This window comes from Camellia sinensis, chromosome 6 (genome assembly GCF_055761805.1).
Source record: "Camellia sinensis isolate YWXY chromosome 6, ASM5576180v1, whole genome shotgun sequence".
Taxonomy (NCBI): domain Eukaryota; kingdom Viridiplantae; phylum Streptophyta; class Magnoliopsida; order Ericales; family Theaceae; genus Camellia; species Camellia sinensis.
The window spans coordinates 140,237,575-140,309,663 of record NC_138966.1 but is presented as its reverse complement, the minus strand read 5'-3'; the positions used below and the strand labels follow the sequence as shown (position 1 = coordinate 140,309,663).

The 72,089-nt window shown below is 37.2% G+C and overlaps 5 protein-coding genes and 1 long non-coding RNA gene across 63 annotated transcripts in view; 1 reads left to right on the top strand and 5 right to left on the bottom strand.

The window, feature by feature from the left end:
- Positions 1-2,472, bottom strand: part of LOC145792925 (putative disease resistance protein RGA3) — an 8,094-nt gene extending 5,622 nt beyond the window's left edge. For 7 of the 8 annotated variants that reach the window (XM_082874862.1, XM_082874863.1, XM_082874864.1 and 4 more), the window contains exon 1: positions 1-2,467. This exon is cut by the window's left edge and continues 1,568 nt beyond it. In XM_082874862.1, coding sequence (XP_082730988.1) covers positions 1-2,307 — 2,307 coding nt within the window. In that variant the 5' untranslated portion in view covers positions 2,308-2,467. The other variant, XR_014333154.1, reaches the window with a different exon arrangement.
- Positions 2,473-6,897: 4,425 nt separating this feature from the next.
- Positions 6,898-7,224, bottom strand: LOC145792926 (uncharacterized). The gene is made up of 2 exons (XR_014333155.1): positions 7,117-7,224; positions 6,898-7,071 (listed from the first exon to the last, which is right to left on the bottom strand). It is a non-coding gene; the product is annotated as an uncharacterized LOC145792926 (long non-coding RNA).
- Positions 7,225-19,733: 12,509 nt separating this feature from the next.
- LOC145793631 (cyclic dof factor 3-like) lies at positions 19,734-21,378 on the bottom strand. Its single transcript, XM_082876496.1, has 3 exons — positions 21,277-21,378; positions 20,181-20,457; positions 19,734-20,085 (listed from the first exon to the last, which is right to left on the bottom strand). Exons 1-3 carry the CDS (start codon positions 21,376-21,378, stop codon positions 19,736-19,738), a joined length of 729 nt encoding a protein of 242 aa, XP_082732622.1. The 3' UTR covers positions 19,734-19,735.
- A 3,608-nt stretch (positions 21,379-24,986) lies between these two features.
- LOC114290670 (protein FAR1-RELATED SEQUENCE 5-like) lies at positions 24,987-25,577 on the top strand. The gene has a single exon (XM_028234615.2). The coding sequence runs from the start codon at positions 24,987-24,989 to the stop codon at positions 25,575-25,577; it is 591 nt and encodes a 196-aa protein (XP_028090416.2).
- Positions 25,578-37,383: 11,806 nt separating this feature from the next.
- Positions 37,384-41,588, bottom strand: LOC114314946 (putative disease resistance protein RGA3). 2 transcript variants are annotated; one of them, XM_028261480.2, is made up of 3 exons: positions 37,979-41,588; positions 37,774-37,855; positions 37,384-37,638 (listed from the first exon to the last, which is right to left on the bottom strand). In XM_028261480.2, exon 1 carries the CDS (start codon positions 41,406-41,408, stop codon positions 38,529-38,531), a length of 2,880 nt encoding a protein of 959 aa, XP_028117281.2. In that variant the 5' UTR covers positions 41,409-41,588; the 3' UTR covers positions 37,384-37,638; positions 37,774-37,855; positions 37,979-38,528. The 2 variants fall into 2 exon arrangements, with proteins under 2 accessions (XP_028117281.2, XP_082730996.1); XM_082874870.1 differs by having other exon boundaries at positions 37,774-41,588.
- Positions 41,589-66,685: 25,097 nt separating this feature from the next.
- Positions 66,686-72,089, bottom strand: part of LOC114314947 (putative disease resistance protein RGA3) — an 8,545-nt gene continuing 3,141 nt past the window's right edge. For 2 of the 50 annotated variants that reach the window (XM_082874910.1, XM_028261484.2), the window contains exons 1-9: positions 70,717-72,089; positions 70,484-70,576; positions 70,097-70,256; positions 69,061-69,135; positions 68,722-68,800; positions 68,292-68,366; positions 67,955-68,033; positions 67,040-67,819; positions 66,686-66,944 (exon numbers count right to left, since the gene is read on the bottom strand). The exon at positions 70,717-72,089 is cut by the window's right edge. Coding sequence is in view for 43 of the 50 variants with exons in the window: in XM_028261484.2 (XP_028117285.2) it covers positions 71,832-72,089 (258 nt within the window). In the remaining 7 variants the exon portion in view is untranslated. Of the gene's footprint in view, positions 67,820-67,954; positions 68,034-68,291; positions 68,563-68,718; positions 68,801-69,060; positions 70,257-70,483; positions 70,577-70,716 lie in introns of all 50 variants that reach the window. The other 48 variants (XM_082874911.1, XM_082874876.1, XM_082874909.1 and 45 more) reach the window with 45 other exon arrangements.

The window sequence follows — 72,089 nt, the reverse complement described above, 5'->3', positions numbered from 1 at the left end:
GAGTTTTAAAATCTTAAGGTTTCCATGAGGTTTAAGTCCTTCCAACACATCCTCATGGTTAATACTAGTAGTGTCTTCTGCTGTTGAAGGAGTGCCCACCCCAACCCAATGAAATCCTAACTCATGAATGTTCGGTTTTCCTAATATATTTGCCTTTTCTGCTTCTTCCCTGCCTTTTACCAATTGGAGATTGTAAATCATTAATTTACCTCTTAGTTTGCTTAAGCTACCCAGCTCTTCAATTTTACGGCCCTTATCCTCACCAACAACAAAGAATGGTAAAGTTTGCAAAGAAGTCAACTGTCCTATCATCATTGGCATCAATTTCCTGTTCCCTTCTGTATCATCAATATAAAAATGTCTCAAGCTAACCAACTTACTGAATTCTTTTGGAAGCTCTTTGACACGCTCAAAAGATGGAAGTCTCAATGTTTGCAAATTGTAAAACTTGGTGATAAAATTTGGCAACATTTCAATAGATGAATATGAGAGATCAAGATATCTCAAATGTTTGAACTTACGTACGAAACTTGGCAACTCTTTCACACCACATGCTCCCAAATGCAGGGCACGTATACACTTAACTTTTGAAATATTTTTTCGGATGTCATAGAAAAATAATGTCCTCAAACTTGTTTCTTTCACAAAACCCAATGATAGATGTTGAACCTCGGGATGATACTTTTGCTCACTAGCAATCGAAGTCAAAGCCAAACAATTACCCTGTGAGACATCCAGTGCCAGATCATGCACAAGATCGTGCATTTTGCAACCAGTAATATTATTGTACACATCCAATTCAATGTCTTGAAATAAAGAACTGTGCAACAAAATATTAAAATAATCATTACCAACATCTTCCATTTCCAAATTGCATCCCGAAGAAGGCTGGAGATATCCTTGAGCCATCCAAAGCTGAATCAACTTATCCTTTTGAATGTTGTAATCTTTTGGAAAAATAGAACAATACGCAAAACAGTGTTTCAAATATGGTGATGGTAAGTGATCAAAACTTAGCCTTAATATCGGTTGAATTCCACTTTTGATTTCAGGTGAGCTCCATATTTCACTGTTTTTTATTGACACCCATTCATGTTCATACCGTTTAGAGTACAATACACCTCCTAGTGACTTTATTGCCAAGGGCACGCCCTTACACTTTTCCACCATTTTTCTACCAATAGCCACCAAATTTGGGGTCTCTATTGGCCCTCCATTTGCAAACGCTCTTTTTTGAAACATGGTCCAACTATCATTTTCTGATAGTTGGTTCAAATGAAGAGTGAGAGATGCAGAGGTTCTCATGGTAGATACCACATTCGTACTACGGGTTGTAACTATTATTTTGCTTCCCATGGAGCCACCTATTCCTTTCAAAGAAGCTCTCAAGCTCTCCCACTCGTGTGGATTTTGATTCCAAACATCATCGAATACAACCAAATACTTTTTTCCATTTAGTTTTGCAGCAAGCTTTCTCACTATTCCTTGAATATTATCTGTGTCAGACTTATCCCCAGTAAGAGATTGTACCATCTCATTCAATAACCTTTTAACTTCGAAATCATCAGAAACACAAATCCACATCCTTTGATCACCAAAATGCTCCACCACCCAGTCATTGTTGTAGACTAGCTGAGCAAGGGTTGTCTTACCCATCCCCCCCATTCCTACAATGGCAATGACAGATAAATCATCTACGGTGTTGTCGGAGGAGCCAAGTAACATGTCTATCACAGTTGATACATCACCATCCCTTCCAACAACTTGTGAATCATCTACAAAGGGGTGAGTCAGCCTGAAATTCAATTCTCTAGGTTCAACAGCACTAGTAATACTAACAGCATTTAAGATCTGATCAGCTGGTCTAAGACCGACGTCATTTGCTTCTTTACAAAGATTGTCAAACAACAAATTGATATGCTTGACCTTATGAACCATCTTGAGACGAAATGGGAGTGGATTTGAGAGGGAGAACAAGTTGCGTACCTTGTTGTTGTTGAATCGATTTTGTAACTCAAACTTACGACGAAGGGCTTCAAACTTGAATTCATCCATGACATCGTCGGCAAGGGAAGCCACAGAATTGAGTTTCTTGAGCCAAAGTCGCATAGTTTCGAGCCTTATTATGACGACTCCTCCTCCTCGGTTCTCAGCATCATGTAACAGAGCTTGAATCAATTCCAACTTGTCACTAAGCCTTTGAAGCTCATCCTTGAAACCCCATGCCAGGCTAATCTGTTCGGCCACTAGTGGAATCAGGTAATTCAACATCACCTGAGCAGCACAGATCAGGGGAGATGCACTCATATTTCCTTCTTTGCTTCGCAATGGAACAACACAAACAAGAGAATAATAAATTGAGTTTCTTTATCTCCTTATTGTGAGTGTTAATCATGTGTGTGAACAAGCGAAAGTCTTGAACTCTTTCCTTTCCGCGTTCGATTTTAAAATGGAAAAATAATGTGTGCGAAGTCTTCAACTCTTTCCTTTCCGCGTTCGCTTTTAAAATGGAAAAATAATGTGGGAATAAGCGAAAGAGAAATTTGGGCTCCGTTTGGGATAGTTTTCAAAATATAATTTCACATTTATTTTTGAGCAGTGTTGGTTTAATATTTTTAAAAATTAATTTCACATTTATTTTTAAATTTTTTTTTAAGGTGAGACAATTTAGACTAATTGGTGATCTGGCCGAGTGATCGAAACAGTGTTCGATTTTTTTTATTTTTGCACCGGTTATTTTTATATTACAAAAAGAATATTTTAAATTTTTTTTATGAATTTTGAATAAAATTTTGGATTATGTATTTGATTATGAATCGTAAATTTTTGTATCAAATGTCATGTCACATTACTCAATTCAAATTCAATTTAAAACTCTTTTTAAAACTCCTTTCAAAATTCATAATCAAATAAATTTTCCACACTTAAATCATAATTCCAAAACTCACAAACTCAAAATACAACTCTATTATCAAATTATAATTCTAAAATTCTACCAAACACTACCTTGATTTGGAGATTTGATGAGAAATTTGAAAAAATATATATATATATATAAAATTAAGTAAAATATAAATATATTTTATTCATATTTTGTCTTTTTTTTTTTTTTCTCTTTCTAAATTTTTTTTTAAATCCTCTAATTAAACACATGAAAATGGTGTGCTGTCTTCTTCCAAAAAAAAAGTTATTAGGTAATCATTTATCATATATCTCTTTCAAATTATTCAACATAAAATTATACAATCTCGCTACATCCAGACAAAACGCCCTGCCCAAATTCTCCGACTTACGTGGCCTGTGAGGACCAAAACTCTGTCGTTTTAATCAGATGGAGCCTCATATGCTGAAGTTCAAAACTCTGTCGTTTTATCCCAAATGAGAAACTGAACTTGTCTCTCTTCCTCCGTTGTCGTTCTTTTGATCATAGCACTCAGTTTTTTCCAACTCCAACTAGGTAACTTGTCTTTTCTCTCGTTGAAAAGAAAGAATTTCAATATGATCAATCTGTTTCTACTCTATCTCAACTGGGTTTGCTTTCTCACTACTCTATATCTCTCTTGGTCTTATTTCTCTCACTACTCTCTCTCTCTCTCTCTCTCTCTCTCTCTCACACACACACACACAACTGGGTCTTTTCTCCTCAATCCATTCAATCTGATCAATTGAAATGTGTTAATGTAAATGTAAATCACCTACTACACTCCACCAAACCTACCTCCACCACTCACTCCTATCACCTACTACACTCCACCAAATCTACCTCCACCACTCACTCCTATCACCTACTACACTCCACCAAACCTACCTCCACCACTCACTCCTCACCTACTCCAGAATCATCTCCTATATAATAGGAATTCTTGTACAAAATAGAAACACAACAATCTTGTAATATAACATATATCAATCAATAATACATCAGTTTATTTTACATGGTATCAGAGCAAGGTTGAAAAGCTAATAATTTTGCTTCACCGGCGGGCGGCAGCCTCGCCTTGGCCGCCCGCCGGACCTCTACCCATACCTTCACTCCGCTGCTCTCTCTCAACATTTTCTCTCTCTCTCCATGGCGGATGTTCATCATGGAGGAGCACAAGGCATCAAGCTATTTGGCCCAACTCCTACGGCTACCAGCCAAGCCTCTCCTCCCATTCAAGCTCGTATCCAAGAGCTGGCCTTCTCTCCTTCTTCCCGTATTATCAGGTTCAACCAGCATCGCAGGACTTCTGTCCTTCTTCCCGTCTGCCACCGTCGTCAACCAAACACCGGCTTGGACACCACCACAGGATGAATGGCATGGTATTTCTTTGGGATACACTTCTGGGTGATCTGGTGCTCTCTTTTCATCTCCGTCTCCGGCTTCTTCTCCGACCAACTCTCCATCCCCGGTTCCGATCAGCTCTCTCTAGCTGGGTCTGGCTACTTGATATACCCAACACAAACATAAACAAACAAAAACAGCCAACCCATCTCGGCAACTTGCTCTCTCTGTCAAGGGATCCACCCACACATCCTATCTCCTCTTCTCTCCCTCTCGGAGAACACACAGCTGTACACACACATGCAAGCACAAAAACACACTTTATTCCTCTCTCTCATCCCTTCATGCTTTACACACCACACCACCCCACTTTCTTTTTTTATTTTCGCCCACATACAATAAAAACCACCTCGGCCAATGGGGATAAAGGTGGCGGTGGTTTTGTCACGCGTGAAGCAGACCATGTGTATTAGCTTAAAAGGTGGTCACTTGGCCTTATATTCCTTTGTTAAAAAAAAACAAAAAAAAAACAAAAAAAAACAAAAAAAAAAAAAAAAAAAAAAAAAACAAAAAAAACGGACTGCACACCGTGTTGCTCACCACTCTTGTCTGCAGACTATGGTTCAGGACACTGTCTTCACACCATTCTACTATATTATCATACGCCACACCCATCTTTTGAAAAACCCACTTAACTTTCTTTTTCATTTTTTTTTTTTATTATTTTACTCCATCTTCTTTGAACAGAAACCAACACACAACTTACTTTGCACATGTCTCTCCTCTCTCTCTCACTTTACACCCCCTCTTTTCCTTATTTTATTTAAACACAATGCCTCTCCCATGTTTTCATCCAACACCCACGTGATTTCCCACTTTTCTTTTCTTTTCATATATATATATATATATATATTTATTATAATATATTTCCCCAATATCTTTCCACCATCCTCTAGAATAATAATTCTTCACACACTCCCAATTTGACCAATTCTTTTTCTTATTATTATATATATATATATATATATTTTTCTTTTTTTCGTCCCACCGTTTCAGCACCCATTATTATTCTTATTATTTATTTATTTATTTATTTATTTTCGATTCCCTTCTTTTCACAACAAAAAAAAAAAAAAAAAAAAAAAAAAAAAAAACAACTTCCACATTTGCACAACAACCCATATTTTATTTCTCTCAGGGATCCACCCCGATCACCATTTTACACAAAAAAAAAAAAAAAAAAAAACAACACAAAACAAAAAAAAAAAAAAAAAAAAAGGGACAACACAACCACACCCACAGCGGGATTTTTTTCTTCTCTACTCTGCCGCAGGTCTTTTCTTCTTGCCTCCATCATGGGCGGCCCTTGCCGGTGTTGCCTCCGTGTTTCCCACTCCACTGGGCATGACCACTATTCCTTGCTCTTCCACTGCAGCATATGGCGGCCCTCCAAATCGGAACATTACGGTGGCCTTCCGCTTCAGCTCCTTATTTTCTGCCCTTAGCACGCTCATCTCTGCTCGCGCATCCTTATACATGCGTTGGAGCAGAGCCAGCTGGGAGTTTAACTGCTGCACCTCATTTGTCCTACTCTGTAGCCGGTGCGACAGATTTGTGACCGCCGTCATGGACTCCACACATGCCTTCAACGTATACTGATTGGCTTCCACATCCGACTGCACCGCCATTTTTTGCTCCACAGACCGCATCGGAAAGTTCAGCGGAGCAAACCCAGCAGTGTTTGGTTGAGGTTCACTGGCCACCGCACCAGTTCTCTCTCCTGTAGACTCGTTGAGGTCGGGAAAGAGGGTAAGCAGCCCGCGGGAAGACGAAGCCATTTTTTCTGGGCAACAGAGTGTTATAGAGAGTGTTACAGAGTATCTTCTCAGCAAAACCTTCTCAGCAAAACGAAGAGTTTTTCAGAGGATTTTCGCCAATTGTTTGTCTTCGCCTCTGCCTCAGCTCTGTCTTGGTTAAATAGCCGAGGCAGCCACGCGCATCGCGCGCCTCTTCTCGCCGACAAACAGGCACGCCTTTTGATGCATTCGGGCACGCCTTTTGATGGCACGCCTTTTGAGGGTGCGGGCACACCTTTTGAGGGCACGACTTTTGAGGGCTCGATATCTACATCCATTTTTGGGCAGCCTATATACACACTCATACAGTGTCTTTTACACACTCATACAGTGTCTTTTACACCGGTCAGCTTTATCAATCCATTTGTTTCAACCTCAAATAGGTTTCTATCTTCACACCTATTTGAGTTTGAGGGGGGGTTATACCAGTATAATGTATAAGTCGCCCATGGCGCACTCCCTAAGTCGCCCCCTTGGTGCACCACCACAAGCTTCTACAACGGTCCGACATGACCCCATAAACTGTCTTCTACAACGGTCTAACACGACCACACAGTGTCTGCTACAACGGTCCGACATGACCCCGTAAACTGTCCTGCTACATCGGTCCGACATGACCCCATAAACTGTCTTCTCCAAAACTGTCTGCTACAACGGTCCGACATGACCCCATAAACTGTCTTCTACATCGGTCTGACACGACCACACCGTGTCTGCTTCAACGGTCCAACATGACTCCGTAAACTGTCTGCTACAACGGTCTGACACGACCATACCGTGTCTCCTATCCTGTTTTATTTTATTTATCAGTTTATTTTTCTGTTTTGTTACTCTCTCCAAACTCAAGTTGGCTAGTACCTATCCTCCTTGAGTTTGAGGGGGGCTGTTAATGTAAATGTAAATCACCTACTACACTCCACCAAACCTACCTCCACCACTCACTCCTATCACCTACTACACTCCACCAAATCTACCTCCACCACTCACTCCTATCACCTACTACACTCCACCAAACCTACCTCCACCACTCACTCCTCACCTACTCCAGAATCATCTCCTATATAATAGGAATTCTTGTACAAAATAGAAACACAACAATCTTGTAATATAACATATATCAATCAATAATACATCAGTTTATTTTACAAAATGGATTAAGCACGATGACATTGATATCCATTCATGCATGTGAAATTGCGAGTGAGAATAGTTCTTGATTCTTCAGATTTGTTTTCTAGGTTGCTGTTCCTTTGCTATGGGTGTATGCCTTTTCGTATTGCCATGGCAATCTAGAAAAAGTGCAGTGACGTTGACTAAGCCCTCTGTGTTTGATACACTGGAACGTTAGTTTCGGACTTATTTTACATTATGTTTGTTTACGAGTTTCAAAAATTAATTCTACATTCATTTTTAAGAACTCGATCGTAGGGGGAAAAATTCAGGTTAACCAGTCGTCCGGCCGGTTGATCGAAACTGTATAATTTTTTTATTTATTTTTTTAATTGACACTTGTTAATTTTTATATATTCAATAAAAAATATTTTCTAAATTTTTTAAAAAAATTTATGATCTTTAATAGAATTTTGAATTGTGTGCTTGGTTATAAATTGTAAATTTTTGTATCAAATATCATATGTCACATCAAAAATCTTCCACCCAATTCAAAATTCTTTTCAAAACTCATTCATCAAATAAATTTTTCACACTTAAATTATAATTTCAAAACTCATAAACTCAAAATACAATCTCTATTCTTAAATTATATTTAGAAAATTCTACCAAACACTACATGAAATTTTAGTTAAAAAGTAAAAAAAATCTGTTGCATGTCTATTTTTTTTATATATCTTTTTATAAAATTTTTTTTTTTTTTTTTTTTTTTTGGAACTGGCAAATTAAATGGGATTACAACGAAGCATCAAGCAAAACAACTCCTGTAACAGAGCAGGAGGGGACCCAACCCACCCTAAAGGAAGAGCACCCTTCAAATGAGAGGAGGCAACCCAATAAGCCACACAGTTGGCCTCTCTAGGCACCCATGAGAAAGAGATAGACAAATGTCGACTCAACGAGCCAACATCCAGCAAACATGCACGGCAGTCCCAAGGGGCAACCAGTTCCAATGAGCTTAACTCAATAACCGATTTGTTGTCGCTTTCCACTTGGACGTTAACAAGACCAAGAGCTTGGAGGAGCTTGCAAGCCAGTCTAACAGCCCTGGCTTCGCCTTGAGTAACTGAAGATACACGGACCAAAGAGACCCGACCATCAACTAGATGCCCCGCCCAATTTTCTAAGAACCACTGCAACTGAGGCTATACTCCCATCTGGGGTGAAGCTCGCATCACAGTTTATCTTAAGAGCATCTCCAACCCATTAGGTATATAATGTTTGTTAGTCAAAATGTCTAATATAACTCATTTTTTTCAACTCTAATGCACTAGGCATATGATTAGGCATTTTAGCTCAACTCACATTCACTAGCTACATGTAACTAGCCTTCAAGGTCAAGCAAAATGTATTTAATCATTGGGATCATTTTTCACCATCTTTGTTGCTGATGTGGCATTTTATAAAATTAATAATATTTAGATGAATCACTAAAATAAAAAGTATGATTAGAGTAAAAATATGAAATAGTTGATAGACAAAATAAAATATATACTTTATAGTAATATTTAGATATGTAAAATGTCTATTACCATCGGAGATGTTCTAAAATGACCTTGCAGAGGCGGCTGTCATTTAATTCGAGATAGAGGCACTGATACTCACTGGGGGTGAGGGAGCTTCCTGAGAGTTGGTGAGATTAACTTCCTGTCATAGAGAAGAAGCTTGGCGAAGGACTTGTGAAGGATCCACAGGTACTAGATTGAATACCCAGTCGTTACGAGCCTTCCAAATGAACCAACCCACAACCGCAGCCTTACCCACTAATATCAAAAATCTGTTACATGTCTATTTTTTTTATTTCTTTTTATAAAAATTTTAAAAATTAATTAAAATAATCAATTTCTACACGACCGCTTAATAAATCCTTTTCAGTACATGCCCTTTTTAGAGGAATTTTCTGATTATTTTTTTTAAATAGGAATATGTGGGGTTTTAACATGACACGTGGCCATAAAAATTACATGGTTTTGTGTAAATTTATATGATATTTTAATTTGATATTTATCGATTTAATTTAGAGTATTTTAAAATAATTTTTTATATTATATATATATATTTTGTCACGACTCACTCTCCGTACCCAAAGGTTAAGTATCGTGATGGCCAGTAACTGAGATTACCTCCAGTCAATTCTTAAACAAATTAATAAACGCAAGTGGAAGTAATATTTAAATGAGAGTACCAAAATAATCATCGGAGTTTCGATTTTTATTACAAAATGTATTGACCAAAAAGGCCGATATTTACATATAAAAAATATCATAAAAGTTTTGTGTGTGTCTATTCCGGAGCCTCGCATCTAAGACTTTCCAAAAGCTATTTTTGAATTGCATTATTTCCTGAAAATTAGTAAACAGCTATAAGCACATGGCAGAGTGAGAAATATTATACCAAGAGTATAAAGGACACGAAATAACCATGGATAGTTAGGCCAAAACATTTACGTAACTCAGTTTGGTGAATAAGTCATTTAAGTGGCAGAAACTGAAATATATAAATTATGCAAATAAATAACCATAATCACGGTACAGAACAGAATAGAACAGAGGTCACAGAAGTGACAGTCAGAACAGATGTACGAACTCAAGAGGTGGCTCATACGGACTATAAAGGTGGCTTCCACAATAGTGTAACACTTATCTTTGCACAGCACTTTGCTCCGCATAGAACAGGGGTCAATGGATTCATGACAAACAGATGACCACAAGGTAGTCAAACAGAGGCCAATGGTTATTTAAGTCCCCCAAGGCGTGGAACTCCTGTGGTGGTACTTACAAAACATAATTGTTTATAAGGTTATAGCCAAATATTCTTTAAAATATAAACAAACATATCCATGGATTTCACTTTCACAAATAAGGTTCAGAAATTAAACCACGTGACTAAAATATTTATATAATTTAGAATAGTTAATAAAACATAACTTGTATAAAATAAATGCGGTAAGTCAAAACATACGTAAAACATATAATGGTAACTTAAGATATAATATAACTCACCTTCACTTTAATACCTCACTCTTTTTTTCCACTACCAAAAATCCTCTTAACTTTCATTATTTTTTCCTTCCTTTCTTTCCTTTCTTTCTCCTTCCTTTCTTTCCTTTCTTTCTTTCTTTCTCTTCCTTTTCTTTCTTTTTCCTTTCCAGGTGAATCACCTCCCTATTTATAGAGATTCAATTCGTGAGCCCCAAGCCAAACTCATACACGTGGCCAGTGCGAATCGTGCCAAAAGTATGATAATAAATTATAAGGATTTATCCTTATCTTATATAAATAATTAAGATAATTACACTTTAACTCAATATTTTAATATAATTATATAAATTAATTAATTCTTAATTAAATTACATTTTATCGTATGCTAACAAAAAATTAATTATTTATTTTACTACTACACCCATTATTATTATTATTTATTTATACTTTGACCTCTAAATTCATAATAATTATATTTTTTTACAAAATTATACATAATAATATAAAATAAATCGTATATTTTTCCAACTGTAATTAAATAATATTAGTATAAATTTTACAGAATAATTAAAAATCTGAGTTATTACATATATCGTGTGTTTTTCATAAACTCTTTTAACATTTTAATAATTTTTTTGAAATTTATTTAATCTAAATGCACTTAAAACGTATAAAAATTGATCATTCATTGAATACAAAAAAAAAATATTAAAAAAAATTAAGAAAAATTGGTCTAACATCTCTCTCCAACTTTTAGTAGTAGGAGAGGTTCACAATATATATATTTTTTAACTTAAGGTCCCTTGCCCACACCTATATATCACACCCTCTATCTCATTCTCTCTCTCTCTCTCTCTCTCCTCCCTTCTCTCTTATCTCTCTCTCTTTTCCTCTTCCTTACCCTAGCTTCCTTCTCTGCTACCGTCACTGTCGTGACCGTCACAACCGCCATTGCCGCTGCAGCAACCGGCAACGACAACAACAAGAACACAGTTATTCACTACCCTCAGAAACAGGTTTATTGCTCTTGTAAAAACTCATTATCATCATCATCTTAGTATGTATGCTTCTCTAAATCCCCGTTACTTCCTTGTCAATCTCTCAATTGAATGTTGTTTGCTAAAGAAAGTTTTCTTAAAATATATATTTGCAAAATTTGATAATGAGAATCAATACAATGGCAACCAAAAAAATTGTCTGTATATTAGGGGTGCAATTTAGGCGGGCTCAACCCGAGCAACCCGTACCTAGCCCAAATTTTTTTAGGGCTTGGACAAGATATTTTCAAATTCGGTACGGGCTTGGGCAAAGACGTCAATTAACCCGAGCAACCTGAAGCCCGAATTATACATACATAGATATATAAAAATATTAAATATACATATAAATTATTAGCCATTACATGATATTAAAGTAATTTAGATTATTAAATTATATTACATATATATTATATATACAAATAACATAAAACCTTTTTTTTTTATTTTCACTTATAAATTGTAAAGACTACTATAGCGGCATCTCCCTTACATTATATAAATTATTTGTTTTGATGGTATTAATAATTTTTTATTTTAAAAAATATAAATAGAGTCAAATTTTAATAATTTAGTAATGCAGTTGCAAAAAAAAAAAACAAAAAAAACTGAAATTCATTTACAATTCGGGCAACTCGAGTTTAACTCGAGTTGGGCTTGGTTAGGCAACCTTGGGTTACAATTTGGGCTTGGGCGGGCCTGGGCAGGTCTTAGCACAACTTGGGTTGGGCTTGGACAACCTCCTAACCCGACCGAACCCACTCGAGTTGCACCCCTACTGTATATAGGCACTCTGTTGACGACATTGTTCTCAAGATATTTTAACGAGACACATCTTGTTCCCATATAACCAATCGGTGACTTAGCTACTGCCTTTCTATTTTGGAGCTTTTCAAATTCCACAAGAACACAAAAAACTCATGTCATGACATGTAAATAAAATACAAATCTTAACTTCTTGAGGATTTTCACCACGCAGCAAACGACGGAGAAATTTGTGAGCAAAGAGAAATTTTAAATCAGAAAAATTTGAAAATATAAATAAAATTTGAAAACACAGAGAAAATCAAAGAAATTTCAAACTAGACAAATTTCTCTGTGTTTTGAAATTTTTCTAAATCAAAATTTCTTTGGAAAAATATTGAGAGACCCCAACCACTATAAAAGTATTTCATGTCCTTTATCCTATAAAGTCTTAATATTAGTAACTTTAAAAAAAATTCCTCTAAAGAAAATTAGTCTAACATCTCTCTCCAATTTTTTACTAGTTAGAGAGGTCCACAATATATATTTTTGTAGTGTAAGGTCCTCAGGTCCATCACCCGTAATTACAGACATCAAATTTCTTCTAAACCCACCATCTTTATCTTTTTCCATCATCATCCTCTCTCTTTCTCTGTATAGCAAAGCAAAGCAAAATCAAAGCAGCAATGGCTTTATGGATGGACAAAAGTTCAGAACCTCTAACCGAAAGTGAGATAGCCAACCTTCTGTGATTTCGCTGTTCGTTGTTCTAGTGGAATTGATTTCGAGTTGTTCTTTGTTCTTTGTTCGTTGATTTCAATTTGATTTGTGTAAGGATTCCGATTTCACATTAGGTTTTCGATTCCGATTTGTGGTTCGTATTAGGTTTTTTATTTTAGTTTGTGATTTGGAGATCGTGTTTTTGTAATTTTGTTGAGATTTTTGTTTTTGAAACATTATTCGGGTTGATTTGGCCAAAGAAAATCATAGAAGGGAGTATGTGATTTGGCTAGAGAAAAACAACAAATTTCTCTGGCCATCACACAAAGAAATTTAGCCCAATCTTTTAAAATGTTCACTATAAAGGTAGATAAATTCCATGACAAAGAAAATTAACATGCCAGATAAAATTATATATATCGATTTCAAGTTGATTTACAGTAGAGGTGTTCGTTGTTTATTGATTTTGAGTTGATTTGACCAGAGAAAATTACAGGTGGAAGTGTGTGATTTGGCTAGAGAAAATTAACATGAAAATGGGAAGAAAATCAAATTTCTTTGGTCATCACACAAAAATTTATCCCAATCTTTCAAAATGTTCACTGTAAAGGCAGAGAAATCTCATGACAAAGAAAATTAACATACCAGAGAAAATTACACACATATAACTAGCTTGAAGAAGAAACTCAAAGGAGGAGTAGTAAGTAATTTCCAAAGAAAATTAACAGGCATAAGGGGAATTCCAGAGAAATTTCATATCTCAAAGGGTTATTTTAATGCCAAATAAATTGCAAAGAAAATCAACACACCAGAGAAATTTCATTTTTACAAATTTCTCTAGCTATCGCACACAAACCTGGAAGTCTAATGTGATCAGAGAAATTTCAAATGCCAGAGAAAATTTCGTGCACACACACAACTGCCAAAGTTATGTCATATATATATATTTGTTCATATAAGTTTGTTATTATACTCAATTTGACTACTCAAGTAGATAAACTCAGATTCAAGCATAAATTTGAGTAAAAGCATTTTCAATCCTCAATATCTTTTTGTGTATGTATTTGTTAAAGGTTGCTCTAAATTTCTCTATGAAAAGACACAATTTTCTCTAGTTTGGCTAAAACACAGAGAAAGTTATGAGCAAACCAGAGAAAATTGTGAGCAAATCAAAGAAAATTCAACCCCAGAGAAATTTCAAAACACAGAAAATTAGAGAAATTGAGCAAACCAGAGAAATTTCAAACCAGAGATATGTTAAAGGATCCCAACTACTATGAAAATATTGCATGTCCTTTATACTATAAAATCTTAATACTAGGGACCTTAAAAAAAATTTCCCAAAAAATTATACAAAAATCTTAGAATTTTTTTTTTTTTTTTTTGGAAAGATTTGTACACAACTTACTATATTTTTTAAGTGTTTCTAGGTTTAGTGGATCTAAAAAATAATAATAATAATAATTAAAATATTAAAAAAATAAAACTTAAAAAACTATTTTTTTTAAAAACTCTAAATCAAATATTGACTACTTTTTATTAAGATTTTTAAACATTACTTGATAAATATTAAATATGAAATAATACATTGACCTCATAATTTTTCCACCAAATAATCACATTCCATGACCATGGTCCAGTATAACATAATGTGAACGCATGACCTCTAGCTTGAATTTGTTTGTCCACATATAAGCTTAAGATTTGAGTGCTGCTATTAGCACTTACCAAAATTCTTTAGACCCCCCATTTCTTTGGACCCCAACCCTAAACCCTAAATTTTAATAATATTTTTTTGAATACCCTACTTATTACCAAATCTACCCATATTCATAATATTTTCACAATGAAATGCACACCCACCTAATTTTTCATCACTCTCCTTCCCTGACTCACTCAATCTTCAGAGTTTGGAGCTTTGGTCCAGTATAGAATTCTTGGACCCCAACCCTCCATCACTCTCGTCGTCGTCTCGGCCGTCAACGGAGCATTCCGACGACTCTCATCTTCTCTGAACGCTCTCCAATTCGCCGAATCAATAACCTCTCTCATCCTCTCATCATTATCTTCTTCGTTGCTTTTTGTATCTTCGTCATTGCTGAGATCGATCGAAGATGCTCCAATTTCTACGGGATCCGCATAACCGTTTGCAAGATGAGGAAAAACAGAATCATCGTCTGAATCGCCATCGTAATTCTGAATGTAGCCCAAAACAATTTGTTCACCACTCTGTAGCCGAAAAAATGTATTTTGTTCAGAACTGTTTTGTCGAACAATAATGATCCTATCAGCACTGTATGTCCGAACAAAATTTGTTCATCACTGTGTAACTTGAATCCATTCCAATTCACAACTTAAAATAACATGAATTAAATCCATTCAAAATGCATAACTTAAATCTATTCCAATTCACTCTTTTTCATTTTAAGTTAGTTTAACAAAGAAAATTACATAACTGACTATTTGCATTAATGTTTAGAACCTATGTATTGAACGAAAGGATTATGTTCAGTACTGTATTACCGAACATAATTCTAACAGTCAGCAAACCAGTACTGAACAGCTCGAATGAAACAAGAACGACTGAAAACGACCGAGAATGTTAATACAAGACAGATAAACTTATTAATGGAACGCCGGTCTCACTAGAATTGTTGTCCTCGTCCTCCATTGCTCTACACACTGAAATAAGTGATGAAGTATACGTTATACTTGAAGCAAAACTTTCAAGTTCAGTAGCGTTGATGATGGTGATGAAGATGACACATTCAGGATTTAAGATGATTATGAAAAATAATAGATTTAGGGTTTATATTAGTTGGTTATGAAAAGTAATAGGTTTAGGGTTTACAAACATGGAATACGTATAGTTGGAGTTGGAGGTGGGGGTGGGTGTCCAATATTATAGAGTATTAGTTCTTATTGATAGGTGGGTGTTCCATTTAATAATATCTTTTAATGTAATTTTACTTTAGGGTATAATTGTAATAAAAAAAATTATAAAATGGGGGGTCCAAAAAATTTTGGCAGGTGCTAATAGAAGCACTCTAAAATTTAGGAAAAATTGCATAAAAACCCCTAGAATTTGATTCTAATAACAAATTGAACTTGCACTTATAATTTTTTGAGCATAAACCCTGAGATCTAAACTAGTTATAATATAAACAGTCCTTCCATCTCCGTTTATATTCACTAACGGAAGACAGATATCATATACACATTTATTTTAAACCATTAGATATTTATAAATTAATCTCAACCATCAAATAATTTGATTGAAAATATTGAATACCTCTCAACCGGTTACAATTTTGTTCACCGATTGTTGTATGTTCCACAAACCCTCTTCACTTTGTTTTCCCAAAACCATTCTTCAGACCAATCCGAAGCTCCTATTCGCCCTCTTCAGACACGACTCCGAAGCTCTCTTCATAGACGACTCCGAAGCTCCTCTTCGCCTTCTTCAAACACGACTCCAGAGCTTTTTTTTTAGACACGACTTCGAAGCTCTTCTTCGCTAGGGGTGAGCCTGGACCGGATTGGTCCGGATTGGGAGAAAACTAGGACCAATCCGTTATCTACGGTTCCTGAAAAATTAAAACCAATCCAATCCATTTAAATTGTAGAACCAATCCGAACCAATCCGTTGAAACACGGATTGGATCGGTTTAGGACCACGGATTTAAATAATTAAATAACAAAATGGGTCCCTTTCTTTAGGTGCAAAGCAAACAAAATGGGTCTTTTACCCCATTCTAAGAACAGAATCATTAATCATTAATCAGTAACTACCACCAATCTTAGTAAACAACTAAGATAGATCAATAAATTTCAAGTCCCTATTTTAATTAAAAGCATTCTTATATTTTATTAGTAAGAGATGCACATCCAGAGAAAACTGTGTTAGGATGTAATGTTATAAATGTTGTACACATTTGTGGGTATTATTGTAAATATTCAAATGAGGGTTTTGTCAAATCCTTCCCATATATGAATATACATTCTCAACCCTGTTTGGGTCCTCCAGTATTTTATGGTATTGGAGCCAGAGACATCTCTCTCTCATATACTTTGTCTCCCTCTTTCTCTCTTACTAATATGGCCATTGGCCATCAGCTCTTTCCACTTTCTTCTTTAACTGTTCATCTCCACAATATTATCAACCATGTATTTGTTAAAATTTGATTAAAAAATATTCTGTTATGGAGAGACCAATTTACATTGATCCTGATTTGCAATGACCTATTTGGCTATATAGATGGCACAATTGTTGCACCATCAAGAAAGACTGTTGATAAAGAAACTCATAAACAAGTTAATAATCCAAGCTATAAATCATGGGTTCAAATGGATCAAAAAAAAAACACAGAAAACTCAGTCTGAGATAAAACAGAACAAAACCAGATAACATGAACAATCACATTTCAGAGTGTGACATAATGAAAACATAAAACATAAACAATCGATCTAAATAAAAACATAATGAAAACATAAAAATAATAAAAATAAAAACAGAAAAAAAAACCTCCTACTTACATTTACCGAATCCACTGTAGATGACATGAAACAATCGATCTAATCTGCGATGGATGATCTGGGAACCCATTTCAGAGTGTTAGAGATTAAACCTATTTCAGAGTGTTAGAGAGAGAGAGAGAGAGAGAGAGAGAGGAGCTCACCGAAAGAGGAAGACAAATAAACAAAAATAGTCACCGATCTGAGAGAGAGAGAGAGAGAGAGAGATGAGAGATGCGAACACCGAGAGAGAGAGAGAGAGAGAGCTCACCGACAGAGAGAGACGATCAGCAGCACACCGATCTGATCTGAGATGGATGAGAGTGTGAGAGAGAGAACTCAGTCTGAGATGGGAAAGAGAAGAGAGAGAGACACCATCGATATAGAGACCTCAGAAGAGTGAGAGGCGTGAACGAGTGAGGTGAAGCTGCTGGACCTGGATTAGGTTTACATTTTAGTATTTATATCATATAAGAAATTATATGGTGTGGGAAGGTATATAGTATAAAAATATAGATTATTTCTAGATGGTCCAGATCGGTTCCAATCCGGAACCGTGGATTTCAATCCGGAACCGATCCGTGGCCTACGGATTTTGAAATTCTCAATCCGGAACCGAACCACGGATTCAAAAAACCAATCCAAACCTATCGGATTGGACTGGACCGGATCGGATTACGGATTTTACAGATTCCTTGCTCAGCCCTATTCTTCGCCCTCGAAGACTATCCCGCGAACATAACGTGCCCTCGACTTCGCCTCAAGGTCTGTCTCTCTCTCTCTCTCGCTACAACTTGTTTCTCTCCCTTTCTCCATCTCCATTCTATGAAACCCTAGACTGAAATCCCCTTCTTCGAAACTGCCCCTTTCACCATTGTGAACTCACTAGGTTGGTTTATAAAATTAGGAAAATATGATTTGAATCGGTTTAGGTTTTTGATGTTTGTTTGCTGTGGTAGTTGTTTTGATTTCATATATATATATATATATATATACACTTGAAATTTGGCTTGAGTGTGTGAAATCTGATGTGTGGGTAATTGAATTTTGTACTCATGTAACTGATATGAGACTATAATTTTTTATTTGTTTATTGAAATCTATTTATGTTTGTAGAATGGTTTTGGGAGGAAATTTGTAAAAATATTATGTAGATAAATTTTTAAAAAACAGTATGCCTACAAAACTCAAAATTACGACATGCCATTTTATTATTTCTCTATCATATGTTTTTATTTTTATGCATTGTTAAGAGAAAGAAAAAAAGATGGGAGGAAATTTGTGTCAACTTTTCACTTTGTAGTTAAAGTTTTTTAGTATGAAAGGGAAAGTTGTATGGCCTGTTGTGACTTTCTTATCTGTAAAGGGTCCCTCAAAGAAATTCAACCTTGTTGGATTTGCCACTATATCTTCACATGTCCAAACTAGACCCTACCCTCTTCTTGTTTTATTTCAGGTCTGTTTGAAAACTGTTGCATATTGCCTTGGCATCATCCCAAAATATATATTAAAAATAAATAAATAAAATCTTCAAGCCCTTCTTTTCTTTTGTTGATATTTATTATTTCCATCACAAAATATATAATTAAAAATAAATAAATAAAATCTTCAAACCCTTCTCTTTTTTTGTTAATATTCATTATCACCATTTGCATCATAATTTTGGCACTTAAAATTCTTAAAGGTGTACTTTTACCCATACATTTTGATCCCTTTTGTTACATAATTTATTGTGTCATTTTGAAAGATAGAATTACCATTTGTGCCTCAGCTTTCGCACTTGCTCAAATCTTAGATTCTTGATGAAGTCTATGTAGAAAATCTTAAGAAATACTAGTTTCTGATCAACCAAGAAATGTAATGAAAATCTCTGAAGATAGAAGAACTGCATTGCCATTATTCAAGCCACTGTCTGGATTGAGTTTAACAGTTACAACATTTGACTTCTGGGATTTTCGTGCATCTAAACTACTTCCACTCTCTCTCCTAATGTCAGTATTTACATATATAGATATGTACATCTGCTCACACTCACGAAATAAAAATACAAAATAAAAACAAGCGGAATTACAAATCAGTGAAAACAATTCAAAATAACTGCAACTTTCATAAAGGTGCAGGGTCTGTGTCCGCTGCAAGTGAAAGTTGTGACATGAGACACAACTCTCACTTATACCTCTTTAAAAGTAACATGATTTTGAGTTAGTTTCCACTTTTTTGCAATTGCCCCTAAAAACGAAGGCACCTGTTCTAAATTTTACAAGAAAAAAACCATCATTGAGGAACCTTTTCTTCATCTTTCCACTCTGATCAGTTCAAAGTGTTGCATATGCTTCAACAAGGCTGTGAATCAATATGATCTCAAAAACCCAATATTTCTCTCCAAAATGCCACTTTGGAGAACAAATATTAGATGTAATGGTAACACCATCTACTTTAAGATCGTTCTTAGAAACTGAGTGACCTAGACAAGGCTGCAGGGTTAGCCCACAACGCTAAATTGGTTTTTGGTGTGTGATTCTTTTCGCCACCCTTTGGTTGGAAGGCCTTGAAAAGGCCTCCTCTGCTCATCATTGAGGAATCATTCTTAATCCCAAGTGTTGCCCATATAGAACTCCTTGCAGCTTCATCAGGGTCATCAATCCTTATAGTTTTTGGAATCAAAATGGATGTCTCTGAATTTTTCTTAATCAAGTCCCCATCTCTCGAATGTTTCCCTAGAGTCGGTGAATTTTGGTTTGGAGTAGAGCTTGGCACGTTTTGGTTTGTTGTAGGAGATGGCGAAGGCAACCATGGAACTATCCAATAGGGGGGGCATAAAATGGCATTGGAAATCCAGACAAGCAAACAGCCGATATAGGAGCAGCTGAATTCCAATAAGGCCGTGGAATGCCAGGGAGGCAAAGGATTTGGGAAGTGAAGCCATTTAAATTCCCCATCATTGGCTCTTGAATCCCGTTTCTCACTTCTTCCTCTGTCGAATTTGAAGTTGTGACAGATGATCCGCTAGAACAATCATCGCCATTTTGTTCAACTTTATAAAACCCAATGGGAATTCCATTAGGAGCCTTTTGTTTCTCAGCAAGATTTAAGACAGAAGCCATGGATTCACAAAGTGGTGCTTCTGGGCCAAAAGAGAGAACCATGCCATTGCTTTTGAGCGTAGGGTTCTGAAATCCATTTGCAATTGCATGTAGAGCTTCAGAGATGGTGATGTTTAATTGACTCGCATGACATGGTGTACTAAACTATTAAATTTTTGTCATTTTTCCCTTGTTTTTCCTTTTTGTCCACAAATTCAAGATTCAAATACAATCTAAAGGTATTTTTGTTTAATTGATTCACATGGCATGGGCTACCAAAATTTATTAAATATTTGTTAATTTTTCGTTCTTTTTTCCTTTCTATCTCCATTTTTTTTTTTTTCAAATCGAAAATGCAAATAGGGTATTTTTGGTTCAAAAAGTCTATAGCACCAGAAAATTGTCATGAATTTCAAATCAATAGTGTATATTGAAAGTTGCTGTTGTAGGGCCACATTCTAAATGAATCTTGACTATTGATGTGAAGTTTAGGAGAGTTTTTTTATTATTTTTTTTCTTGAAATCATAGCATTGTTATTTTTGGTTTACTTGACTCACGTGACACGAGATACTAAATCACTAAATTTTTAATACTTTTTGTTCTCTTTTTAATATCTTCTACAAATTTTTATTAAAATTCAAAATTCAAATACTGCCTAACGATATTTATTCTTTAATTGAGTGGCATGACATTGGCATGTGTACTAAACTACTAATACAGACCGACCAAGTGTAAAGATTATAGAGAATCACAATATCGTTTTACTGTTTTTATTACCCAAATAAGCTCAAATGCATGTGGGTTTCACTCTTAGCTGTGATAAATATTGCTTTTTCATATGGCTCTCCAGCTATGCCATTATCTTTGGTGGTATTGAGTGCAAAACCACCAAAGGGTTTGTGCACCTGGTAGCTCTTTTTGGTGAAACCATGTATGGATCCTATATGCATCCCAAAATCATTCTTGTTCAAGAAATATCCTCCCTCATCAACCACATTGGATCCCATAAATGTTATATTCAAAAAGGAAAAAAAATTAAAATTTAAAATATACGGATTAAATTTATTGAGTATGATTCAAATTATATAAAGTTTAAAAAAAAATCTAGTTCCGTGTTATATTCCATGCAGCTTATTTAACCATTTTTAAGGTATTTGAAGTGCATTTTGAGTTAAATTCCATTTATTCATAGGGTGGTTTCTGATATGATGGTCCATTTTTTCAGCACTAAGATTTAGACAACGCAATTGAAAGGCAAGGCCACATTTGACCCACCCTTATGGAGTGAACTTTTGATACCTGCAATCATTGGTAAACCACAAGTATGGGTTAAGCCCGAGAGACACTAATGAGAGTCAAACTAAGATGTCTAGGTTTACAGTTCATCTCAGGGTGTAACCCTATACCGCTAAACTACTAGTGTCGGCTTTTATAGTTCATCTTGGGTAGAAAAGCAAGCTTGTAATTGCTATGGTGGTGAAGATTGTATATTCAAATTCAAATTCCCATTCAATTTTTGTTATATCTGTTTACCTTGTTCTTTGACAAAGACTTCCAACTTATCTTCTATCATGCAAAATCTCCAAGATCTGCAAGGCTTATCCTTTCTTGTTTGTCAATATTAGATGGTGAAAGTCATGAAAATAAATATTCACCCCCAAACAGTGAATATGAACTTGAAGACCATAAAGACCAAAACACATGTGAGTTTCTTGTTCACACCTTAATGCTGTCTACCAACCACACGAACGAGTGTGTTTTTGAAAAATTATTTCTTTCCCCACTTAACCAAAAAAATCCTTATATTAAATTAGTAAAGTGAGTCCTAGCTGCTGTTGTTTATAATTAATCAAGAATTATAACCAAATCCATAGTTGCTATCATTTGTAATTACTCACTTTATGATATATAACTTCATGTAACTATGACATATGGACTGAAGCTTGCTCAAAACATTTGGAAAATACACTCCCACATTTATTTTATTTTATTTTATTTTAAATTGTTTAGGAAAATAATAAACTAGCACACAAGGAGAAGAAAATTATGTGAATGTACTTTGCTTTCTATGACACTGAAACCATCATATGTCCTTAATGTTATGTTTGGATCATGGATTTAGCTATGGATTTGGAAAAGGAAATGGAAAATGTGTGCCGAATGTATTTATAGTTCATTGACATTTCACCCACATTTTCCCACTTCCTTTTCAAATCTCTACGCATATACATGATGCAAACACAACATTCAGGTTCTATCAAGATTAGAAAATCAAATAACAATAATCCAAATCCTGTAGTCCAATAGTTCAATAGGCCGGATACGAAGTTTTCAAAAAAACAATCCAATAGTCCATCGATTTAGAAGCTACTCAGCTTCACCTGTGACATAGGAAATACTAGGAAATTAATCAAAAAATGATCTACCAAATAATCCAATAGTTCATCCAATCAAATAATCCTTTTTTGTAGATATTTTTATTTAATTTTTGTTTGAAGTGGTCAAACGGTTGGTTGTGGTACATTTGTGTAAGTGTTTATTTATGTAATGGTTATTCATACTTTGAACAAAGGTAGTAGACTTTCATCTCTGTTATTGCTTATGCAGTTTGTTAATGTGAAAAGATGTGCAAAATAATATTTTTCGTACATAGATTCTTTCTTTTCTCACCATAATCATTACTTTCCTTAAGTATTGTCTTCTTTACTAACTCTATTTCGATGTTCTGTTTTTGTTTGTCATAGGTCCTTAATTTCTCCATCTTTACGTAGAAGTAAACCTATACCTTCTTCATCCCTTCGTCTGTAGCGGTTGCATTAGCAGGTCTGCTTTTTAATTTATTTGCTTTTAATTAATAGCAGAACACTGGCGGGTGTGCTATTTTATTTATTGGTTTCATTTTAATTGATATTAGGGTACTTGGTTCTGTGTTTTTTAATTTATTTGATTTAAATTGATAGCAGGGCACTGGCGGGTGTGCTTATTTATTTATTTGCTTTTAATGAATAGCAGGGCACTGGCGAGTGTGCTATTTTATTTATTTGTTTCATTTTAATTAATATTAGGGTACTTGCTTCTGTGTTTTTGAATTTTTTTGCTTTGAATTGGTAACAGGGCATTGGCTGGTGTGCTTATTTATTTGTTTGATAGGGCACTAGTGGGTGTGCTACTTCATTTATTTGTTTCATTTTAATTGATAGTAGGGTACTTGCTTCTGTGTTTTTGAATTTATTTTATTTGAATTTATAGCAGGGCATTGGCAGGTGTGCTTATTTACTTGTTTGATTTTAATGAATAGCAGGGCACTGGTGGGTGTGCTACTTTATTTGTTTGTTTCATTTTAATTGATAGTAGGGTACTTTCTTCTGTGTTTTTAAATTTATTTTATTTGAATTTATAGCAGGGCACTGGCGGGTGTGCTTATTTACTTGTTTGATTTTAATGAATAGCAGGGCACTGGCGGGTGTGCTATTTTGTTTATTTGTTTCATTTTAATTTATAGTAGGGTAATTGCTTTTGTGTTTTTTAATTTATTTGCTTTGAATTGATAGCAGGGCACTGGCTGGTGTGCTTATTTATTTATTTGATTTTAATGAATAGCAGGGCACTGGCGGGTGTGCTATTTTATTTATTTATTTGATTTTAATTTATAACAGGGCACTAGTAGGTGTGCTTTTTAATTAATTTATTTTATTTTAATTGATAGTAGGGTACTTACAGGTATGCTTTTTTATTATTGGCGTATAATTCATAGCAGAGCACTGGCTGGTGTGCTTATTTGTTCATTTTCTTTAAAGAATTAATAATTGATAGCACAATATCGGCGGGTGTGCTTTTTTTGTTTTTTGTTTGATTTTAGTTGATAGTAGGGTGCTTACAGACATGTTCGAATTTATTTATTTTTTAATTGATTGCAAGGCACTGGCAGGTGTGCTAATTTATTTGTTCCAAAGATTTAATTTGTAGCAGCGCAATGGCAGGTGTGTTTTTTAGTTGATTTGTTTCGTTGTAATTGCTAATAGGGTACTTACGAGTGTATATACGATGGATGAACCTGAAAGTAGTAGGCATAAAGATGTCAATACTGAAATTGATGATCAATTTGCTCCGGATGGCAAGGATGATGTAGTTGATGTGAAAGAAGGGTTAGCTTCCCAAACCTATGATAGTTTACGAATGCTTACTAAGGAAGATGTGTTGCAAATGAAATTCAATTCAGAGGATGATGCTTATACTTTCTACAATGCATACGCTAAGGTCATCGGTTTTAGCGTACGAAGAAGTAGAAAAAGAATTAGTGGAGACAACAAATTTGTAGAGAGTAGGAAATGGGTTTTTATTCAAGGGAAGGTGTAAGAGAAAGAAATACTTGCAACGTGTGGAACAGGTAAGAACTCCTAGGGCCGAAACTAGACTTTTTTGTAGTGCCACATTTCGTGTGCGTTATGACAAGACAGTTAGGAAATATGTTGTGACCCACTTTGTAGGGGAACACAACCATCCCTTGGCAGCACCACATTGCGTCCCTTTTCTTTGGTCGCATAGGTTTGTAACAAGTGCAAACCAAGCTCAAGCAAAGGCCATGCGCAATGTGGGTATGAAAACGAGTCAGATCATGGATTTTATGGTCCACCAGTTAGGGGGTTATGAGAAGGTGGGCTTCATTCACAAAGATTTGCACAATCAATTCCAAGCTGAGCGCAAAGTACAACTCACAGAAGGGGATGCAGAGGGTGTGTTAGGATACTTATCAGCTAAATTAGATGCAGATCCATTATTTTTTTTCAAATACAACGTCGATAAGGACAACCGGTTGGACAAGATTTTCTGGGCAGATTGTAGGTCTCGAATGGATTATACTGCATTTGGTGATGTATTGGTATTTGATACAACTTATCGTACAAATGCATATAAGAAGCCATTTGTAATTCTAGCTGGCGTGAGTAACCATTTTATGACAACTATATTCGGATGTGCTTTGTTGCCTGATGAGACAATGGAGACATACACGTGGGTGTTGGAAATGTTAATGGAGGCCATGGATGGTAAAAGACCCATCTCTATTGTAACAAATGGTGATAGGGCAATGTGTCAGGCAATCAAAAGAGTTATTCCAAACTGCAGACATCGTTTATGTTCTTGGAATCTGGAGAAAAATGCCTCAACAAATGTTCACATACCAGAATTTACAACTGATTTTGCATAGTTGATGTTAAAGAAATGTAAAATTGTTGAGTTTGACAATGCCTGGGCTGCTATAGTGAAACAGTACAAGTTGGAGAACAATAACTAGGTGTTGGATATTCATCTGAAGCATGATAATTGGGCTGAGGCATATCTCCGTGGTAACATGTTTACTGGAACGAGGAGCACTCAATGTGTCGAGGGTATGAATGCATATTTCAATATATTCCTAGACCAAAAGGTTAGGCTGTACGAATTTGTAGCGCAATATGATAGGGCTCTTGCTAGAATGCGTGTTAATGAGGCAGAAACAAAATCTAAAACAGAGAATAGTTTCCCAGTTTTGACTATGCCATTGAGAAGTTTGGAGAAACATGTAGCTGAACTCTATTTTCTCATTATTTCGACATGAAATCAGGAAAGAGGGTAAATTGTTTGTGATGGAAAGAGTTCAGCTGGAGGATCATCGCACCTATCGTTTTGGTGAGTACAAGGCACCAACATGCACATGGACAGTTGAGTATTTTCCAGCTGATATTATAACGAAATGTTGTTGCTTGAAGTTTGAGTCGTTTGGCATCTCTTGTTGCCACATGATTGCTGTTATGAAATCTGAACAATTAATGTGTATTCCACCGAGTTGTGTCTTGCAGAGATGGACAAGACGTGGTAGGTCAAAGTGTCAACAACCAAGTCTTACCCAAATTTGTAGCACCCTAACACATACAGCTCGGTTTGGTATACTCAACTCCTGTTTTAGTGAAATGTCATATTATGCCTCACACACGGACAAAGATTTTGAAGAGGCAAGGGAAATAGCTTTCTAGCTGACATCGCAGATGAAAAAACGTTGGGCAATGAGAAAAGAAGGTAACGCCGAGACTAGTGATAGAAATATTGCACCCAAACTATATGGCGTTGGTGATCCTAATGTAGTGAAGACCAAAGGGAACCCCGGAGGGACATCTTCTATGGATAAACCTCCAAAACCTAGGCAGTGTGGGTATTGTAGGTATGGTACTTTCATTGTATGACCGTTTTATATCCTGTTACATGCACATGATTATTAAAATCGTTTATGCATTATTTGCTACTGTAGGAGCGTCGGACACACAAAGCGGACGTGTAAAAAATTGGCTTCAAGTAGCCAGAGAGAGGGTAGCAACTCAGACAGTGAACCATTCATGAACACAGAGTTGGATCCCCACACGAATGATATCGATGAACTGCCAAATTATCCAAATGATCCGGTGTAGTTGACTTTCATGATGAGGCTTATAGTGATCGAAACATTGTTTTTACAATGAGACATTAGTGCCTAGTAGTTACATTTTGTTAATGTCTTAGTTGTTTTAATCTTACGCATTCTTAATAAATTTCGTAGTTTGGAGATTAATTTGAAAATAAAGGTGAATAAATTCCAAATTTGTTTGATTGCTAATAAAATAGGGACTTGCTCATGCCATTACTTTACAAACAATCACTGTTAATAATACCGAACTATCTCTCTTTTTCTTTTGTAGATTTTTTTAATTGTTTGTTTGCTTGGTAAGAAATGGTGGACATTGCTATTAGGTGACACATAACTGTGCTGATATTGGAATGGTATGGTATCGATGTATAGGGATAATAAGAGATGATGGAGATGTGCATTGCCAAAATATAAACGACTTCATCACCCAACAAAAAAATTAGTAACATGAACCCAAGTTGTCATTCAAACAATAGTGTGGTATTAAACCAACTATGCAAATCTACTTCCTTAAAACTAAAAGCATCTAAGAAAATTTAGGACTTGAGCCTGTTGATGCAGTCAAATTAGCTTGCATATTATGAATTGAAATGCAATAATGAATACAACGAAGTATTTGAACTATATCATTATCTATCCTTGCCTCCCCTTGCTACAATCAAGCAATTAGCAGTCAAAAACTGCTAAAGATAAAGTACCTATTTGGCTATCTGCTCACACAAGAGATCCCAAGCATGGAATAATCTTCGTTTCCAAGCAGTCGAGAGTAAAAATTACAACTGCTTATAATAAGTGAGAGTACAGTAACTTGGCTCTAATGATCCAAATCCATATGCACCCAAAATCTACAAATAAGTTGGCAAAGGGCTTTTGCATTTGCCTTGAAGACTACTTTCCTTCACCCAGATCATGGAAGATGCAGAATCCTCATTATGGGTAAAAATCAAAGGTGTTGAGCGGACTAATGAATCATGACAAATGTTGGATATTCCCATGTCCAGACATGTGTTAGACACATTTAAAACTAACACAATTAACTTTTAGGTGTTTCTTAAAAAGTGGATTGTGTTTGGAAAAATTTTCCTAAATATTTTTCGAATTTAATTATAAACTCAAAAAAATTGCCTATTTTTTAATATTTTTGACTTGAGTCTGTTTCTTCCATTGAAATATTTGACTTAATATTTTTTAATATTTTTGACTTAATAGCCATGATAATAAGAACCAATGACTTTCTTCTACTTACATTGAAAATTTGATGATTGGTTAATAAAGTTTATGAATGTTTTGAGTTTGAATTGTTCTTGTGACAATTGACCACATAATGTGAAATTTCACATGGTCATAATTATAGAGAATTCAACGGTAAAAACATAGCTCAAACCAAAGTAACTATATGAGTTTTAACTTAGGATGCTTGTTTTTCACACTTCCATTCACACGTGTTTCGAAAGAACAAAAGAGACTTTATAGGACACAAATGAATAGATTATGAATACTCACTTTTTAAAACTCAGTTTACAAGGGAGTGGTAATTATATTAATATAATCTTTGAGATCTGTTGCACTTGTGGTGACTTGAGAAGATAATTACTTTCTAGTAGTTAATTTTTGTCCAACATGTTATTGGAAAAATGGCTCCTAGCTCAGTTTCTTTTTATTTTTATTTTCAATAAGTATTCCTAGCTCAGATTGTTATTAGCACTTGTGTGGGTTCTCTCATCCACTAAGGTCGTAAAGTGATAGTTTAGTTGAGTCTTTAACTATTTCTTTTAAACCAAAAAAGGAAAATTTCTTTATGCACAATCACTTAATATAGATGGGACTACATCTGGTACTGAAGAAAATTGAATCAAGAAGGAAACTTCTACCACTCTTGCATATAGTGCACAAGAAGTGGCTAGGAGTATACTAAATTTCCATTGCAGCAGAATTGGACTTTGGTGGTACTTTGTTATGAACTTCTGGAGTCTACTTTCTTTTCTCACTAGTGGTTACTACTCATTCCCCTTTCCATCCCAATTAATATACCAACCCATAGACATGCAAACCTCATTAAATTAGATATTATTTTCTACTTTTACTTAATATTTTTGATGTATCTAAGACCACTATAAAGAAGGATGTGAAATGACCAAGGAAATGTGCAGTTGTAGCTTATTTCTATCATTGATGGATTAAGTGCATGTTGTATTGTCTACAATCTCCCCTGCTTACATGTGCAAATACTTGTAGAAGCTTGATCAGTAATAGTGGTTGCCCGTGTTTGGGCTAGTTGTTGAAAGAATGACATCTTGTTCAATTACTCAACTCAACTTGATTGACCTGGGAAAGCTTATTAATGACTATTTGGTTGGCTAGATAGCATCTTGTTTATGTCTATATATAATTTGCTAGTTTGAGATTAAGCTTTTCTTTTTCCTTTTTATTTTTTTAATAGAAAATAATAGCTAATTAATTTGACTATCTTATATGGCATATAGCATGCATAACTGTCCCCTTGTAATCATTGATTCTATTTTTTCCAAGTGTATTCTTTGACACTTATGGGGAGTATTATGAAGATATGAGACAGTTCCACCAACATCTTCCTTCATTGTTGAAACCTGGTGGGATCTACTCATTTTTTAATAGCCTTTGTGGAGGTAATGCCTTTTTTCATGTTGTTTACTGTCAGTTGTTTTTTCTAGTTTTCCTTGATCTTCAACATGTTTAATCAGTGGACAAGCTAGTACGTTTTACTGATCATATTTCAAGTTTAGATGGTTAGGAAAGTTATGGGAAATTATCCTTGAGAGATCTTGTGCTCTCTTATGGCTGTTTTGTAGTGTATGACCTTGTGAGTGTATGCTCTGGAGGTAACTGAAACCTGGTTTTGTTATATTCACTTTATTAGATCAAGACCCAAGAATGAGTTTAGCATTTATTGTTTGTTTGTGTATCAATTCTTGCGCATTCTATATACATGCTCTGAAGTTTTCTAGCTTCTGAGCGGTGGAATAAGATTTAACAAAGTGTGTGCTTTGGTTTATTTGGATACAATTCCATGGAAGAATAATGAGTTATAAACTTGACGTATTTGGTTGATTCATTTATTCTTAAACAGAGGATTTATTTACAACTTGACGTACTTTACCACTCATGATTCTGAGCTATACCACTTAAATGTTATCCACTGTTTTTATACAAGCTAATAGTGCATGTTTTGGTAAATTTGTCTGATAGATGCTAGATCGTTTGCATAAGCTTCTGGATCTCATTGTAGGCTATATAATATATGATGGTTTGATCTTGCAAGATTAAATTTTTGTGGGTTGTTGGTTGAGGCTAATTTTGTTTCTTGAGAATGTAAGGGATGAAATTCTGATTAAATAACAATGGAATGGGAATTTGGGAAATTGCCTCATGCCATATAACTTGCGATGACATAAAGAAATAATGATATAAAGAAATTGGCATGGCATGGCATGAGAATCATGGAATCTGTAACATAATATTGATTCAAAAAAAAATTATTTTTTGAAAGAGAATTGAACTGACAGAATGTAATTCAGACCCGTAGCTTGGAAGTTGTTCGAAAGAATAAAAAAAAAAACTTTTATCAAGCTTGAACAAAAATCATCATCAACTTTTATAATATATTTTATTTTTTAACTCTTTGCAATGTAAGTTATGACTTGATTTGATGCAGCATTGGACTGCAATCCAAGAATCAAAACTTTTCGTGGGGGTTGAGGACTCTATTTTACTTTATCTTCACATGCACATCTCTTTCAATTTGTTTACCTTTGCCCTGTGCCGATGATTCTTCTAGCTGATGGGGTTGGAGGGTGGGAAAAGAAAATATTCGGTTGATCCAAGATCACCATTATGGTTGGCCAACTCGATTAAAGTAGAACCCGAAATATCACATTTTCCCTTTGCAAGAAGGGAGTCCTGACCAAGTGAGATCTCGAGTCATACTTTAAGTTAGTTGACCAATCTTAATTACTCAAAACCATTAATAACATGTTGGTCTCGAACCACTGAAACCCGATTAAATTTAAATCTATTGTATTCAGTTGCATGACGTTGGTATTAAGATAATTTAGGCACATAATCAACCAAAATCTAAGTTGCCCAAGAGCCCTTACACTTTAATAGGAAGTTGAGGGTTTAATTTCCTATCCTTGTATCTTTTGGAGTTTTTCCCTCTATTTTCATATTTGTACGGAGTTAAAATATTGGATAAATTATACTAATTTCTATTGAATAACGAAAAAATTGTAGTTAGTATCACAATTTTAGCAATTTTTATACTATACTCTTTTGAAATATAAATGTAACATTATTTTTACTCGTATTATTAGGCATTCGCTAGTCAAATGAATTGTTTATCATTTATTAGAATTAACGTTTATTTGACCTTTTACTATCCAAACACTCATATTTCATATTTTAATAATCACAGTTAAAAGAATAAAGATATAATATTACACCTTTTTGTGTGGTAAAATTACACATTTTTTTTAATAAAATATTTTTGAATCACGTCGTAACCACAAAAATTTGTGATAATGTTATACTTTCTTCATTTATGAATCAGATTTTATTGTACCTCTTTCAGAAAATTACATAACATTTATCAAAAAAATTTGTATAACATGTAACATGGTACATATGGTACACAACCCTTGAGTTATCGAAGAGATTTCCATTGAAATTACATGCTTTTCGATTGAAAATATGTATAACATTTATGAATCAGATTTTATTGTAACTCTATCAGAAAATTATATAATATTTATCAAAAAAATATGTATAACATGTAACATGGTACACAACCCTTGTTTTATTGAAGAGATTTCCATTGAAATTACACGCTTTGCATCCAGATTTGCTTTCCCAAGTTCAAACTAGAAGTATTTTCTCCTTTACATATACATAGAGGAACAATACTGCTGTAATAATCATTTTTTTTTTATACCGTATATAGTTGACATGTGTGGTTTTTACTTAGTACAATCACATTGGTTTAATAGGTCTCACAATTTACACGGTAACATGATAAACTAAATATGGTATAAAATTATAATCATTTTAACAATATTGATGGAGGAAACTGATGAGTTCTATCAAGCTTGAACAAGAGGACATCATCAACTTTAATATTTGATCTTTTAAACTCTTTGCATGAAAGAAAGCAAATGTAAGTAATTGCCTAGATTTGATTTAATTCAAGAATCAGAACTTTGTTTGAGGTTGGCGGTGAGAACTCTATTTTGCTTTAGATACGCAATAAAAGGTTTTCCAAACAAATGGAATAATCTTTCACAGCCCTTTCAATTCGCATAACTTTGGTGTGTTCCAATGATTCTAGCTGATGCTGGTGCGGGTGTGGGTGGAGGAGAAATATTCGGTGATCAATTATGATTGACCAACTCAATCAAAGCAAAACCCGAGATCCCACCTGTTTACACCACATTTTATTTTTCTATCGATTGTGACCTATAAATTATGGCCAAGTTTGATTATCATTTGTCGATTCAAATTATAAACTAGTGAATTCATCGACTGAAATTAATACATAGTAGTTAACATGATGCTCTGTCATCATTTGTCATCGACAAAAATTATCTGAGTTAACATGTCATCATTTGTCATGAATTTCTAAAGCCTTCTTCCCTGCTATCATGCCATTCAACAAGGTGGCATGACAGATGTAATTAATTCCAAGTTATAGCCTTCACCATATTTGTTTTTATTATTATTATTTCTTTAGATAGACATACTAACGTGGTATGACAGATATGTTAAGGACATGGCATGATGACATGTTAAATGGAGGGCCAGAAAGTTAGCCATTGCAGCAATTTAAAAGTTAGTTGCTGAGATCAAGGAGCCAAGATCAAATCAAGCACCAAATCTGCCAAATGGTTCCTATCAAACATGGAATATAGATGATGCTGAGGAAATCATGGGCTTGTTAAGGAAATCGCGAGCTTAGGTTATCTCTTTCTCTCATGTGACTAAGCCTATAAATAGGCCAAGAGAGATACAAAGAGGACATCAATCAATCATCTACCACAAACGCAGAGAGTTTATCTAGGAGTAGTTTAACTTAGCATTGTTAGGAGTAGATTAGTGATAGCTTTTTCCAACCCCCCACTTCTCTTCTTTCTGTCGATTGCTGTATTTCTCGTTTCTTTATTCTTGTTTAAGTTCGTGTAACTAATAGCAAGTGACAATTTAATCGAATAAATATATATATATTTTGTTCTGTTCCATTTCTTCTTCATTTAATTATCTCCAGGGAAGTCCTTAATTTGTTTAAGACATAGAACCCAACCACAAAGCCTGATTTTTATTTGTGTTTATTAAAATCTGTTTAGGCCTGTCAATCAATCATTGTCGATTGGGCTTGAACTAAATTTTTACCAACACCACCATACACAGATGATAATTGTAACTTCTTTGTCATTTCAAAAATCACAAGGAAAATATATGTAATTATCAAATACCTTAAGAAGGTCCATGTAATTAGCTCTATTTATATTTATCTTGCTTAGATCAATGGGGGGTGGAAAGAGGTGGTATGGTGGCAAGTAGTGAATGGAGGTGGCGGTGGAGGTGGAGAAAGGGTTGGTGGGTTGAGAAATTAGAGTTTTGAAAGTTTAGGATGAGTTCTTATTGATGACAATTTTATGTAGGGACAAAATTATAAATAAAAAAAAGAAGATATAAATGAAATGATAAATCCTAAGTTATTCTTTTATGCTTATCGTAATGTCACTATGCCTCACAAGATTGGTAATTAATTTAACCTCATGCGACAAATCTACATTACATGGGTTGGTGGGTTGAGAAATTAGTGTTTTGCAATTATCTTTAGTGAGACCAGCACATGCACATGATCATCTAGCCACTAAGCTAACAAAATTCTGATAGGAAAAATCTTTAATTTTTCAAAATAGAGGGAAGGTAGTTTCATTTTAAAAACTTCCTAAGGCCTCTGCAATTGCTATAAACCTGAAACTCTAAAATATTTATATGACTTCAAAGGGTAAAAATGGTATTTTCAAAAATATGAATGGATGACCTCAACATTTAACTGTGAATCTCACTAACAAAAATAGTATGGAGGGGGGTATATGTCATGTGAATCAACCAGATAGGAGATCAGTGTCATTTTCAAAACCTCAAGACAGGTTTTTATAATTAAAAAAAATATAAGGTGAGGTCAATATAGTTTACCCTACTTTCTACCATACTATCATGAATAATAGAATTTGATGTCTCCAATCATGGAAACATGTAGAAGGCTAAAGCCTGGAACATGAATTTGATCAGAAAAATTGCAGTTAGCTTTGATACATCGAAAAAGAAAATTGTCAGAGCATATATATTCACAACAATATATACTTACCGTCTTGTCCAAATTCAAAGATTATGTATAGTCAGCAAGGTTGTGCATGGATTCCCCACCTAGGACAGTTTTCTTGCAAGCTCCTCTACCAGATCAAATGAAAAGAAAATGCAATCTGCAATACCATATCTGCCTTTTAGAGTTTGTCTTGCATATTTTATCCTTCTAAAATGGTTAGTCAAACTGATTAGAATTTGTAGAATGGAAATTTTAAAAATCAAGTTGTTACTGGACATACAAAAGAAATATAATTTGGACTAATTTAGTTTCCTTATATTAAAAAAAGTGAAGGAAAAGAAAAACAAAGAATACAACAAAAGCAAATAGAACAACATAATCAATAATTCATGGCTTTTACAATAAGATATAAGATGTTAAAAAGGGCTATGGCTCCCTGAAGTGTAAGACACAAACTAATTTATAAATGTCTACAAACTTTGATGCTTCTTGCATGAAGTACCCTAGACCAGGAACTTTAAACTAACAACCCAATAGTAAGCTCCACAGATTTCAAAATTAACATCAATTATGAAATTTCATATGTATTGTTGGATCCCAATTGAAATGGGAAAATCTGAATAATTTGGTAATAACAATTAGATTCTGAAACAGACTGAATTATAGGGGAAAATTAAAATAACTTAATACCTTCCAACAAAGTTTAAACCTCTCCTCCACATTGTAATGGAATTTTCTTTTCTTTTGATTTTTCTTTTCTCCTGATTTCTTGTAAATTGAATGAGATGCCAGTTATGAACATTAGGTTATCAGCCTGCATTTTGTCAGGCAAGTAAACAGATCAAACAGATTTGCACAAATAATATCTGCTAGCATTTGCTGGGGATATGGTCCTCGCTTCAGCATATGCCCATGAGCTGCCTTGCTATGGGCTCGAAGTAGGTCTCACAAATTATGCTGCAGGTATCGTAACTACTCTTTGCCCTCCTTTCGTTTCCTCTTTATCTTTCCCCATGTCTTTCGGTTGATGGCTGCTTGCTTCTATCTGCGGTTTTGATTTCTGTAACTGATGTCGGCAGCTTACTGTACCGGATTGCTCTTGGCCCCCCGTGTCTTGAAAATGCTCGAGATGGATGATGAGTATGAGGGCAATGTGGAGGTATGCCTGATTCATGTTTAGCATTTATAGTATCCTTTTCCTCTTTTGCATTGTTAGATTTAATGTACATATGGACTTCTATATTGTTAGGCAACTGGAGAGGATTTCTCAGTTGAGCCAGCAGAGAGTAGGAGGCCATTCCATGCTCTCCTTGATGTTGGCCTTATTAGAACTACCACTGGGAACCATGTCTTTGGTGCTCTGAAGGTATTTCCATGCACACATCATACAATAAACAACCATACTATTTGAACTTATTACTAGAATGAGGTGCTCCATATGTTCTTATTGACATGCAGATAATTTGATGATTGGTATATATATATTTTTTGTGATATTTTACCAATTTTGTTTGTTTGTGATATGTGATATGAATACTGTATAACTGTAGTATCATTTTTTTTGACACGGAGTCTGTTATGCAAGTGGGAGATATCATTTCATAACACACCTTGTTTTGACATGTGTTTTCCTATTTTATTGGGCCATATTTTATTTGTTTCTCTGGGTCAGTTATGGCTTCAAGTGTTAGACTTCCTAGCCATATACAAGAGCCTCTCTCTTATCAATGCTGTTAGGCTGAAAGCTAAAATATTTATAGTTGGATGAGCTTTTCTTACCATAAATGCACAGTGTTTTATTGTTGATGAAATGTTCTAATTGATCAGTTTGTGTTTTAGTCTGTTGCTATATCTCTGAAGTTATGTTTGCTTATGAGAATTATTAATCTTAATTTTATCAAAATGAAATTTGGTTCCAGATAATATTCAGAGCACTCCTTGTCAATTTTGTGTTTGTTATTTATTCCTAAATTGTTAATATAATCCAACAGTTCAAAGAAGGCGTTTTTCTTGTCAATTTGAACATCCTTTTCCAACCAGCAAGTTATACTGTGGTATAATGGGAGCATCCATTCTACTAATGGAACTAAAATGGTTCATGGCACCATAAAATGCTGTTCACAATAGTAGCCATCTGCCAGTTTTTTAACTATTCCTATTTAGTTAGGGATGTGAATCTAGCATCACAGCAAAGCAGTCATGCAAGTTTTTGGCTTTTCTCAAAAAAAAATGATTTTATGAGATGTCCCAGGACTCAGGGTTCCTCAACTGCATGTATGTTTCAAGTCATGAATGAATTAAGGGATGTTGAACTTCACAACTTTGTCTGGTCTCTTTTTTTTTAATTTGTCATGCCTAGTTGTCTTTGATCTTTTGGCAATATTCATGCTATTGCATCGCTGTCAATATGTTCCCTGCTTTGCTATAATTATTTGTCCCTGTATGAAATTTCATGTCTGTGCTATACTTTCATTGCAGGTAGCATTGGATGGCGGGTTGGATATCCCTCACAGTGATAAGAGATTTTCTGGTTTCTTGAAGGAATCTAAGCACCTGGATGCTGAGGTTCACCGCAAGTATATTTATGGTGGGCATGTCGTTGCGTATATGAAGGTAAGGGTTAAGATGTGAATTTATGCCTCTTGTAACACTTATTTTTCAGCCATGAACTTGATTTTATTGGTTGTTACTTAGATTTTGATGGCAGATGAACCAGAGAAGTATCAGTCTCATTTTGTTGAGTATATCAAGAGAGGAATTGAGCCTGATGGCATTGAGGAGCTGTACAAGAAAGTTCATGCTGCCATCCACGCAGATTCCATTCAAAAGAAGTCTGAGAAGGAGCCACCTAAGCAGCACAAGAGGTAAGCACCAAAAATAACTTGAAATTATGTTATCATATATATATATATATATTTTCAAGGACAGTCCGGTTTAACTCAACTTCTAAGTTTGGATCTTTAACTCAACTTCTAAGTTGCAAGAGACTTAGTGGTCATTTGGTTGCATGTTTTTTTGTTTTGTAGAGAACAGGAAACATATTATTGTTTTTCCCAAGAGAATTTAAAGTGGTAATGAGCTTTTGTTTAAATGTTCCTTGGTGTGGTTGCACTTGTTTTGGAAACCATTGAATACACTGCTTGTGTTACATTTTGGAGCCTTGTCTATAAAATAGTTTTCAAAAAACTGAAAGCAAAAGCAAAAGCAAAAACATGTGCTGAATGAGTTGTTATTGTGTTATAAACCATTACATACTCATGATTTGGCTAAGCGTACACTAGAGACCAAATAAAATGTATAATACATATCAAAAAGCTAGATTAATAAAACTGATGAATTTTAGAGAGAGAGAGAGAGAGAGAGAAGTTAACAAGGAAATTACATAATTGGCAGTAGACTATCTAATGGTTCATCTTGAAGAAGAATATTCATCATTTGTAGGGGAAGATTCATCATTCATCTCGTGATCTGAAACCCAAAAGGGGTTGTGAGATAAATGGAAACAATCAAACACCATTGGGAAGGTGGGGGATGGGATGGGGGTGAGAAGAGAGGAGAAGAAATCATGAATATGGATAACAATTGGAGAAATATATAAGTTACCTTTAATAGGGCCTGATGTGGATGGATGGAATATGGGCAATCTTGTGCCATTCTTGGCCACTTCCCCTTGCGCATCTTTCCTCTAGAAGGGGACAATTATATATTTTCAAAGATTGTAAATTGGTGAGGCGTTGCATTGCTTCCTGGGTGGGAAGATTTGCATCGCATCTGTGAAGTTCTAATGAATGAAGAGATGAAATGTTACCCAGCCACTCCGGCAGAGCTTCGAGTCCATGAAACTGTGAAATTGACAAGTCTCTCAAGGTAGTGAGGTGCTGAAGTTGATCAGGCAGATACTTGAGCCTTTTCCAGCCAAGTAGAGTCAGAGACACCAAGGAGATGAAGGGGTAGTGTTTGGGGTTTGGGTGATATTTGGAAGCAGATGCAGATGCAGCACTTACGGTGGTGGAAGGCCAGGGGAAATATTCGAGCTCTTCTGAGAAGAAACCTATCTTCAATGTTTGAAGGCTAGTCAGGCAAAATAGCCTCTCCTCCCAACAACCCGCCAATCTTGGACATTGTATAATCGTCAAGCTCTGAAGGGATGGGAGGCTGCATAATTCATCTGGATCAGCAATTATTAAATTCGGACAATATTCTATCTCTAATGTTACAAGGGTTTGTTGAAACAGCCCCTTTGGTAAATAACATAGCTCTTTCAAAGAAATTACTGTCATCTTTCTTAGGGTTTTGCTGCTTTTTTCCAGGAAATCTACCAGTAAAACACCCATCTTCAAACCCCTAGATGCTATTCTCTAGTAAGGGCGCTGTGTAGGGCGATGCGTTTCTGGGTGATCACCGCAAATCAATTCCTGTAAGGATAACAAGTGACCTGGAATTGTAGTCAACTCAGGGCAATCCCTAATGCGTACAAACTCAAGCAGAGGAAAGAACATTATGGTGTCCGACGACGATGATGATACCCAAAGCCCACACCATTCTTCTAGGTTTTCCATATCATCTAGATAGAGTTCTCTTAGTGCTGGAAATACAACGGCCATAGCTTTTGCTGTTGCTGTTGTTACTGCCCCACTATAGCTACCAGTGATGATGCCATCATTACATTGATCATGATTAACAACACTGTGACAACCATAGAATTCAGGACCAATACATTTCAGATTACTTAATCTATACATTCTAATGACCTCAAGATGCGGAAGGTGTCCGAGAGGTGGGACTTGTTCACATCTCGTGCACTCGGATAATTCTATCTTAACCAAATTTTGAAGCAACTGTGCATCCCTACCACTCATCATCCATGATGCAAAATTTTGTCCTTCAAATTTCTCAAGTTTTAAAACCTTAAGGCTCCCATGAGGTTTAAGTCCTTCCAGCACGTCTTTGTGGTTAATGCTAGCAGTGTCTTCTGCTGTTGAACGACCCTCCCACATATCCCAACGAAATCTCAATTCATGAATGTTTAGCTTTCCTGATATATTTGCCTTTTCTGCTTCTTTCTTGCCTTTCACCTGTTTGAGATTGTAAATCATTAATTTACCTCTTAGTTTGCTTAAGCTACCCAGCTCTTCAATCTTATGGCCCTTATCCTCACCCACAACAAAGAATGGTAATGTCTGCAAAGAAGTCAACTTCCCTATCATCATTGGCATGAATTCCCTGTCCCATGTTTTGTAATCAATACAAAAATGTCTCAAGCTAACCAACTTATAGAACTTTTTTGAAAGCTTTTTCAACTGGGTTAAATGTGAAAGTCTCAGTGTTTGTAAATTGTAGAGCTTGGTGATAAAATTTGGTAGTGTTTCAATATGTGACCTTGAGATATCAAGATATCTCAAATGTATGAACTTACATATGGAATCTGGCAACTCTTCCACTCCGTACCCTTCCAACTTCAGGGCACGTATACATTTGACTTCATAAATGTTTTTAGGGAGACCTTCTTTTAAAAGTAGTGTCCTCAATTTCCCAACATTTTCTTTTGGAATTTCAAAACTTACATTTCGCATTAAATCAAATGACAGATGTTGAACCTCGGGATGGTAATTCGCCTCACTAGCAATCGAAGTCAAAGCCAAACAGTTACCCTCTGAGACATCTAGTGCCAAATCATGCACAAGATCGTGCATTTTGCAACTGGTAATATTATTGTACTCATCCAATTCAATATATTGAAATAAAGAATTGTGCAACAAAATATTAAAATAATCGTTACCAACATCTTCCATTTCCAAATTGCTTGCCGAAGAAGGCTGGAGATATCCTTGAGCCATCCAAAGCTGAATCAACTTATCCTTTTGAATGTCGAAATCTTTTGGAAAAATAGAACAATACGCAAAACAATGTTTCAAATACGGTGATGGTAAGTGATCAAAACTTAACCTTAATATCGGTTGAATTCCTTCTTTGATTTCAGTTGACCTCCATATTTCACTGTTTTCAATCGACACCCATTCGTAATTGTATTGCTTAGAGTACATTAAACCTCCTAGTGACTTTATTGCCAATGGTACACCCTTACACTTTTCCACCATTTTTCTGCCAATAGCCACCAAATTTGGGGTCTCTGTTGGTCCTCCATTTGCAAATGCTCTTTTCCGAAACATGGTCCAACTTTCATGTTCTGATAGTTGGTTCAAATGATGAGTGAGAGATGGAGATGTCCTCATGGTAGATACCACGTGCATACTCCTGGTTGTAGCTATAATTTTGCTTCCCTTAGATCCACCTATCCCTAGCAAAGAATTTCTCATGCACTCCCATTTGTCTGAATTTTCATTCCAAACATCGTCGAGTACAAGCAAATATTTTTTTCCATTTAGTTTTTCTCCAAGCTTTCTCACTATTCCTTCAATATTTTCTATCTCAGACTTATCTCGTGTAAGAGATTGTACCATCTGATTCAATAACCTTTCAACTATGAAATCATCAGATACACAAATCCACATCCTTTGATCACCAAAATGCTTCACCACCTTCTCATTGTTGTAAACTAGCTGAGCAAGGGTTGTCTTGCCCATCCCACCCATTCCTACAATGGCAATGACAGGTAAATCATCTAGAGTGTTGTCAGAGCTAAGTAACATGTCTATCACTGTTGACACATCACCATCCCTTCCCACAACTTGTTTATCATCTACAAAGGGGTGAGTCAGCCTGAAATTGACTTCTCTAGGTTCAACACTAGTACTAGCAGCATTTAAGATCTGATCAGCTAGTCTAAGACCGATGTCATTTGCTCCTTTACAAAGATCATCTAACAACAAATTGATATTCTTGACCTTATTAGCCATCTTGAAACGAAATGGCAGAGGATTTGAAAGGCAGAAGAAGAAGAACTTGCGTACCTTGTTGTTCTTGACCTTATTAGCCATCTTGAATCGGTTTTGTACCTCCATCTTTCGTCGAAGGACTTCAAAGGCAAGTTCATCCATCACGTCATCAGCACTGCATGCAACAGAGTTGAGTTTCTTCAGCCAAAGTTGCAGGACTTCTAGATTTACTCGCCGGTGGTTCTCAGCATCATGTAACAGAGCTTGTGTCAATTCCAACCTATCTTTAAGCCTTCGAAGGTCATCCTTGAAACCCCAGGCCAGTTTGATCTGTTCAGTTGCTTGTGGAATCAAAGGATTCAGGATCACCTGAGCAGCAGAGATGAGAACAGAGACAGACATCTTTGAACTTTCTTTTTCCTTACGATTCCGAAAGAAAACTTGGATTGGATTGGATTGGAAACAATTACTAGAGAATACAAAACAGATTTTTGTGTTGTGAAGCTGGATGGTGTTGGGAAGCTTCAAGCTACCATTTCTCTATATTCTATTCACAAGTCTTTTATTATTGGGAAAAATAAACGGGACAGGGCTGTTTGGGGTGGTAATTTACCGGGGTGAGGCAGATCACTGGTTAACTGTCCGAAATTTCAATTGACAAAAAAAAATTTAAAAAAAAAAAAAGTAACGAAAATTTCAGTTTAAATTATTATTTTTTCCAACTCCAATTTTTCAATAGAGCATTTCCAATCTGTCAATTTTTAATTTTGATTAAAAAAAAATGTTAAAAAACTTAAGTCAAATATTCATCAAATTAAAAAAGAGCCATTTTTTCATCAAATTAAATATATATAAATAAAAATATTTCTTCAGGGCCGGCCTATCACTTGACGGGGTTAAAGTGAAATGTTGTTGGAAGGCTTTTAAATTTAATATATAAATATAAATTCATATAATATTATTCAATTTATTTGGTTGTAGTTTTTAAAAAAATTTATTTTCTTATTTTTCATATTTATTTTTATTTTTACTGATTTTTTAATATTTTAAGTAATTTTTTTAAATTTTTAGACACACCTAACATAAATACACTTAAAAAACATAATTTTTGTGAAAAAACTATTTAAAAAATTCACTAAATACCAAAATTACAAAAAAAAAAAAAAAACAAAATTTAATATATTTTTTCATATTTTTTGTTTATTTATTAATTTTTTAAAATATTTTTTCACAAATATTTTACTTTCTAGATACATCTAAGTAAGGTGCATCTAAAATAGTAAAAAAAAAAGTATGATAAACAAAAAACTTAATTTTCAAAAAACTAAATTCAGAAAACTGAAATCAAACACACTGATTAATTTTGTAATTTTTGTTTTTTTAATTTTTTTGTGAGGGTTATTAGAGGAAAAGAAATGAAAATTGATATAAATGATCCGGTAGTTAGGGGTAATTCTATTTCCACACAATAATTCCCCTCAATACACACACTTAATGAATACTTTCTCAATACATACATTATAAAAATATAAATTCTCAGTACAAATCTCTATATTCCAATACCCTCATTTTCAATTTTAAAACCCTAAGGCTTTGTTTGGTTTCAATTTTTGAATCAATTTTTTGAAATTTTTATGAGAAAAATATAAACTAATTTAACAAAAATAAATACCAAAAAAATATTTTTAATTTTTTTTGCCCCTAAAAAGATGAAACCATATTGAAATAATAAGGTTTTTTTTATTATTTATTTTTGAAAACGTATTCTAAAACTGTACTAAATAGATAAGGGTAAAAAAAGTGGCCCGAAGCCCGCCCGCGGCCCGAAATGGGCCCGACCCGTTTAGACCCGCTTGGGCCCAGGCCCGAGCCCCTATGTTAGGGCTTGGGCCATGGTTTTGAAGCCCGGCCTGCCCCGTGGGCCCAGCCTGCTTGGCCCCGCCTATCGGCCCGCTTAAGGCCTATTTAAGGCCTAGCCGGAAGCCTGGTCTGCTCGAGGCCAGTATATTTTTTAATAAAAAATAATAAAATTTTAGTAGAAAAAATTTTCAAAAAAAAAAAAAAAGGTCAGGACTGCCTAAGTCCGAGGCCAGGCCCGAGCCCATTTGGCCGGCCCACCCAAGGCCCGAATACCCCTAGACTTAGACTTGGACCTGGGCTTAATTTTTTGGTCCGTGGACTGGCCCAATAGATGAGAGAAGTGGCGTTGGTGATAAAGAATAATGGTGGCGTTTTAGAAATAGGGTTTGAGTAAAAGAAGATGAATGTATTATGATATTTTTATTCTAAGACAAAATTATACTAACGAAAATTTCCATTAAGTGAGTGAACTGAATAGAATTAGTTTGTGAAAATAAAGTTACAAGGTAATTAGCTCTTACACATTTAAAATGAAGTCTAGGTAGAAAATAAATTGAAGACTTTCTAAGTTGGTGGAATTTTTTTATATAATAAAGTCAGTATTTTTATAATTATAGACAGAGATATTTTTCAATAAATTTCTTTTTAATAATGTGAACCTTTTAAAAATCGAATAGATACTTTTTATTTATAAACTAAATTGAAAGGGACGTTTGCTAAATTATGACAAATTAAAAATTAATATATAAATTACAATAAAATTGTAAAACTTAAATTGTAAATTTAATATATATATATATATATATTTTTTCATAATTTGCATATAAAAATATAATTATTTATATTATTTTATATAAATATATTTTATTAATTTTTTTACATTCGGTACCTAGCACGGTTTTCATTAATTTAAAATAAAGGAAAATGTCTCGTAACTCAAATTTTGTGGCTTAAAAGTGGTTCAAATGGCCAAAACGACATCGTTTTGGCTATTTTTATGTTGTTCTGTACTCAAAACGACGTCGTTTTGGCCATTTGAGCTACTTTTGAGTTACAAAATTTGAGATACGTAGCATTGTCGTAAAATAAAAGTTATGGAGAAAATAATAAATTGAGGACTAAAAGAGACGAAAGCAGCTGCTATAAGTTATCCGGTAATTAGACATTTAAAAAATGTTTTCCGACGACGACGGATCAATTGGAAGTACACAAAAAAAAAAAAAAAAAAAAAAAAAAGAAAGATGACAGAGAGCAGCAAGGAGAAAGTAGTTATACAGTGGAGCTGGAAGGTGTCGGGAAGCTTCAAGAGTGACATCTGTATCGAGATGAGCGTAGGCAAATGTCCAAACTTGGCATGATCTGAGCTTTGGCCGCAAATGTCCCGAGATAATGGAATATTTGACAAATTAAAATTTAGAAAAATGTTTGGTAGCCATAATATTCGCGGCTCAAATGGCTCGAATTGACCAAAACGACATCGTTTTGTGTTGTTTTGTGTCCAGAACGACGTCGTTTTGTTCAATTCGAGCCATTCAAGCCTGGGAAATTCGGACCCTCTATCATTGCTGTAAAATTTAATACTTATCAAATATTTTATTAGAGTGGTTTTAAAAATAATAAATTAGGTCCCTTAAAAAGTTTTTAGAGAGATGTTAATACTTAATTCTAACAAACTGTAAATATCATTTTGACCCTTCATTTATAAGTTTATGTATTTTGATTTCTTCAATTATAAAAATATATTATTTTCATCCTCTCACACCATCTTCAAAACGGATCTATTTGTATGACTTTTATAATTAAAAGGATCAATATATATAGATTTATCGATGAGGGGATCAAAGTGATATTTGTTAATAATTGAGAAGAAATTACTTGATGGTCTAAGAATATTGCTCCATACCATTTATCATTTGACATTTATCAAGTTATCTCCCAAAATCTTAATGAAATTCCACAACTTCAACCAATAAACGTCAAGTTATGAACGCACTTTGTCAAACCCCAAACCCAAGTATGACTGGCGGTGGCCCACAAGGCCTTAGCCCAAGGCATACATAAGCCTAAACACGAATCCATAAACACATTGAATAACTATACAATAGTCCAGTACTAAATAATCAAAACTCAATCCAGTGACATGTCACAATTATAAACGGTAAAACCAACCGTAAACAATACCATCTAAATTTATGGGATATAAACGGCCCACATATCAAAATAATCTTAAATGAACCCCAATAAAAAAATAAAAATAAATATGCACAAACTTGACATAACAATCTAAAACAAAATAAATAAATGTCATAGAGGTCCATGCAATTGAGTCCCCGCTACGGCATGAGTCCACTCTAAGTCCTTCTAACACCTGGAAATGATAAACAACTAAGTCAGCTAATAGCTCAGTGAGTAGCAACATGGATAGTAAATACAGTTTTGAAAACAGGGTTCAATGGCAAAATAAAATATATATCACAGAAATTAGATTGGCATACAGTTTGGTAAAGAGAATCTGTTTTAAAAACAATGTTCCACAGTTTAACAGTTAAAATACTCATGTCTCTCAAGAACATGATAAATGACATTTTCCACTTAAAACAGATTACAACATGAATACCAATAATTTTCTGGGTACCAAGAAATAATAAGAAACATGTCACACAATTCTCAAGACTATAAGCCCTGTTGGATCCAATACTGAACTAAGAGTCATCCTCAGGGTGGCAACCTGGGCCTTTTCTCTAAGACGATCCGATTGAAGGTCACCTAGCCTAACCTAGGTCTTTTCCTTACTATCGTTGAGCACTAGAGTCATCATGGCCCAACTCGGATCTGTTCCCTAGTGGCTAGAGTCACCACACACAATGGAATTGCTTTCCTGGACTAAAATATACAGATGGTCCCAATAATCAATACATATCAGTTTCGCAAAACATGGTAGTGTACCATTATAAACATAAGACCAAAACAAATAGTTTACAATATGCCAAGTTCACAAATATTTCAGAAATAATTTGATTCCATTGATAATATAATAATTTATCAAAACAGTTTAGTCTAGAAACAACAATTAAATTTTCCATCAGTTCAGGGTAGGGGAACATTTATAAAAATATGTAGCATGAACTACTCACCTGAAAACGAAATAATATAATCCTTGAATAGAGTATGAAAGTCCAACTAGTACCCTGAACTAAGTATGAAGACTACACATCACTACTAATTTAAAAATACTGAAGATAATAATAAACTAAGTACCCCACACTAAAGCGCACTAATACAGCTCAACCCCACTCATCGTTACTCTTAAATAATACCTAAATTCATGTTCTTCAATGTCTAAAATTACCCAAGACATGGGTTCCAACCGAAATTTAACTAAAAGTAACTTTAAGATAAAACAAAATTTTAAACAAGTTTTCCTAATCTATTCGTTAATTTTGAAAATTACAAAATCCACTCCACGTTGTTCGAAAAATTTCAAAACCCTCCAGATATCAACTAATATATCCTAAGTTTCAAACCCAAATGGTTTTACTTGATTTGCTTATCAAAATAATTATTTATAATTAATTATATTCAAACAGGTCACTTTCAGTAGAACTTTAAAGAAATAAATGGTTTTCTTAGTACACACAAGAAATCAACGCAAGGCCAAAAATGTACAAAACTAGACTCGTAACCGGTTCTAATGAAACTAATTTGATAATTTTCGGATTTATACTCAAAGAGAACGACACTCCTGAACTTACTATTTTAAACCAGTTTTCTGGACAGATTTGAACGCATCAGTTAATATAGATTTTGACTCTAAAAAATTATGAAAAAATTCAGATATACAATTCAATATGTAATTAATCTACTGTAAAAATTTCAGTTCAAAATTCATTCGTTTGATATGGTTTCTAGATTTTTAAAGTTTGTGATTCTGTGTAGAATTCTTATCTAACGACTTTAGCCCCTTAATTCGCTTTAAAATTTTGCATGATAATAATATACACAGAATACTATCCAAATCAGTCAAATCCGTTCCTTTTTCTTCCAACAACTCACAACACCCACATGTGTAGACACCCCAATTTTGACCGTCCTCAAGACTTGGACGTCACCGCTTGAACACTCGGTGATCATCCATGTTTGTGTTCATCTTGAGTTCCCGGAGGTCTCGGCTACGCGCCTTGCCTTAGGATCTATCGACTCGACTGTTTTTTGTCTGGTTTTGCACCAAACACTTGTGCTTTGCCTTGGAGGGGCAGGGAATGGCTTGTAGGTCATCTCCACACTCCACTGGCCATGGCTTGAGGTCACTGGCTGTATTTTGTTGCCACCGGCCAAATTCTTGGCCGGCCGGCACTATAGATGGCCGGCCGGCTATCTTTTTTTGGTCAATTGCATTTTTGGCCGGCTGACTACTGTGCATCTGTTTTTGCAGATATTTTTGTGCAGCTGGCGTACACTGTTACCCCCTCCATACACGTGTATGGAGGGATTGCCCTCTTGTTAGCTTCCTTTGGAAGCTTTACAAGACTAATTGTCTATAAAAGAGAACCTCTTCTTTCTTGTTCAGGGGTTAGACAACTTAGACAACATTTTCAGAGCTTGATATTTAGGGTTAGGGTTTACATATATCCTCTATCTCTATATATATCTCTCTCTCTCTCTTGTGTTTAGTGTGTGTTTAGTCTCATTTTTGTGCACAAAGACCCACCATCACACCTTTTCTTAGTTGCTGAGGTACCAGAGGTCTTTCCTTGAAGCTTTTGGACTGGTTTGGAACCAAAAGAGCTGCTGGAACATTGTTTGTGAAGAGGGTCTACAAGGGTAAGACTTTTGTCCATTTTTACCCCATTTTTACAAAGCTTTTTAGCCTATCTTGCATCTATTTTTGAGCTTAGCATATAACATATAAAAGTCTTGTTTTTGTCTGCTCTAAATAGTTTGTTAAGGGTGTTTTAAGCTTTGGGGTTGTTTGACTCCTCTTAAGGCTTGTTTGGCCTTTGTTTTATGCCATTTTGGTTGAGCTCCGGGACCATTGTGTTTGGGCCTCCTCACCACTGAAATCTTGAGGGATTTCATAGGTGAGGATGGTGCCTTGAGGTCCTAGGAAGGAGAGGGTCACCCCCTCTCCTTGTTGTCCTTGAAAAGGGCTATTTTTGCCTCTTGAGGGAGCATATAGTTTAAGTGTGTGTTGACCATGCCTTGACTGATATTTATGCTTATTTTTCCATGAAATAGCATTGTGTTGAGTTGGTTTGGACACACCTTGCATGCTTTGCATACATGTCTTGTAATGCCATCATTTAGCCTTAACATGCATCTAGGCTTTGACCCTTGTTCAAGCATGTTTTAGGCCCTGCTTTGTGAAGCTTTTGTACTTGTTTTCCCATGCTTAAGGTCTGCCTTTAGTTGTTTTGGTCGACCATGGCATGCATTGCATAGCCCCTTTACATTGTTTAGCTTGTAGGCTTTAAATGTGTGAAGTGTTAAGCATGCATTGTTTGATTTATTTCAGTGGTTTGACACCACTTATAGCATCATTTCAGTCCTCATGACATGCTTGCATGCTTGCCTTTGATGCCTCTTTGATGCCTTATGAGGTTGTGCCTTATGCTCCATGTTTGGTCATTGTGCATGCCCTTGAATTTAAGTCATTTAGATGCCATCTAAGTGGTATTTAGGCTTTGTTTTAATATGCTAAAACTTCGTTTTTGGTCATTTAATTCATACCATGTTTGGTTTTGCTAAGGGTAGTTCAATACCTCCTTAGCTTGCCTTGAGTTTTGGACCTCTAATTGCATGCTTATGCTTGTCTTGTTGGCTTGGTTTGGCACCATTTTAACATGATTTTCAGAGCTTATGTTGCATGTCATTAGTCCATGTTTTTGTGCTTACAAGTTGTCTTCATATGCTTAAGTGTTGGACCATATTTGCATGCATGCGTGTGTGTGTGTTGGACCTCACTTCCATAGTATTGGCCACTGATTTTGGCAAGCTTGCAAGCTACCCATGTTAGTTTAAGCCCACCCCTTTGCATGTTGTTGTATGTCCACCTTGTATGTTGTTGCATATTTATGTGTTGTTGTATGATTGGAGTTGCATGATTGAATGAAGTCACATGCTTGCTTGCATGCTCGAACACCAACATTGTGCCTTGCATACTTGTTAGTTGCATTGTCTCATGTCCTATGTCTTGCATGACCATTGTATGCCTTGTATGCTTCTTAGCATTGTCCATGTTGCATACTAGTTGACATGCTTAGGATTGCATTGCATTGGCATGCATGCTTCGCCTCTTGAATTGCTTGTGATAGAGGTTGAGTTCAATTTGCTTGATTATGTGCATTGCATTCCATATCAACATGCACACTTGATTCTTTGGGCCATCATGCATGGAAATGCGTGATTGGTGGCCCGAGAATCGAGGCCCATCCTCCTTTGAGTCATAAATATGATAAGGAATGTGGTTGGTGCATACATTGCTTGAAATGCATGCCATGCCAAGTTCTGTCCTCTGCTGCTATCAAACCAGTTTTTTGCAAGAAGTTTTGGCCGGCCGGCCATCGTAAGTGCCGACCGGCCATCCATTGTTGGCCGATGGATTATTTTGTGGCCGGTGACCATCATACATGGCCGGTGACTATTCCTCACGACCGGTGGTGCTCCACAGCACTCAGAGAAGCAACCTTGAGACTTGTGCAGTCTTCAAAGAAGCAGAATAGTCAAAGCAGAGGTAGCTTGTGCATGACAGTGACATCCGAGCGGAATCGAGCACACATCGCATTGGACCCTCTTCCCGAGGCTGTTTATTGCTTAAATTAGATTAATTAATTTGCTTAATTAATTAGGTGGTCTGTAATATTTAATTAGCTTGTTAGTTAGTTAAATTGTATTATTCTTTTGGTCCCTCCGAGTGAGGGCTAACTTGTAATAAGTGTCGGTGCGTGTGTGCATGTCTTCCAACCCCCACTTCGTTCTCCCTTTACTTATCTACTTTTGATGGTTAGTATTAGGTCATATTTGATTTAGCATACCTTATGCTACGCATGCATGCATCCATACATTTGTCTTGCATGCACCGGGCTCGGCGCATCATACTAACTGCATTGTATTTCAATTCCAAGTTGAATACGTGTTAGTTGTAGCATCATCATATGTCATCCATAGATTAGCCGAGCCTATTGTAGCTGCATCTTGCATGTGTTGCATTAGCCATCTTAACATGAACTAGGATCATGTATATGATTACTAACTAGTTTCTGTTTTGGCTTGGAGTACTCGGTAAGCATTTATGTTTTAGCATCCTTGCATGCGTGTGAGTGTTGCCATGACAGCATGCTTACCATGAGGCTTCTTGCTTATGTGATATAACTGCTTGAATGCCTGTAGGTAGAGGTTGAATTACCTAAATTGGAATAATGTATTAAAACTGTGAGTTTTAAGCCCACTAGATAGTGGCAAAACCATCTTTTCTAAAGCCCACTTGAGGGTGGCAAAACTTGCATTTTAGCCTACTTGCGAGTAGCAAACCATTTTCAAAACAAACATACAATGTTTTGTTCCAATTTAGGCGATTTGGTCTATACTTGCTTGCTGTGCGCATAACATAGTAAATCTAGGCTAATAACCGGAATAAGAACACATAACGTTTTCAAAAATGGATATCACGGTTAGTAGAGGCCGATCTTCGGATCGGGCGAGAGGGGGTGCTCATAGCTGACCTTCCCCAATCGTACCCAAGCTCCCGAGCCGAGGCAACTTTGGTGATGACGAACACGTGGCCTTTGGCACCGAGTCAAGGTTTCCTAAATTTTCCTATAAAAAATATCTAGGTGGCGACTCTGTATCTGGCAAAGCAGTCCATGTTTGGCACTTCTTTCAAAATCTGTTTTTCTCAAAACAATTTGCCGGATTTGGACTCTTTGGTTCAGATTTAGAACCGTGACAATTTGAGAGTCCGAACTGTAGTGAACCCAAAACGAACAGAACGAGACTCGTCCTCCCGGGGCGTTCGGGGACGTCTACAGTTTCTGGCGACTCTGTTGGGGATTTTAGAGAGCTTGACTCGAACTCATGATATCCTGTTTTGATTTCATTTATGTGTCTCTTTGCATTGCATGTGCATTGGTGCGCCTAGGACACCGTGTTTGCCATCTGCCATTCCTGAACGGTTTGCCGGAGGCTTGACTTTGTCAAAGCATGCCATAAGGCTGACCGGTTGTAGGCTCTAACAGTATGGGAACACAAACCCCGGTTTTACCGGGGCACCCTTTTCGACCATTCGACCTAGTGCATATCGAAATCCATAGTGACTATTCCAAACTAGGACAAGTTGCTTACCCGATGTTAAGTTATTTGAAAACTGCTGCATGCATAGTGAAACCCTAGCTCCTGACAAAATAGGACAGGGAAACCCTACCCCCAACTTAAGGGTGTTTTGGCTCTCTTTTACTTGCTATGTGCTTTTAGAGTGTATCTATGCAGGGAACACACATATCAGTTTGCAAGTTTGAGTATCAGGCTTGAGGGCACCAGTATCAGTTTATGAGAATCAGTTATATCTATGGGTATCCGATTCAGTATTTTGGGGGCAGTGATTTCGGGCAACAATGGTCAGCAGTAGAGTACAGTTGTTCGGCTACATCTGTGTTTGATCCATTTGGGCTGAAACGCTGCTTGTTTTTCCTTTTAGTTCAGAGAGTTGAAACAGAATATCTAGTGTTCCCTCTTGCTGAGGCAAGACAAATATCTAATCCGTCAGTCACCGTTCAGTACAGCGAACTTATCATGACGCAGAATTCAGAGGAGATTGTGGTTATGACGGCCGCATTAGATTAAGGAATCACTCTGCAAAGCGAGACCAATGTCGATGTACCGCATCCACCCAGGTCGCCTGTCGCGCACCCGGTCTGGACCCCCCAATTGTATCAGGCTTGTGAGCCCACCACATTCGAATTGATGGGAATGATAGGTGACCTCCAGAGGTCCGTGGCGGATCTCGCTTACGGAATGTCAGCTTCGCCACTAGCCGCACCGTATGCCGGGAATTTTGTACCACAGGAGCCCCCACTGTTGGGACGGATTGCGATCGAACTTAGCCAACCCAAGGTGGCCTCCAACTATAACAATGACGTATCAACATCAACCCAAACCCTCGATCAGGATGAGGCAAGAGGCAAGAACAAAATGAAGGCAGATGCCGATCCCATTGAACAACTGCTATGGGCAGTCGAGGCTTTGAAAGTCGAGGGGATGAGTAAACAATAGGTATTCGCAGTCGTAGCTAAGGCTGTGGATGATGTTTTCCCCACTCTAACCGAAGGCAGTACAAGCCAGTTAGAAAATCGGGATAGGCCCCGTCATGCCAGAAGAGTTCCTTCCACTCCCAACCCTGCCCCCAGTTATTGGATTTTGAGGATACTGATACTGCGAATATGTAATCAGGAAGTGAACCACCTGCGGGCGGCGCTCGGCGTATTTTGGATGTGGCGTCTGGCACGCATTTTTGGAGCATCTGCGAATGCTAGTTTTGTAAATTCTAGTTTGGGTGTCGAGTCAGTCTTTTGTTTTGTTTTGAGTCTGTCTCATTGTCTTGAATCAGTCCTTTTGCTTATGGGTTTGTCTTGTTGTAGCGAGTCAGTCCCCTTTGTATAGAATGTTAGGTGATTCCGGAGCTGTTGCCTCGAACACCGTTTTGTTTTGTAATTACCCTTTTGCTTTCTTTTGAGTCTGTCTCTATCGTGGAGCCAGTTACAACCAGGGAATCTGAATGAAACAGCTGCGGCTATCATGTTTCCATGCTTACTGCTATTCTGAATTAGTTGTGCCAGGGGACTTGAATGGAACAGCAGTACATTCCACCTGTTCTCTTGTGCCCTGAAAATCATTGCATTGACCTAAGTTTTTCAAAACTTTTTGAACACTGCGGTGAAAACAAAGAGGAAGGAATTCCTTGGGTTTTGCAAACTTTGATCAAATTGAGAGAAAGAGAGGCGTGCTAAGCCCTTAATGATTGAAATCATGCTTGTCAGCGTGAGTACTGAGAAGGACCCTGGCTTGATCCAGATTGGTTCCACACTATCTTCCGCGCGAGCGATTTGTCGCTTCTTTAAAAACTTTCAAAAACAAAATGTTTTGCGCGGTCCTGCGAAAACCTGTGTGGGATCACTCTTGAGATTGTGCAACTTAGGGTCGCTCTCAGCCTCAAGACTCGAGCCCTTGTTTTAAAGCCTTGAACCATAATTCGGAGTGTTCAACGATCGACCATCAAGAGAGGCCTGTGTGGCCAGATTAGAAACAACCCTCGAACAAGAGGCACCAAAGTCAGATCAAGAAGATCAGATCTCATCAGAAGAAGCCTGTAAAGCTAGAACAGAAGCACCCCTCCAAACTAGGGGCAAAAATGTCCGATTTGCTCGAAGAGCCGAAGATGGGTCCTTCAGTAAGTCAATGCAATAGCCACTCTCCTGGATACGGATGGCTTCAAAACCCTAAAACCATTTGGCATGGACTTGTTACACTTTTACCCTTTGAGCGGCTCGCTGGGCCGAAAACTCGGAAGGGCGATCCAGGCAAAAGTTAGAGCAAAAGAAAATATATACAAAAAAAAAAGGAAAAAATATACAAAAGAGAGAAAAAAGAGAAAAAATATACAAAAGAGAGAAAAATACAAAAAAATAAAAATAATAAAATATACAAAAGAGAGAAAAAAAAGAAAGGGAATAAAGAAAAAGGAAAGAAAAGCTCGCAAGGTCGAAAACCCGCATCGGGCGCCTTAGCAAAAGTTAGAGCCTAAAAGGTGAAGGTTAAAATACCCGAGTGTACCTTAACCGGAACTACGTAAGGCTTGATTCCCATGTTTGGGATATGTAGGCAACTTCGTCCTGAAGTCCAGCCCCCAACGCTCTCATAGCGCCTCAGTCCATGTAATGGTTTTGATTATTCTTGCCCTCCCCGAATCCGATAGTTCGGTTGTGACAACCAGATACGTAGGCAACTTCATCCCGAAGTCCAGCCCCCAACACCTTCAAAGTGGCTGTGTCCATATATTAGTTTTGACTATCTTCGTCTTCTCTGTATCCGAGAAAGTTCGGTCATGATCATCACTAGTGAGGACTATTTACAATATGCTACGGCATCATCCAGACAAGGGGCAACTTTCCGTTGCCATGAGTCGCCGTTCAAACCAGGGGCAACTTTCCGTTGCCGTGCAGCGTCCTTCAAACAAGGGGCAATTTTCCATTGCCTCTGATCCGAGGTTGTGCATCTCGAGAGTGAGCTCCGCGCTCGTTGGGCGGCGGTCGTTTGCCAAAAAAAAATAGTTTTTGAGAATTTTTACTGAGGATGACTAGTTTTTCTCGAAAATTGTTTTATTTTTCAAAACTGGACCATTTTCTAGGACCCAAAAAAGGAAAATTTTCAGTGCTCATAGCCTGACTTGCATGGTTTTCAAATCAAAAATCGAACAAGTGTGTTAATCTAACTCTCATATTAGTCAAAATTGTTTTAGTAGAAAACCAAAACAAAAATGGTCATAATGATGAACTAGGGGCACAGTTGAGTTGGGCTTCCTGTCTTTCCCCCATCGCCAACATACTTGCCAAGAAGGGCACAACTGAAGCTGACCGCAATAGGGGAGAAAGCTCTCACATCCTCCAAGCAACGAGGTATCAAACCAAGTGCGAAGCACGAATTGGAATGGATCAAGATACTTCATTCCCCATCCAGAACCTCGACTGGACGTCACCAGAAGGAATAGCAGCGAGCTGATACTGTTGGGCGTGAGCCCACAACTTTTTGTTTATCCATCAACCACCCTGGGGAGGGATGAAAAATGAGAGATTAAAGAATAGAGAGATGTGCGCTAAGAGGAAAAGCGAGAAAAGGGTTTTGAGAGAAAAACCGAGCTTGAGGGCCGAGTGATGTGAGAATCACAAATGAGAAAGGGTGGGAAATAATACCCAGAGAAATAGGCTCCCTGTGCACGTCTGAGTGTCGTGTCTTTTTGTTTTATCTCGATACTTGTCTTGAGTCATTTTTGTGTGTCTCGTTGTGTTCAGGTCGTGTACCCTTTTGTTGAATCTTTTTCGCTGTGTTCAATCGTAGGCTCAATACCCGGTTGAAATCCCTTTTCTCGATTCGTCTGTGCTCAGAGTGCTGTGTCATTCTCCACATTTATGCGAAGCAAAAAAGAGAAGGGGACAATTTGGGCCATCTGAGTGTGCTTCAACTTCAGCAGATTTAACCTTCATAGTTCATCTTGTCAGATTGGGCTGTTTGTTCAGGGTTTGCCGTGTGCAGAATGAACTGAATGCTGTGTTACGGGCTGTATGTAGTCTGATCCCTAGCAGAGCATGGGCTGTGTGTTCAGAATATAGCAATGGGTTGCTGGGGTGTGTTTTTGCTATCGGCTAGTTAGTCATCTGATTATTGCAATACAAGTGCTCAATTTTTAGACAGCAGATCAATTTCATTGAGATGTAACATGATGCAATGCGACGCAATATATAGAAATGTATAAGTGTAACACCTTTTCTTTTAGTTTGTTTCATTTCACCGTCTGTTTCAAGTACATAGCTTTGAAAACAAAATCTGTCTGCGACAGTACAAGGTACACTAGCCACCAACAAAAAAGTACAAAAAGAAGAAGAAAAAAAAAAAAAAAAGAAGCAAAAATCTGGATCAATGACAAAGGATCTCAGGCCTGGGAGTCCGTCCTAGTCCTCTTCCTGGACGAAGGTCCAGGAGTATCATCAGCGCTGTCATCTGAGCCCGAGTCCGAGCCGTCTCCGGTCTCCTCCGACGACGACTCTGCCTCCGCCTCTGCCTCCGACTCCTCGTCATCGTCATCAGGGACTGGAGCCCGCGAGCTACTCCCGACGTGAGTGCGCCCCGCCTTGGTGCGGAGGAATGCTCTGCCCTCTCCATCTCCTCCGGCAGGAACAGAAGGCCTGGCTGGAACACCTCCCACAGTGGGAATCTGGAGAGGCTGAAAAGTATAAGAGGCAAACACATCAGTATGCCATGAGCAGTTTATTAGTGCAGAATGCAGTGTATGAGTACAGTGTGCAAATGCCGTGAGCAGTTTATCAGTGTAGAATGCAGTGTATGAGTACAGTATATGAATGCCGTGAGCAGCTTATCAAGTATTGTGTTGTGCACCAGATTATGTGAAGCAGCTTATGTGTATGGTTTGAGACCGTGATCAGAAGAACATACCGGAATGCTATAGAGGGCCAGGAGGTCGAAAGTTCGCTGCAACATCTCCATCATGGAGGCATTCAGCTCCAAGGACTGCCGGGTATACTCGGAAGAAGCCTGCAAAAGTATCAAATGCATCAGTATTCTGCGGAATATCAAATAAACTGAAATGAAATGCCAATACAAGATGCATAAAATGTAGTAATACATACCGGAGACAAGTCATGGAAACCGACCAACTCGTGGTCAGTTGGAGGAGGAGTAAAGGGGATCTGGTAGGTCGCCCCACCCTGCCCTCTGTATGTCAGTGAAGTTGGCAGTGCAGGCCAGCCACCCCCCCTCGCTCTCTCTGAACTCCACCCCTGCCGCGGACCCAAGCTCTCCTCGATGTTCCTGCTCCAGTCCCCGCTCCTACCCTAGCTGCCAGCGCCGCGGGTCTCTCTCCCTCAACTCGATGGCGGCCGCTCAGAGGCCGCATAACATACGTCTGCACGTACTTTCTGTAGTCACCTATGCCTCTGAAGCGGGTCGCATCCCAGCCGATCATGTAGTCGGCCATCTGCTCGGCAATGAATCTCTCGGTATCCCTCATATGCTCAGGAGGGTGAACCGGGACTATCTGCTCTGGTAACCCTAGGGTCTGGCATAGGAAACGCTCGCCCAGGTACCAAGCCCGACAGACCTGGCCCTCTAGCAAAATCTGGAAACGCGAGGTCTCTTCAGCACCGGCAAACCGATCCCGAATCACGGCTGGCAATGGAGCCCAAGGCTGCCAAGTGATCTGAAAATAAAATACAGATTGTTATCTACTATTATTGACAATACAGTGTAAAGCGAAGCTTAAATGAACTGCAAGTAAAACATACCTCTGCGGGAGTGATGGTGTCAAAATAGCGGCGGAAGAAGCTAAACGTCTCCCGAGGCCTCCGCACGCACCTCCCGTCGAAACGGCGCGAAAATAGAATGACGAGAGGGGTCTCAGCATCTGGCACGGGGGCGAGTCTCGGAAAGTAGGCGTAGACCCACAACTGCAGAATAAATACCAGTATGCTTATCAGATAAAGCAGAATACGGAATAAAACAGAGATAGCAGAGCCGTGTGCAGTGTATTGAGCAGAGTGTACAGTATGAACAGTGTACAGTCAGTGTAAAGCAGAATATGTGTGTGCCGTGTGTACAGTATACAGTCAGTGTAAAGCAGACCACAGTGTGTGCAGTGTACAGAGTACAGTACAGAGTACAGATAATAGAAAGCAGAAATGAAATGTTAAGAAGAAAAATGAAACGTACCTCCCAAGCGCGCCAATAACCCCCGAGCAACTGTCCGCTGCCACGGGAAGCTGAGCTCATGTAGCCGTAAAGTGTTGCCAGAGCGGCGCCACCCCAGTCATAGCGCAGGATCTGTGTGACATTCACTAAAGGGCTGAGCAAGCAAAGGGGCACGGTATTCGCCCGGTCGGCGAAAATAGTCGTCCCCAGTAGAAACATCAGAAAGCCGCGAGCGTACTGCTCCACCGCCTCCTGGGTCATCAGAGCCTCCTCGGTCAAAGCTGACTAGACCCTGAACTGGACCTCGAACCAGGAATATCAGACGAAGCCGGGACGTGCAAGGGGTGGCACCTTGCCAAGCAAATATGTCTGAGCGGTCTCCCACTTGTCCATGTCGGTATCGAAGGGGATCGGATCACCCCCTATCCCGATGCCGGTGAGCATCGAGAAGTCGTAGGGAGTCATCGTCATGTCTCCCGTGGCAGAGAAGTGGAAGGAATCGGTGGTGTCCCACCACCTCTCTGCTAAAGCGGCAAGGAGAGGCCTGCTCGAGGTAAGTCTGGATAGTCCTCTGCAGAATGCGCCGAAGCTGGCCTGATCTACGATGTGGCAAACCACATCGGGTAGCTCAGTGTACCAGTCTCGAGCGGCGATGTTCCCATACCCCCGGACGGTATGGGAATCTCCCTGTTTTCAAACAAACAATTGCGAAGTGATGCTAAATATACCAGTTTTGAAAGGCATTCAGAATTCAGGCAAATATAACATGTGTGCGTATTTTCAGATTCAAACAACTATCGGTTGCCGGTGTGCTTACAGTGAACTACAACGTGTGATGTGTCAGCGTGTTTGAGTGGTTCAGTACAGATATAGCGTGTGTGCACGTGTTCAAATTCAAATAGGTACCGAATGCCGGTGTGCTCGCAGTGAACTACAATATGTGATGTGCCAGCGTGTTTGAGTGGTTCAGGGCAAATGCAGTGTGTGTGCACATGTCAGTTTCAAACAGATATCAGTTGCATGTGTGTTCACAGTTAACTACAGTATACAGTGCATCAGTGTATCTGAGCTAAGCAGTTAAAGAATATAATCAGCTATGGCAGTTGGCGGTTAAGTGTTCTACGTCGCGGAAAGTAAAACAGAGGAAGGAATGTTACCTCGGAAACGTCGAAGGACAGATGAGATGTAAGCTCACACAAGAGAAGCTCTGGAGGCATCGCCCTATCAAAGCTCCGAAACTGGCGAAGTCCGTCGGGAGGCAAGACGTGGATCGCCGGCCAGTAAGTCGCCGGGTCGAACGGGCAGACGCTTAAGGGGAGGAGCTCGGCCTCTGGGTTCGTCTCGTGATCCGGGGGAGTCCCGCCCCGTGGAATATCGTCTGCCATCTCAGAGAAAATGAGGAAATGGCCCGAAAAGTGTAAACAAGGATAGAATGCGAAAGGTCAACAAAAAGTCAACCCCGGGAGGGTAGAACATGGCCGGAAAAGCCGAAATATGGAAAATGTGATGAAATCAAGAAAAACTTGGGAGAAACAAACTCCAAGAGGTGGAAATCGAAAAAAACTACACCAAAACAAAGTTTCGATCGGATGAAAGTGTTCGAAACGCGATGAACTTCGCGAATCAAACGATGAAACGGGCGTGAAACGCAAGAAAACGGAGAAGGGAAGAGGGGAAAATGCTCTAGAGGGAGAGGGGATGAAATTTCGGCTAGAGGGAAGTAAGAAAATAGGGTTTGAAACCCTATTTTAAAAGACCCAAGGCGAAAAGTCAAAACTGCCCCGATTCAGCAACATTTGTCCGGTCGGCTACATTTTTTGCCGGTCGGCCAAATATTTGGCCGGTGAGATGTTTTGATGGCCGGTGGATGGCCGGTGACCTCCCCTGATGGCCGGTGAGCCTCCTATAACCTTGTTTGGGTCAGATGTATAGTTGGGGCATTTATTTCTCAAGATAGTGCAAGACAGTGCCTTTCCGAAGCTCAACCGGCCTCCGTTTTGACCTTGGACCGTGTCTTCTGTGCATGGCACTCGAATATGTGCAAGGTGTATCCTTTTTGTATCCTTTTGTCTCTTTTAAGATTCGAAAGTTGCCCCACATACGTTGTTTTGCAAACACGTGTTGAGTTATACGTCATTATGCTTGCATTGTTATGCATTCGCCATGGTCTGGCGAGACCTTAAATACGCTCGGTCTAGGAGACCTTAAATCCTCTAAAGGTGCAAGTCCTTCGGTGTTTGTCGTGCCCGAACGACTTTTGGTAAGTTGCATTGTACATGTATTTCAAGCGACTCGCGTCGTCGCATATTCAAGTTTACATGCATTATCATGCATTTCAAGCGATGCACGTCGTCGCGCATTCGAGTTCATAAGCATTTCGAGCGACACACGTGGTCGCACATTCAAGATCATTTGCATTGTCATGCATATCACAAGACGTGCGTTGTCACGCGTTTACATCAGCATGCATCAACATGCATTTCAAACAAAACCAAAAAAACAAAAAACAACAACATGCATATGTCATGCATCCCACTATATCCATTCCATTGCATATTTTAGATGTTGCATTGTAGCTTGCATGCATTCATTGCATCACCTCCATCAAGGGTTTGCACCTTTCCTTGTTGAGCTTGGTCTGGTATGTGCCCATACTTTTCACGTCTATACACTCATAGTTCTGTATGACCGTTCTATGTTAGACGTGGCTTGTTTGTGTCCATGCCTTTCCTAGGCAAGATACAGTTTGGCTGTAGGCCTTAATCCACTATATCCATTCCATTGCATATTGTAGATGTTGCATTGTAGCTTGCATGCATTCATTGCATCACCTCCATCTAGGGTTTGCGCCTTTCCTTGTTGAGCTTGGACTGGTATGTGCCCATACTTTTCACGTCTATACACTCATAGTTCTGTATGACCGTTCTATGTTAGACGTGGTTTGTTTGTGTCCATGCCTTTCCTAGGCAAGATTTGGTTTGGCCCGTACGCCATATCCATCATACATATTACATTGTAGTGTAATTTTTGCATCCTGCATTAGGATCATGTTCTTTCGTTAGCGGATCATTCCCCACTTATGTCATTCCACCCAATTACTTGTTCTTGCGTTCGTCTACATCACTCATAGTTCTGCATGTGTACGCGCTTTGAGGGTTGCGACACCTTTTCTATGGTAGACGGACTTGTTACCTCCATCAATCTATTTAACATTCGTGTGGTTTTGAACCACTCATGATTGGATCATGATTTAATTACATTGCATTTTCTTTTGCATTATTGTACATAGTTTTGTATATATTGCATATCATTTTGCATTCATTTTGCATGTTATGCATGGTGCTAACGACATCATACCTGTTAAGTTTTCTTTCTCTTTCAGGCACGATATTGTATGCACGGTTCATTTGAGGCTGGTGCAACCAGACGAGCCGGACAGGTATTGTATTCTCCGCGTGAAACGTAGTTGAGAATTGCATAATTCTCTTACATCCTTTCTGCATTGTAGTGTAGTTTGGTCTATGCTAGCTTAAAACTGTTGCATTATTATGCTTCGTTACAGCTTTCTTTGCATGATCATAAGCTATGTTCGGCTTTGTGCATTATCTTACATTTTGCCCCTGCCTTCGGGCGCATATCTTGTTTGTCTTGCATGTTTGTCCAAGTCTTCAGCTTAGTCAAAAATGGATCGTCTCTGGGCTTTGACATTCACTCCCATCATTGTTATGACTTTCGAGTTCTGTCAAAGAGGGGCAACTGTAGACACCCCATTTTTGACCGTCCTCAAGACTTGGACGTCACCGCTTGAACACTCGGTGATCATCCATGTTTGTGTTCGTCTTGAGTTCCCGGAGGTCTCGGCTACGCACCTTGCCTCGAGATCTCTCGACTCGACTGTTTTGTGTCTGGTTTTGCACCAAACACTTGTGCGTTGCCTTGGAGGGGCAGGGAATGGCTTGTGGGCCATCCCCACACTCCACTGGCCATGGCTTGAGGCCACCGGCTGTGTTTTGTTGCCACCGGCCAAATTCTTGGCCGACCGGCACTATAGATGGCCGGCCAGCTATCTTTTTCTGGTCAATTGCATTTTTGGCCGGCCGACTACTGTGCATCTGCTTTTGCAGATATTTTTGTGCAGCTGGCATACACTGTCACCCCCTCCATACACGTGTATGGAGGGATTGCCCTCTTGTTAGCTTCCTTTGGAAGCTTTACAAGACTAATTGTCTATAAAAGAGAACCTCTTCTCTCTTGTTCAGGGGTTAGACAACTTAGACAACATTTTCAGAGCTTGAGATTTAGGGTTAGGGTTTACATATATCCTCTATCTCTATATATCTCTCTCTCTTGTGTTTAGTGTGTGTTTAGTCTCATTTTTGTGCACAAAGACCCACCATCACACCTTTTCTTAGTTGCTGAGGTACCAGAGGTCTTTCCTTGAAGCTTTTGGACTGGTTTGGAACCAAAAGAGCTGCTGGAACATTGTTTGTGAAGAGGGTCTACAAGGGTAAGACTTTTGTCCCTTTTTACCCCATTTTTACAAAGCTTTTTAGCCTATCTTGCATCTGTTTTTGAGCTTAGCATATAACATATAAAAGTCTTGTTTTTGTCTACTCTAAATAGTTTGTTAAGGGTGTTTTAAGCTTTGGGGTTGTTTGACTCCTCTTAAGGCTTGTTTGGCCTTTGTTTTGTGCCATTTTGGTTGAGCTCTGGGACCATTGTGTTTGGGCCTCCTCACCACTGAAATCTTGAGGGATTTCAGAGGTGAGGATGGTGCCTTGAGGTCCTAGGAAGGAGAGGGTCACCCCCTCTCCTTGTTGTCCTTGAAAAGGGCTATTTTTGCCTCTTGAGGGAGCATCTAGTTTAAGTGTGTGTTGACCATGCCTTGATTGATATTTATGCTTATTTTGCCATGAAATAGCATTGTGTTGAGTTGGTTTGGACACACCTTGCATGCTTTGCATACATGTCTTGTAATGCCATCATTTAGCCTTAACATGCATCTAGGCTTTGACCGTTGTTCAAGCATGTTTTAGGCCCTGCTTTGTGAAGCTTTTGTACTTGTTTTCCCATGCTTAAGGTCTGCCTTTAGTTGTTTTGGTCGACCATGGCATGCATTGCATAGCCCCTTTACATTGTTTAGCTTGTAGGCTTTAAATGTGTGAAGTGTTAAGCATGCATTGTTTGATTTATTTCAGTGGTTTGACACCACTTATAGCATCATTTCAGTCCTCATGACATGCTTGCATGCTTGCTTTTGATGCCTCTTTGATGCCTTATGAGGTTGTGTCTTATGCTCCATGTTTGGTCATTGTGCATGCCCTTGAATTTAAGTCATTTAGATGCCATCTAAGTGGTCTTTAGGCTTTGTTTTAATATGCTAAAACTCCGTTTTTGGTCATTTAATTCATGCCATGTTTGGTTTTGCTAAGGGTAGTTCAATACCTCCTTAGCTTGCCTTGAGTTTTGGACCTCTAATTGCATGCTTATGCTTGTCTTGTTGGCTTGGTTTGGCACCATTTTAACATGATTTTCAGAGCTTATGTTGCATGTCATTAGTCCATGTTTTTGTGCTTACAAGTTGTCTTCATATGCTTAAGTGTTGGACCATATTTGCATGCATGCGTGTGTGTGTGTTGGACCTCACTTCCATAGTATCGGCCACTGGTTTTGGCAAGCTTGCAAGCTACCCATGTTAGTTTAAGCCCACCCCTTTGCATGTTGTTGTATGTCCACCTTGTATGTTGTTGCATATTTGTGTGTTGTTGTATGATTGGAGTTGCATGATTGAATGAAGTCACATGCTTGCTTGCATGCTCGAACACCCACATTGTGCCTTGCATACTTGTTAGTTGCATTGTCTCATGTCCTATGTCTTGCACGACCATTGTATGCCTTGTATGCTTCTTAGCATTGTCCATGTTGCATACTAGTCGACATGCTTAGGATTGCATTGCATTTGCATGCATGTTCTTGAATTGCTTGTGATAGAGGTTGAGTTCAATTTGCTTGATTATGTGCATTGCATTCCATATCAACATGCACACTTGATTCTTTGGGCCATCATGCATGGAAATACGTGATTGGTGGCCCGAGAATCGAGGCCCATCCTCCTTTGAGTCATAAATATGATAAGGAATATGGTTGGTGCATACATTGCTTGAAATGCATTGCCATGCCAAGTTCTGTCCTCTGCTGCTGTCAAACCAGTTTTTTGCAAGAAGTTTTGGCCGACCGGCCATCCATTGTTGGCCGATGGATTATTTTGTGGCCAGTGACCATCATACATGGCCGGTGACTATTCCTCACGGCCGGTGGTGCTCCACAGCACTCAGAGAAGCAACCCTGGGACTTGTGCAGTCTTCAGAGAAGCAGAACAGTCAAAGCAGAGGCAGCTTGTACATGGCAGTGACATCCGAGCGGAATCGAGCACGCATCGCATTGGACCCTCTTCCCGAGGCTGTTTATTACTTAAATTAGATTAATTAATTTGCTTAATTAATTAGGTGGTCTGTAATATTTAATTAGCTTGTTAGTTAGTTAAATTGTATTATTCTTTCGGTCCCTCCGAGTGAGGGCTAACTTGTAATAAGTGTGGGTGCGTGTGTGCATGTCTTCCAACCCCCACTTCTTTCTCCCTTTTACTTATCTGCTTTTGATGGTTAGTATTAGGTCATATTTGATTTAGCATACCTTATGCTACGCATGTGTGCATCCATACATTTGTCTTGCATGCACCGGGCTCGGCGCATCATACTAACTGCATTGTATTTCAATTCCAAGTTGAATACGTGTTAGCTGTAGCATCATCATATGTCATCCATAGATTAGCCGAGCCTATTGTAGCTACATCTTGCATGTGTTGCATTAGCCATCTTAACATAAACTAGGATCATGCATATGATTACTAACTAGTTTCTGTTTTGGCTTGGAGTACTCGGTGAGCATTTATGTTTTAGCATCCTTGCATGCGTGTGAGTGTTGCCATGACAGCATGCTTACCATGAGGCTACTTGCTTATGTGATATAACTGTTTGAATGCCTGTGGTTGGAGGTTGAATTACCTAAATTGGAATAATGTATTAAAACTGTGAGTTTTAAGCCCACTAGATAGTGGCAAAACCATCTTTTCTAAAGCCCACTTGAGGGTGGCAAAACTTGCATTTTAGCCTACTTGCGAGTAGCAAACCATTTTCAAAACAAACATGCAATGTTTTGTTCCAATTTAGGCGATTTGGTCTATATTTGTTTGCTGTGCGCATAACATAGTAAATCTAGGCTAATAACCGGAATAAGAACACATAACGTTTTCAAAAATGGACATCACGGTTAGTAGAGGCCGATCTTCGGATCGGGCGAGAGGGGGTGCTCATAGCTGACCTTCCCCAATCGTACCCAAGCTCCCGAGCCGAGGCAACTTTGGTGATGACGGACACGTGGCCTTTGGTACTGAGTCAGGGTTTCCTAAATTCCCCATAAAAAATATTTAGGTGGCGACTCTGTATCTAGCAAAACAGTCCATGTTTGGCACTTCTTTCAAAATCTGTTTTTCTCAAAACAATTTGTCGAATTTGGACTCTTTGGTTCAGATTTAGAACCGTGACAATTTGAGAGTCCGAACTGTAGTGAACCCAAAACGAACAGAACGGGACTCGTCCTCCTGGGGCGTTCGGGGACATCTACAACATGCACCATAATTATGTATACAACATACTATAATAGAACAAGAATAGATTTATTGTTACTTTAGAGTTGTTGAGCCACAAGGTGCTTTCTCTCCCTCTCTCTTTTCTATCTCTTGCTCTCTCTTCCTCTCTCACGTTTCTACTGCTGCTGCTGCTATAGTGTTGTTCGGAACCCTAGGGTTGTTATATATATATATATATATATATCTAAACGAAACTCTAAATAAGTATCGTTTGTTTATATTATTTTTTTTCCTCTCACCATTAATTTAAATAAAATATAACTATTATTATATCAAAATATACTTACTAACTTGTCCCTATTTTTTTCTTTTAAATAAAAAAATCTTACCTCCAAATTAAAGACTTTTATCATAAATTTATTTTAGGTTTAAAATTACTTAAAAGACCCTCCAGATATTTAATTTGCACTTTAGGATTCACCATCAAAATATTTGAGATTGTAAAATTATTATTATTTAATTATTTACTTGATTTGTATATTCGGGTTCTCACACACTCCAAGACCACCACATAATTTTTCCATGGGCATGTTAGTAAGGTTGTTAAAATCAAAATATTATGTGAGATATTGTTGGGAGGACTCATAGATCGGATTGTAAAATTGAATTGAACATTATAAGATTTTCCTTTCAATATAATAATGTTTGTTACATTAAGACATTGGCTAATTATTTTTTCACATTCAACATCAAATGGCCGAGGAAAATGTTATTGATTATAATGTAGGAGAGGCCACCCTTTGCACTATTCTATATACAATCTATTAAAAGATTTATGCATATACACTATTCTATATACAATCTATTAAAAGATTTAGGCATATACATTTGTAATTATGTATTAACTAGTGAAGGACCACCCCTCTCTTCAGATGATGCATTAGCACTTAACCACTATGATTTCAATTTGGTTATGTAATTTCGTAATATGAATGTCAAAATCAATTTTTATTTTTTTAGAAAAAAAAATGAAAAACATTCCCTAACATTGCTACAATCAGGAGGTCCTGCACATATTACTAAATATTTTACAATCCTGAGGTGAGGGCTACTTCATACTGAGTGGTAAAATTGTCTGATAAAACAAACAGGACCTCTAACATATGAAATCGTACACAAAAATAGAGGAAAAATAAAGAATATGTGAGGAATCCATCAAATCCAGATTGAATAACAAAGCAGTTGATTCTAATCTCTTTGTGAGTGGAATATGGACTCTAGGCTTAAAGGAAAGAGTTTGTAGTACTATTTATTCAGAGGATTGAAAACTTTGACGAACCAGCATGCAAGTCTCAGTAGTCTTTATTTAGGTGATTTGAACGGGGTTCTTCTTGAGCAGTTTTGGGGAAATAATTACATTTGTTAGTTACCAACAAAGCTCATACATTTACATTTCTCAGTAATCCTCCAAACAAAGCCTGCTGGTTTTAACCAATATATGATAGGAGTGTAGTAGTGTGTCTGTTTTTCATTAACCATGCAAAAAGTTATAAGACTAAAAACACACATGATCAATTGAATATTTATATTAATCTGTCTCAGGTTGTGCTGTGGTTTAGCAACCAACAAAGCATAAGAAGGAGAAATAACATTATTGTATGTTACAATAAATATGCAAAATGGAATTTGCAATACAAAACCAAAAGATCGAATTAACCTAAATTTGATAATAGAAAGCGAATGCACTAGTCCTTTTGTATCGACTTCTGTTTAATAAATTACAAGTTGCCAAAGAACCCAGAATCGAATTCACAATACAATCAAGAGCCCTACACCTGATGATGACTTGCACTCTTAATATAAATATTAAGAAATGCAAAACAAGTAAAATCCGACAATAAATTAAAGAGAAACCAGAGTCTTTGAGTGATGAGTTTGCATCTGTTGATGAGCATAGCTAGAGCCTGGAACATTAATTTGATCAGAAAAATATGCATTTAGCTCTGATATATTGAAAAAGAAAAATTGTCAGAGCATATTCACTGCAATATATACTTACTGTCATTGTCCAAATTCAAAGATTATGTACAGCCAACAAGTAGGGTTGTGCAAGGTTTCCCTGCCTAGGACGGGTTTCTAGCAAGCTCCTCTACCAAATCAAATGAAAAGAAAATGCAATATGCAATACCGTATCTGGCTTTCAAAGTTCGTCTTGCCTGTTTTATCCTCCTAAATGGTTAGTGAAACTGATTAGAAATGCTTTGTAGAATGGAATTTAAGAATCAACTTATTGCTGGACCTACAAAAGAAATATGGTTTGGCCTAGTTTAGTTTTCTTATACTAAAAAAAGTGGAGGAAAAAAAAATCACCACAAAAGCAAATAGAACAAAATATTCAATAATCTCAGATTTTTAACATAAGATATCAGATGTTAAAAGGGCTATGGCTATGGCTTGCTTAAGTGTAAGGCAAACTTTGAGACACTTCCTAAAGAGACAAACTGATTTCTCAAATGTGTACAAACTTTAATGCTTCTTGTGTGAAGTAGGCAAGACCAAGCACTTCAAACTAAGACCCAAGACTAAGCTCCACAGATTTCAGAATTGAAGCCATCAATTATGCAATTTTCATATGTTTTGTCGGCTCCCAATTGAAATGGGAAGATAAGAATAATTTGGTAACACAAATATTAGATTCCGAAACAAACTGAATTGGGGAGAGGGGGGACATTAAACCTGTTGTCTATATTGTAATAGAATTTTCAGCTTTTAATATTTCTCTTCGCCTGATTTCTTGTAATTTGGATGAGATGCCAGTTATGAACATTAGATTATCAGCCTGCTTTTTGTCAAAAGGAGATAAGAAGATCAAATGTGTGTGGGAGCAAGCGCGCGCGTGCGTGTGTGTGTGTGTGTGTGTGTGTGTGTGAGAGAGAGAGAGAGAGAGAGAGAGCAAGAGTGAGGAGAATATCACCTGCAAATCTTTGGCCACACTTGATCTATGTAACCGTAAACTAGACACAATTATTCTTTGACTTCACATGTAAGATAATCTGTACATGAATACACGTTTCTAGATGAGTTAGAGATGACTTGATGGGGTTATTTAACTCGTACATGAACCAAACTTGATTTGGAGATGAAAGAAGAAAAGGCAACAAAATGTTATATATAATTTGTTAGATGCTCCAAGTAACAGATCACATATTTAAGAAACTAACATATATATCCAATTTGTAGAAAAATGCAAGCATTAACAGACAATTTGAAATTGAATCATACGATCTGAACTCCAAACAAGAACTACATACATGATTCAATCATCCAAGTGAACTGTTGTTGCAACTTCATCTTAGATTAATTGGCTCCTGCTCAAACAACCTCAGCTGCATATGCAACAAATCAAATATAACTGACCAAAGTGTTATAATCGGAAATATCAGTTATGAACATTAGGTTATCAACCTGCTTTTTATCTTCTCTTGTCTATATTGTAATAGAATTTTCAGCTTTTAATATTTCTCTTCGCCTGATTTCTTGTAATTTAGATGAGATGCCAGTTATGAACATTAGGTTATTAGCCTGCTTTTTGTCAAAAGGAGATAAAAAGATCAAATGTGTGTAGGAGTAAGCATGTGTGTGTGTGTGTGTGTGTGTGCACGTGAGTGTGTGTGTGTGTGTGTGAGTGAGTGTGTGTGTGTGTGTGTGAGTGAGAGAGAGAGAGAGAAAGGAGAATACCACCTACAAATCTTTGGCTGCACTTGATCTTTGTAACCCTAAACTAGACAGAATTATTCTTTGACTTCACATGCAAAATAATCTGTACATGAATACACGTTTCCAGATGAGTTAGAGATGACTTGATGGGGTTATTTAACTCGTACACCAAACTTGATTTGGAGATGAGAAAAAAAGAAGAAAAGGCAACAAAATGCTATATGTAATTTTTTAGATGCTCCAAATAATGGATCACATATTGAAGAAACTAACATATATAGCCAATTTGCAGAAAAAGGCAGGCATTAACAGATAAATTGAAATTGAATCATACGATATGGACTCCAAACAAGAACTACATACATGATTCAATCATCCAAGTGGACTGTTGTTGCAACCTCATCTTAGATTAATTGGCTCATGCTCAAACTACCTCTGCTGCACATGCAACAAATCAATATGACTGACCAAAGTGTTATAATCGGAAATGTCAACTCAACTCAGGTGACTTTTGCATACTCTAAGTTACGTCAAGCACTATGGCTTTTAGAATCAGTGATATACAAAATAGCATGGAAACCCCGTGTTTAAGGACATGCTATGTAAAGCTATATGCAACTTTTAGTGGCTTAATTGGACATAGCTCAGTTAAAAGCAATACTCCCAGGAACCCACAGTTGGGGCACCATCTTCATTGTGAGTTTTAGATCATTTAGCTTCATAACCTGAAATGAGATTATTTAAAATTGGAACATCACAAAAGCATTAGTTCAAAATGGAAACATGTCATTTCATCAAAGCCCATGGATGATTTTTTAGGATGGATACAAAATTCTCAAATTTCAGGAATATTCTAATCAAACCTATGTATGTTTTTTTAGGATGGATACAAAATCCATAAAATTAAATTTTGATTAACACTAAAAATTGGCCTTTTGAATTGGAAGCAGGTAACATCATAATTCCCATGTTCTGATAACAAAGTTGACTAAAATATAAATAGGAAGTCATTTTTCATATCCCATTTTCGGAAAATTAGCTCATTCAATTCATGTCTTTGTAAATAACAACATAAAACCAACATTTACGTAATGAAGATGGAGGCAATGCATCGCATGCCTTCCTAGTTTTTTTTTTTTTTTTTTTTATTTGTTTTTTTGTTAGCTATAGAAAATCAAAATTTGACTCAAAGCTAAGCAGGAAAGCATTTTGAAGACCGGTTGATCATTGAAATTATTTAGTTTTTCACTTGACGAGAATCTGCAACTGACAAGTGGAACTATTAAGCTTGAAAATTACAAAAAAAATAACTCAAATGACTAACAACATTCAAGGAACAACCTACAAAGTTTGCATAAGATTGCTCTGATTCTTCAAAATCATGTGCATTAACGATTACCTCTTCTCCCTACATTGATTATTAACGGACTGCACTTATTGATTGTACTGCTGGCAGGCAATAAATCCAGCATTTACACTTGAAGAAAAACTGGAACTCCTCCTTGTAGAAGAGATCCGGTAACATAGCAATTTGTGGGAGCACAGAAAGATTAATAAACCTGGAAATATTTATATATATATATATATATATATAAAAGTTTCAAAGAAAAAAAAAACCTTACAAACTATTACATACTCATGATTTGGCAAAGTGTACCCTAGAGAGACTAGATAAAAATGTATAATAATACATATAAAAAAGCTAGATTAAAACTGATGGACTTTAGAGAGAGAGAGAGAGAGAGAGAGAGAGAGAGAGAGAGAGAAAGAGAAAGAGAGAAATTACATAATTAGCAGTAGACTATTTGATGCTTCATCTTGAAGAAGAAGATTCATCATTTGTAGAGTAAGGTTCATCATTCAAGAAATGCTTCGTGACCTGAAACCCAAAAAGGGGTAGTAAGATAAAGGAAGCGAGCAAACAATATTGGGAAGGTGGGGGATGGGATGGGGGTGAGATGAGAAGGTAAAAGAAGAAATCATGAATATGGATCACAATTGGAGAAATATATAAGTTACCTTTAAATCTTCACCATGCGGATTTTTGGAATATGGGCAATCTTGTGCCGTTCTTGGCCACTGTCCCATGCACATCTTTCATAGAGAAGGGGACAATTATATATTGTCAAATAGTGTAAATTGGTGAGGCGTTGCATTGCTTCCATGGTGGGAAGATTCATTAGATCCATGCAGCACTCGAGCTCCAAAGAATAAAGAGATGAAAGGCTACCCAGCCACTCCGGCAGAGCTTCCATTCCATGAATATTAGACATTGACAAGTGTCTCAAGGTAGTGAGGTGCTGAAGTTGATCAGGCAGATACCTGAGCTTTTTCCAGCCATGTAAGAGTCAGAGACACCAAGGAGATGAAGGGGTAGTGTTTGGGGTTTGGGTGATATTTGGTATCCTCATCATCAACCTTTTCAGATGCTGCACTTACGGTGGTGGAAGGCCAGGGGAAATATTCGAGCTCTTCTGAGAAGCAACCTATGTGCAATGTTTGAAGGCTGGTCAGGCAAATAGCCTCTTATCCTACCAACCCACTAATCTTGGACATTCGCAAATCTGCAATTCCAGAAGGGATAGGAGGCTGCATAATTCATCTGGATCGGCAATTATTAAATTCGGACACCATTTTATCACTAATGTTATAAGGGTTTGTTGTAACAGCCTCTTTGGTAAACATGTCAAATTTGTGCACGATAAAATACAAAGCCGCTGAAGGGATGTTAAGCCGCTGCAATTGGACGTTTCTTCTTCTGTTTCTTCAATTATTAATTTCCGACATTCTTCTATCTCTAATGTGACAAGGGTTTGTTGTAGCAGCCCCTTTGGTAAACATGTCAATTCTTCGCAATGTGAAATCCGAAGCCGCTGAAGAGATGTTAAGCCGCTGCAATTGGACGCTTCTTCTTCTTCTTCTATTTCTTCAATTATACATCTTAGATTTGGGCAATTAGCTATCGTTAAGTCCCCAAGAGACACAAGGTTTTGGAAGTTATTTGGCAAATAACATAGCTCTTCCAAGTTACATAATGTCAGCTTTGTTAGGATTTTGCCACTTTTTTCCAACAAATCTACCAGTAAAACTTCAGTCTCCAATTTGAAACAATCGTACACCTCTATTCTCCTATCCTAAGAGCAACGCTCATCCAGATGAAATCTATATGGAACTTGACCAATAATCAATTCCTGTGAGGATAACAAACGACTTGGAATTTTGGTCAACTCAGGGCAATTTCTAATAAATAGCCACTCAAGCAGAGGAAAGAAAATAATGGTGTCCGAGGACGATGATGATACCCTAAGCCCAGACCATTCTTCTATGTCTGGCATATCATCTAGATAAAGTTCTCTTAGTGCTGGAAATACAATGATTGGTGCTTTTGTTGC

Bases quoted from the DNA above. Each gene is read 5' to 3' on its own strand.
- LOC114314946 (XM_082874870.1), bottom strand. From the start codon at position 41,408: ATGTCTGTCTCTGTTCTCATCTCTGCTGCTCAGGTGATCCTGAATCCT.
- LOC145793631 (XM_082876496.1), bottom strand. From the start codon at position 21,378: ATGGGATCCAATGTGGTTGATGAGGGAGGATATTTCTTGAACAAGAAT. The intron at 20,458-21,276 runs GTGCACAAACCC...AATGGATTTCAG, and splicing joins TCACCAAAAAGAGCTACCAG to AACCCTACGCTCAAAAGCAA. The intron at 20,086-20,180 runs GCATTCCACGGC...CCTATTGGATAG, and splicing joins CCAAATCCTTTGCCTCCCTG to TTCCATGGTTGCCTTCGCCA.
- LOC114290670 (XM_028234615.2), top strand. From the start codon at position 24,987: ATGGATTTTATGGTCCACCAGTTAGGGGGTTATGAGAAGGTGGGCTTC.